The sequence below is a fragment of the Oncorhynchus clarkii genome, chromosome 19 (assembly GCF_045791955.1).
Source record: "Oncorhynchus clarkii lewisi isolate Uvic-CL-2024 chromosome 19, UVic_Ocla_1.0, whole genome shotgun sequence".
Taxonomy (NCBI): Eukaryota; Metazoa; Chordata; class Actinopteri; order Salmoniformes; family Salmonidae; genus Oncorhynchus; species Oncorhynchus clarkii.
This window is the reverse complement of record NC_092165.1, coordinates 64077857-64149945: the sequence shown is the minus strand read 5'-3', so window position 1 is coordinate 64149945 and position 72089 is coordinate 64077857. Positions and strand designations below refer to the sequence as shown.

Sequence of the window (72089 nt, the reverse complement as noted above, 5' to 3'; positions counted from 1 at the left end):
CACACAGAGACAGAGAGAGATATGTCTGGATGTTTGTCCACACCACCACACACCGAGACAGAGAGATATGTCTGGATGTTGTCCACACCACCACACACCGAGACAGAGAGATATGTCTGGATGTTGTCCACACCACCACACACCGAGACAGAGAGAGATATGTCTGGATGTTATCCCAAACCGAGACAGAGAGAGATATGTCTGGATGTTTTCCCACACCACCACACACAGAGACAGAGAGAGATACAGTGCCTTGCGAAAGTATTCGGCCCCCTTGAACTTTGCGACTTTTTGCCACATTTCAGGCTTCAAACATAAAGATATAAAACTGTATTTTTTTGTGAAGAATCAACAACAAGTGGGACACAATCATGAAGTGGAACGACATTTATTGGATATTTCAAACTTTTTTAACAAATCAAAAACTGACAAATTGGGCGTGCAAAATGATTCAGCCTCCTTAAGTTAATACTTTGTAGCGCCACCTTTTGCTGCGATTACAGCTGTAAGTCGCTTGGGGTATGTCTCTATCAGTTTTGCACATCGAGAGACTGACATTTTTTCCCATTCCTCCTTGCAAAACAGCTCGAGCTCAGTGAGGTTGGATGGAAAGCATTTGTGAACAGCAGTTTTCAGTTCTTTCCACAGATTCTCGATTGGATTCAGGTCTGGACTTTGACTTGGCCATTCTAACACCTGGATATGTTTATTTTTGAACCATTCCATTGTAGATTTTGCTTTATGTTTTGGATCATTGTCTTGCTGGAAGACAAATCTTCGTCCCAGTCTCAGGTCTTTTGCAGACTCCATCAGGTTTTCTTCCAGAATGGTCCTGTATTTGGCTCCTTCCATCTTCCCATCAATTTTAACCATCTTCCCTGTCCCTGCTGAAGAAAAGCAGGCCCAAACCATGATGCTGCCACCACCATGTTTGACAGTGGGGATGTTGTGTTCAGCTGTGTTGCTTTTACGCCAAACATAACGTTTTGCATTTGCATCTGACCAGAGCACCTTCTTCCACATGTTTGGTGTGTCTCCCAGGTGGCTTGTGGCAAACTTTAAACAACACTTTTTATGGATATCTTTAAGAAATGGTTTTCTTCTTGCCACTCTTCCATAAAGGCCAGATTTGTGCAATATACGACTGATTGTTGTCCTATGGACAGAGTCTCCCACCTCAGCTGTAGATCTCTGCAGTTCATCCAGAGTGATAATGGGCCTCTTGGCTGCATCTCTGATCAGTCTTCTCCTTGTATGAGCTGAAAGTTTAGAGGGACGGCCAGGTCTTGGTAGATTTGCAGTGGTCTGATACTCCTTCCATTTCAATATTATCGCTTGCACAGTGCTCCTTTGGATGTTTAAAGCTTGGGAAATATTTTTGTATCCAAATCCGGCTTTAAACTTCTTCACAACAGTATCTCGGACCTGCCTGGTGTGTTCCTTGTTCTTCATGATGCTCTCTGCGCTTTTAACAGACCTCTGAGACTATCACAGTGCAGGTGCATTTATACGGAGACTTGATTACACACAGGTGGATTGTATTTATCATCATTAGTCATTTAGGTCAACATTGGATCATTCAGAGATCCTCACTGAACTTCTGGAGAGAGTTTGCTGCACTGAAAGTAAAGGGGCTGAATAATTTTGCACGCCTAATATTTCAGTTTTGATTTGTTAAAAAAGTTTGACATATCCAATAAATGTCGTTCCACTTCATGATTGTGTCCCACTTGTTGTTGATTCTTCACAAAAAATACAGTTTTATATCTTTATGTTTGAAGCCTGAAATGTGGCAAAAGGTCGCAAAGTTCAAGGGGGCCGAATACTTTCGCAAGGCACTGTATGTCTGGATGTTTGTCCACACCACCACACACCGAGACAGAGAGAGATATGTCTGGATGTTTCCCACACCACCACACACCGAGACAGAGAGAGATATGTCTGGATGTTTGTCCACACCACCACACACCGAGACAGAGAGAGATATGTCTGGATGTTTCCCACACCACCACACACCGAGACAGAGAGAGATATGTCTGGATGTTATCCACACCACCACACACCGAGACAGAGAGAGATATGTCTGGATGTTTTCCACACCACCACACACTGAGACAGAGAGAGATATGTCTGGATGTTTCCCACACCGAGACAAAGAGATATGTCTGGATGTTTTCCACACCACCACACACAAAGACAGAGGAGAGGAAAGAGATATGTAATGTAACTGCAGTAACCTCCGCTAGCTAACCCCGCTAGCTAACACCCGCTTACTAACCTCCGCTAACTAACCCCCGCTAGCTAACCCCCACTAGCTAACCCCCGCTTACTAACCTCTGCTTACTAGCCTCCGCTTACTAACCTCAGTTTACTAACCTCCTCTGACTAACCCCCGCTAACTAACCCCCGCTAACTAACCTCCGCTAACTAACCTCCGCTAACTAACCTCCACTAACTAACCTCCACTAACTAACCAATAACCAACATCTACAAACAAACCTCCTCTAGGGCTGTGGATTTCATACTGAACCTCAACTAACCTTGACTAACTAACCTCCACCAACTAACCTCTACTAACTGCAGTGTATTCTGAAAGGATTCAGACTCCTTGACTTTTTCTGCATTTTGTTACGGTACAGCCTTATTGTAAAATGGATTAAGTCAACAACAAAAAAATCACATCAATCTACACACAATACCCCATAATGACAAAGCAAAAACAGGTTTTTTGACATTTTTGCAAATTTATTACAAATACAACTCAGTAATACCTTATTTACATAAGTATTCAGACTCTTTGCTATGAGATTCAAAGTTGAGCTCAGGTGCATCGTGTTTCCATTGATCATCCTTGAGATGTTTCTACAACTTGATTGGAGTCCACCTGTTGTCAATTCAAATGATTGAACATGATTTGGAAAGGCGCACACCTGTCTATACAAGGTCCCACAGTTGACAGTGCATGTCAGAGAAAAAACCCAAGCCGTGAGGTCAAAGGAATTGTCCGTAGAGCTCCAAGACAGGATTGTGTCGAGGCACAGATCTCTACACTCTAGTTATGAATGAGTCTGCCTCTGTCATATAGACGCATTAGGGGTTATCAAGGGGGAAAGATGTGTCATATTGAGAGAGGACCTGTTGGGGGTTATCAAGGGGGAAAGATGTGTCACATTGAGAGAGGACCTGTTGGGGGTTATCGGGGGGGAACAATGTGTCACATGTTGTTATTCACAATAAAAAAAAGAGCTGCCTTGTGAAAAGATAATGTGTTTCATTGTCTGTGTAAAAGACATATTTGGTAAACTGAACGAACTGAATACGAGCATGCAAGATAAATACTAAAGCATTCTACAGATGAGTGACTAAATCCTTATGTAATACATGTATCACTAGCCACTTTATACTATACTATGCCACTTTGTTTACATACTCATCTCATTTGTACATACTGTACCCGATACCATCTACTGTATCTTGCCTATGCTGCTCTGTACCATCACTCATTCATATATCCTTATGTATCCTTATGTACATATTCTTTATCCCCTTACACTGTGTACAAGACAGTAGTTTTGGAATTGTTAGTTAGATTACTTGTTATTACTGCATTGTCGGAACTAGAAGCACAAGCATTTCGCTACACTCGCATTAACATCTGCTAACCATGTGTATGTGACAAATAAAATTTGATTTGATTTGATTTGAGATGAGTGACTAAATCAGTGGATTCAGAGGAAATGATTCTTATTGGAGTCTTTCAAAGGAGAACCCCCTTCCCTCAGCTGTGCATGTTTCTAACAGAAAACAGCATTTGTAAGTGTCCCACATGAGTGATGACTGCTCACCTCCAACGCTTGGAAGAGCACCATGGGACCTACTTCCCAATCCGTTTGACTGTGATCCTGGCTCAGTTGACATGCCGGTAAGGGAAATCGAACAGCTGATCGAGCTGTAATGTAACCGATTGCATTCACGGTCACTACGGAGGAGTTTTGGTTCCTGACTCAGTGTTAACGTCACGTTCAAAACAACCTCCAACTCGGAACATTGAACTCAGAAATCTCTGACTTCCGACTTCAGTGTGTTCAAGACAACTGAGTTCTCTGAAAAACCGGGCTTCGACTGGGAAAAAGTGTGTTGAATGATCATCCAACTCGGGAGCTTAGGCTTGGTTCTAGAGCTCAGACTTTCCGACCTCATGATTTGACCTCATGTTTTTTAGAGTTCCCAGTTGTGTTGAAAGCACCATAAAACTCATGGTACCGTTCGCCAGCTGGATTCAGTGCTCTCGTCTGCATTAAAACCAAACATCCATCCAGGTTGGATGTAACAGCAGAGATGAGGTGGGCACTGCTGACCACGCCCCCTGACTTTGAGAAGCTCTGATGCGACATGCATCAATCCACACCCATCTCATTAGTGGTGGAGAGATAAGAGACATTATGTCAGACTCATTTGCAATTGACTGTCATAGCCCCACAGTAACAGTATGTGATGGTGAGTCGAGAAGATAATCCGAAATAATGTATTTGTCACGGATCCTTCCGGAACTGTCATTATCACACCTGGTTCCCATTCCCACTGATTGTGTATTGTATCAGTGTACCCTTTGTTCACCATTGTCCTGTCGATTATTGGTCCAATGTCCGTTGGTGGTGTGACTACCTGTGCTGTGTTGTTTTGGCTTTCGTGCCGCTTGTATTGTGCAGATGATTACGGGTCTCGCCCCGTGTATTTATTTGAGGTATTACTCGCTCTTTTGTTTGGGTTTCAACCCTGTGTTTTGTTACGTGTTGGTTTGGTCTTCGTCCTCGTGCCTTTACACGGCACGCCGTAATTTGGGTGTAATAAAAAAAACGATTACGCATTCCTGCGCCTGTCTCCCGATCCTTTATACCAGCGTGACAGGATTTCAATTGACGGCCATAGTTCCAAATAAAAAAAGTAAACATTGGCTGTTAATGACTTTATCACATGGTTGGGGTTGCGAGAATTTTCAGATATTAAAATGGGGTCATGGAACAAAACAGTTCGAGAACCCCTGAGTTAAATACACTAAAGAGAAACAATGGGTACATATTGAAGATGCTCACCCCCAGAATATTTTCACGTAAGGATGAAGCTAGGAAAATTAACAGCTTCATAGTTAATAAGAACACTAGAACAATATTGAAGAAAATGAAATGTATTCTACAAAAAGGCGGTGCCTTCCTCTGACACCGCCTGGTATAGAAGTCCTGTATGGCAGGCAGCTTAGTCCCAGTGGTGTACTGGGCCATACGTAGAATACATTTCATTTTCTTCAATATTGTTCTAGTGTTCTTAACCATGAAGCTGTTCATTTTCCTAGCTTCATCCTTTGAAAATAGACGTGAAAATATTCTGGGGGTGAGCATGTACATCTTCAATATGTAGACGGAGGCCTAGCAGTTTCCATACCAGGCAGTGATGCAACCAGTCAGGATGCTCTCGATGGTGCAGCTGTAGAACCTTTTGAGGATCTGACGACTAGGTTTGGACTGACCAATGTACATATTTTCAAATACGTGCAACTGAAAAGTTCATGTCACATTTTAATTTGACATTTGTTTGGACATCAGAGCAATCTGAAGGGAATCAAATTTGAGTCAGAAAAGTATGTTCATATGATAGGGAAGATTTACAAAACCTTCCAGAGAGCCAATCCAACTGACAAAATATAACCTATTGGAATCAAGATTTAAAAATAACTCCTATTGGCACATGATGGAGGGAATGTAGGAACATAACTCATGAAATGACAGTTAACTAAAAATGTACACTTATTATACAAGAGACAAAATGCACATTCTACAGCAGAACAGCAGAGTCTTAAGTGTAAAACTAACAATGACTCAATAATCCATGCCTTCTGGGAAAGCTAGAAAGTCCAGAGGTAGTGCGGAGTTTGAACGATGGCTGTCAGTAGTATTACAATGCAAACAGACTTTTAAACCCGATGGGTCCAGAGGTAGTGCGGAGTTAGAACGATGGCTGTCAGTAGTATTACAATGCAAACAGACTTTTAAACCCGATGGATCCAGAGGTAGTGCGGAGTTAGAACGATGGCTGTCAGTAGTATTACAATGCAAACAGACTTTTAAACCCGATGGATCCAGAGGTAGTGCGGAGTTAGAACGATGGCTGTCAGTAGTATTACAATGCAAACAGACTTTTAAACCCGATGGGTCCAGAGGTAGTGCGGAGTTAGAACGATGGCTGTCAGTAGTATTACAATGCAAACAGACTTTTAAACCCGATGGATCCAGAGGTAGTGCGGAGTTAGAACGATGGCTGTCAGTAGTATTACAATGCAAACAGACTTTTAAACCCGATGGGTCCAGAGGTAGTGCGGAGGTTGAACGATGGCTGTCAGTAGTATTACAATGCAAACGTACTTTTAATCCGTCGGTCTGCATATTTCAAGACGTATAATGTTACGGTGAGACACCCGATGGATCCGTCGGTCTGCATATTTCATGGCGTATAATGTTACGGTGAGATACCCGATGGATCCAGAGGTAGTGCGGAGTTAGAACGATGGCTGTCAGTAGTATTACAATGCAAACAGACTTTTAAACCCGATGGATCCAGAGGTAGTGCGGAGTTAGAACGATGGCTGTCAGTAGTATTACAACGCAAACAGACTTTTAAACCCGATGGATCCAGAGGTAGTGCGGAGTTAGAACGATGGCTGTCAGTAGTATTACAATGCAAACAGACTTTTAAACCCGATGGATCCAGAGGTAGTGCGGAGTTAGAACGATGGCTGTCAGTAGTATTACAATGCAAACAGACTTTTAAACCCGATGGATCCAGAGGTAGTGCGGAGTTAGACCCTTCTTGTCAGTCATCTTGAAAAACTAAACTTAAAAACTGGAAATCAGCCAAATCCTCCATCGTCAGTGGAAAGGTCAAATGCTTTATTATCTAAAATGTTGAAAGTGTGTGGGCGAAGGAGAGAAACAAAATGCTGCAGTTTGAGGCCATGTGGTGGAGAGTGACAGATGTGGATGTGGGCAGGTGGATGTGGGCAGGTGTGATGTAGTTGATCTGGGGATGGGGGTGTGATCAGGTGGATGTGGGCAGGTGTGATGTAGTTGATCTGGGGATGGGGGTGTGAGGAGGGGGTCTGGGAAGGTGTGATGTAGTTGATCTGGGGATGGGGGTGTGAGCAGGTGGATGTGGGCAGGTATGATGTAGTTGATCTGGGGATGGGGGTGTGAGCAGGTGGATGTGGGCAGGTGTGATGTAGTTGATCTGGGGATGGGGGTGTGAGCAGGTGGATGTGGGCAGGTGTGATGTAGTTGATCTGGGGATGGGGGTGTGAGGAGGGGGTCTGGGAAGGTGTGATGTAGTTGATCTGGGGATGGGGGTGTGAGGAGGGGGTCTGGGAAGGTGTTATGTTAATGAGACTATAGACCGATAAGCATGGTGGTCAAATGTGTTTGGGTCTTTCGATAAATAATGGGGCAAATGATCAACACGTCTACATGGTGTGACATTAGGATCAACACGTCTACATGGTGTGACATTAGGATCAACACGTCTACATGGCGTGACATTAGGATCAACACGTCTAAATGGTGTGACGTCTACATGGTGTGACATTAGGATCAACACGTCAACATGGTGTGACATTAAGATCAACACGTCTAAATGGTGTGACGTCTACATGGTGTGACATTAGGATCAACATGTCTACATGGTGTGACGTCTACATGATGTGACATTAGGATCAACACGTTTAAATGGTGTGACATTAGGATCAACACGTCTACATGGTGTGACGTTAGGATCAACACGTCTAAATGGTGTGACATTAGGATCAACACGTTTAAATGGTGTGACATTAGGATCAACACGTCTACATGGTGTGACGTTAGGATCAACACGTCTAAATGGTGTGACATTAGGATCAACACGTTTAAATGGTGTGACATTAGGATCAACACGTCTACATGGTGTGACATTAGGATCAACACGTCTACATGGTGTGACATTAGGATCAACACGTCTACACGGTGTGACGTCTAAATGGTGTGACATTAGGATCAACACGTCTAAATGGTGTGACGTTAGGATCAACAAGTCTACATGGTGTGACATTAGGATCAACACGTCTACATGGTGTGACATTAGGATCAACACGTCTAAATGGTGTGACGTTAGGATCAACACGTCTACATGGTGTGACGTTAGGATCAACACGTCTAAATGGTGTGACATTAGGATCAACACGTCTACATGATGTGACATTAGGATCAACACGTCTACATGGTGTGACATTAGGATCAACACGTCTACATGGTGTGACATTAGGATCAACACGTCTACATGGTGTGACATTAGGATCAACACGTCTACACGGTGTGACTTCTACATGGTGTGACGTTAGGATCAACACATCTAAATGGTGTGACGTCTACATGGTGTGACATTAGGATCAACACGTCTACATGGTGTGACATTAGGATCAACACGTCTAAATGGTGTGACATTAGGATCAACACATCTAAATGGTGTGACATTAGGATCAACACGTCTAAATGGTGTGACATTAGGATCAACACATCTAAATGGTGTGACATTAGGATCAACACGTCTAAATGGTGTGACATTAGGATCAACACGTCTAAATGGTGTGACATTAGGATCAACACGTCTACATGGTGTGACATTAGGATCAACACGTCTAAATGGTGTGACGTCTACATGGTGTGACATTAGGATCAACACGTCTAAATGGTGTGACATTAGGATCAACACGTCTAAATGGTGTGACATTAGGATCAACACGTCTACATGGTGTGACATTAGGATCAACACGTCTACATGGTGTGACATTAGGATCAACACGTCTACATGGTGTGACATTAGGATCAACACGTCTACATGGTGTGACATTAGGATCAACACGTCTACATGGTGTGACGTTAGGATCAACACGTCTACATGGTGTGACATTAGGATCAACACGTCTCCCATGACATCACACAAACACGTCTCCCATGACATCACACACGTCTCCCATGACACAAACACGTCTCCCATGACATCACACACGTCTCCAATGACATCATACAAACACGTCTCCCATGACATCACACAAACACGTCTCCCATGACATCACACACGTCTCCCATGACATCACACAAACACGTCTCCCATGACATCACACACCGTCTCCCATGACACAAACACCGTCTCCCATGACATCACACACCGTCTCCCATGACATCACACACCGTCTCCCATGACATCACACAAACACGTCTCCCATGACATCACACAAACACGTCTCCCATGACATCACACACATCGTCTCCCATGACATCACACACATCGTCTCCCATGACCTCACACACACACCGTCTCCCATGACCTCACACACACACCGTCTCCCATGACCTCACACACACCGTCTCCCATGACATCAGACACATCTCCCATGACCTCACACACACCGTCTCCCATGACATCACACACACCGTCTCCCATGACATCACACACGTCTCCCATGACATCACACACGTCTCCCATGACCTCACACACACCGTCTCCCATGACCTCACACACACCGTCTCCCATGACCTCACACACACCGTCTCCCATGACCTCACACACACCGTCTCCCATGACCTCACACACACCGTCTCCCATGATATCACACACACCGTCTCCCATGACATCACACACGTCTCCCATGACATCACACAAACACGTCTCCCATGACATCACACACGTCTCCCATGACATCACACAAACACGTCTCCCATGACATCACACACCGTCTCCCATGACACAAACACCGTCTCCCATGACATCACACACCGTCTCCCATGACATCACACAAACACGTCTCCCATGACATCACACAAACACGTCTCCCATGACATCACACACATCGTCTCCCATGACATCACACACATCGTCTCCCATGACCTCACACACACACCGTCTCCCATGACCTCACACACACACCGTCTCCCATGACCTCACACACACCGTCTCCCATGACATCAGACACATCTCCCATGACCTCACACACACCGTCTCCCATGACCTCACACACACCGTCTCCCATGACATCACACACGTCTCCCATGACATCACACACGTCTCCCATGACATCACACACGTCTCCCATGACATCACACACGTCTCCCATGACCTCACACACACCGTCTCCCATGACCTCACACACACCGTCTCCCATGACCTCACACACACCGTCTCCCATGACCTCACACACACCGTCTCCCATGATATCACACACACCGTCTCCCATGACATCACACACGTCTCCCATGACATCACACACATCTCCCATGACATCACACACACCGTCTCCCATGACCTCACACACACCGTCTCCCATGACATCGCACACGTCTCCCATGACATCACACATGTCTCCCATGACATCACACACGTCTCCCATGACATCACACACGTCTCCCATGACATGACACACGCCTCCCATGACATCACACACACCGTCTCCCATGACATCACACAAACACGTCTCCCATGACATGACACACGCCTCCCATGACATCACACACATCGTCTCCCATGACATCACACACATCGTCTCCCATGACCTCACACACACACCGTCTCCCATGACCTCACACACACACCGTCTCCCATGACTTCACACACACCGTCTCCCATGACATCAGACACATCTCCCATGACCTCACACACACCGTCTCCCATGACATCACACACACCGTCTCCCATGACATCACACACGTCTCCCATGACATCACACACGTCTCCCATGACATCACACACGTCTCCCATGACCTCACACACACCGTCTCCCATGACCTCACACACACCGTCTCCCATGACCTCACACACACCGTCTCCCATGACCTCACACACACCGTCTCCCATGATATCACACACACCGTCTCCCATGACATCACACACGTCTCCCATGACATCACACAAACACGTCTCCCATGACATCACACACGTCTCCCATGACATCACACAAACACGTCTCCCATGACATCACACACCGTCTCCCATGACACAAACACCGTCTCCCATGACATCACACACCGTCTCCCATGACATCACACAAACACGTCTCCCATGACATCACACAAACACGTCTCCCATGACATCACACACATCGTCTCCCATGACATCACACACATCGTCTCCCATGACCTCACACACACACCGTCTCCCATGACCTCACACACACACCGTCTCCCATGACCTCACACACACCGTCTCCCATGACATCAGACACATCTCCCATGACCTCACACACACCGTCTCCCATGACATCACACACACCGTCTCCCATGACATCACACACGTCTCCCATGACATCACACACGTCTCCCATGACATCACACACGTCTCCCATGACATCACACACGTCTCCCATGACCTCACACACACCGTCTCCCATGACCTCACACACACCGTCTCCCATGACCTCACACACACCGTCTCCCATGACCTCACACACACCGTCTCCCATGATATCACACACACCGTCTCCCATGACATCACACACGTCTCCCATGACATCACACACATCTCCCATGACATCACACACACCGTCTCCCATGACCTCACACACACCGTCTCCCATGACATCGCACACGTCTCCCATGACATCACACATGTCTCCCATGACATCACACACGTCTCCCATGACATCACACACGTCTCCCATGACATGACACACGCCTCCCATGACATCACACACACCGTCTCCCATGACATCACACAAACACGTCTCCCATGACATGACACACGCCTCCCATGACCTCACACACACTGTCTCCCATGACCTCACACACACCGTCTCCCATGACATCACACACACCATCTCCCATGACCTCAAACACACCGTCTCCCATGACCTCACACACACCGTCTCCCATGACCTCACACACACCGTCTCCCATGACATCACACACGTCTCCCATGACATCACACACGTCTCCCATGACATCACACACCGTCTCCCATGACATCACACACCGTCTCCCATGACATCACACAAACACGTCTCCCATGACATCACACAAACACGTCTCCCATGACATCACACACCGTCTCCCATGACATCACACAAACACGTCTCCCATGACATCACACACCGTCTCCCATGACATCACACAAACACGTCTCCCATGACATCACACACGTCTCGCATGACATCACACACCGTCTCCCATGACATCACACACCGTCGCCCATGACATCACACACGTCGCACATGACCTCACACACCATCTCCCATGACATCACACACGTCGCACATGACATCACACACCGTCGCCCATGACATCACACACATCGCACATGACATCACACACCATCTCCCATGACATCACACACGTCGCACATAACATCACACTCCATCTCCCATGACATCACACACCATCTCCCATGACATCACACACGTCGCACATGATATCACACACCGTCGCCCATGACATCACACACATCGCACATGACATCACACACCATCTCCCATGACATCACACACGTCGCACATAACATCACACTCCATCTCCCATGACATCACACACGTCGCACATGACCTCACACACCATCTCCCTTGACATCACACACGTCATCACACACCGTGTCCCATGACATCACACACGACATCACACACCGTCTCCCATGACATCACACACCTCACCCATGACATCACACACGTCGCCCATGATACAGTAAAACCAACAGAAACTGCAGTGACAAATCCTGTGGATTCATTCAAGGGCACTGCTCTACTTTATGGACGTCTCAGATCTGCATAGTCGACCTCAGCATAATGCTGATTTAAGTAGCTATGAAAAACATCCGTTCTGTGTTTAAATACTCGCCTACTCAAGATGATACCAACCCATTTACCTGATGTGAATTTAAAATGACAAAACATTGGGCTCACACATAAAAATATTCATTTTAACAAACTCTTCAGTATTTCCACTACTGTACCTGGTATCACACTGGTGGCTGAGAGAAGAGAATACTGCCAGGTCTGTAGTGTAGCTAGTGCCTGGTCAAACACTGCCCTCTAGTGGACATATGGGAACATTCTCGTCTACCAGCTGTTCATCTACTGCATCTTGCCCACGCCGTTCGGCCATCGCTCATTCATATGAATATGTACATATTCTTATTCATTCCTTTACACTTGTAGTTGGTAGTTGTTTTGAATTTGTTAGATTACTTGTTAGATATTACTGCATTGTCAGAAGTAGAAGCACAAGAATTTCGCTACACTCGCATAAACATCTGCTAACCATGTGACCAATGACATTTGATTTGATTTGAAAACGTGCCGTAATACAGTGTGACTCACTACAGTAAATACTACAGTAACTAGCAAAATAACAAATGGAACACAAAAGTACTCAATCAACATGGTGGAGATAAAACACAGCAAACTGAGGACATAGAAGGCACAGTATGTGGGTATGTGTGGACTAGAGGTCGACCGATTAATGGGAATGGCCGATTAATTAGGGCAGATTACAAGTTTTCATAACAATCAGAAATCTGCATTTTTGGGCGCCGATTTTGTGGATTTATTTTTTATACCTTTATTTAACTTGGCAAGTCAGTTAAAAAGAACACATTCTTATTTTCAGTGACGGCCTAGGAACGGTGGGTTAACTGCCTTGTTCAAGGGCAGAATGACAGATTTTGACCTTGTCATCTCGGTGGATCCAATCTTGCAACCTTACAGTTAACTAGTCCAACGCTCTAACCACCTGCCTCTCATTGCACTCCGAGGAGACTGCCTGTTACACGAATGCAGTAGAAGCCAAGGTAAGTTGCTAGCTAGCATTAAACGTATCTTATAAAAAAACATCAATCATAATCACTAGTTAACTACACAGGGTTGATGATATTACTAGTTTATCTAGCGCGTCCTGTGTTGCATAAAATCGATGCAACACTGGGGGATGATTTAACAAAAGTGCATTTGCGAAAAAAGCACAATCGTTGGACGACTGTACCTAACCATAAACACCAATGCCTTTCTTAAAATCAATACACAGAAGTATATCTTTTCAAACCTGCATATTTAGCTAAAAGAAATCCAGGTTAGCAGACAATGTTAACCAGGTGAAATTTGTGTCATTTCTCTTGCGTTCATTGCACGCAGAGTCAGGGTATATGCAACAGTTTGGGCAGCCTGGCTCATTGCGAAACTAATTTGCCCGAATTTTACGTAATTATGACATAACATTGAAGGTTGTGCAAAAAGGCGGTGCCTTCCTCTGACACCGCCTGGTATAGAAGTCCTGTATGGCAGGCAGCTTAGTCCCAGTGGTGTACTGGGCCATACGTAGAATACATTTCATTTTCTTCAATATTGTTCTAGTGTTCTTAACCATGAAGCTGTTCATTTTCCTAGCTTCATCCTTTGAAAATAGACGTGAAAATATTCTGGGGGTGAGCATGTACATCTTCAATATGTAGACGGAGGCCTAGCAGTTTCCATACCAGGCAGTGATGCAACCAGTCAGGATGCTCTCGATGGTGCAGCTGTAGAACCTTTTGAGGATCTGACGACTAGGTTTGGACTGACCAATGTACATATTTTCAAATACGTGCAACTGAAAAGTTCATGTCACATTTTAATTTGACATTTGTTTGGACATCAGAGCAATCTGAAGGGAATCAAATTTGAGTCAGAAAAGTATGTTCATATGATAGGGAAGATATACAAAACCTTCCAGAGAGCCAATCCAACTGACAAAATATAACCTATTGGAATCAAGATTTAAAAATAACTCCTATTGGCACATGATGGAGGGAATGTAGGAACATAACTCATGAAATGACAGTTAACTAAAAATGTACACTTATTATACAAGAGACAAAATGCACATTCTACAGCAGAACAGCAGAGTCTTAAGTGTAAAACTAACAATGACTCAATAATCCATGCCTTCTGGGAAAGCTAGAAAGTCCAGAGGTAGTGCGGAGTTTGAACGATGGCTGTCAGTAGTATTACAATGCAAACAGACTTTTAAACCCGATGGGTCCAGAGGTAGTGCGGAGTTAGAACGATGGCTGTCAGTAGTATTACAATGCAAACAGACTTTTAAACCCGATGGATCCAGAGGTAGTGCGGAGTTAGAACGATGGCTGTCAGTAGTATTACAATGCAAACAGACTTTTAAACCCGATGGATCCAGAGGTAGTGCGGAGTTAGAACGATGGCTGTCAGTAGTATTACAATGCAAACAGACTTTTAAACCCGATGGGTCCAGAGGTAGTGCGGAGTTAGAACGATGGCTGTCAGTAGTATTACAATGCAAACAGACTTTTAAACCCGATGGATCCAGAGGTAGTGCGGAGTTAGAACGATGGCTGTCAGTAGTATTACAATGCAAACAGACTTTTAAACCCGATGGGTCCAGAGGTAGTGCGGAGGTTGAACGATGGCTGTCAGTAGTATTACAATGCAAACGTACTTTTAATCCGTCGGTCTGCATATTTCAAGACGTATAATGTTACGGTGAGACACCCGATGGATCCGTCGGTCTGCATATTTCATGGCGTATAATGTTACGGTGAGATACCCGATGGATCCAGAGGTAGTGCGGAGTTAGAACGATGGCTGTCAGTAGTATTACAATGCAAACAGACTTTTAAACCCGATGGATCCAGAGGTAGTGCGGAGTTAGAACGATGGCTGTCAGTAGTATTACAATGCAAACAGACTTTTAAACCCGATGGATCCAGAGGTAGTGCGGAGTTAGAACGATGGCTGTCAGTAGTATTACAATGCAAACAGACTTTTAAACCCGATGGATCCAGAGGTAGTGCGGAGTTAGAACGATGGCTGTCAGTAGTATTACAATGCAAACAGACTTTTAAACCCGATGGATCCAGAGGTAGTGCGGAGTTAGAACGATGGCTGTCAGTAGTATTACAATGCAAACAGACTTTTAAACCCGATGGGTCCAGAGGTAGTGCGGAGTTAGAACGATGGCTGTTAGTAGTATTACAACGCAAACAGACTTTTAAACCCGATGGATCCAGAGGTAGTGCGGAGTTAGAACGATGGCTGTCAGTAGTATTACAATGCAAACAGACTTTTAAACCCGATGGATCCAGAGGTAGTGCGGAGTTAGAACGATGGCTGTCAGTAGTATTACAATGCAAACAGACTTTTAAACCCGATGGATCCAGAGGTAGTGCGGAGTTAGAACGATGGCTGTCAGTAGTATTACAATGCAAACAGACTTTTAAACCCGATGGATCCAGAGGTAGTGCGGAGTTAGAACGATGGCTGTCAGTAGTATTACAACGCAAACAGACTTTTAAACCCGATGGATCCAGAGGTAGTGCGGAGTTAGAACGATGGCTGTCAGTAGTATTACAATGCAAACAGACTTTTAAACCCGATGGATCCAGAGGTAGTGCGGAGTTAGAACGATGGCTGTCAGTAGTATTACAATGCAAACAGACTTTTAAACCCGATGGATCCAGAGGTAGTGCGGAGTTAGAACGATGGCTGTCAGTAGTATTACAACGCAAACAGACTTTTAAACCCGATGGATCCAGAGGTAGTGCGGAGTTAGAACGATGGCTGTCAGTAGTATTACAATGCAAACAGACTTTTAAACCCGATGGATCCAGAGGTAGTGCGGAGTTAGAACGATGGCTGTCAGTAGTATTACAATGCAAACAGACTTTTAAACCCGATGGATCCAGAGGTAGTGCGGAGTTAGACCCTTCTTGTCAGTCATCTTGAAAAACTAAACTTAAAAACTGGAAATCAGCCAAATCCTCCATCGTCAGTGGAAAGGTCAAATGCTTTATTATCTAAAATGTTGAAAGTGTGTGGGCGAAGGAGAGAAACAAAATGCTGCAGTTTGAGGCCATGTGGTGGAGAGTGACAGATGTGGATGTGGGCAGGTGGATGTGGGCAGGTGTGATGTAGTTGATCTGGGGATGGGGGTGTGATCAGGTGGATGTGGGCAGGTGTGATGTAGTTGATCTGGGGATGGGGGTGTGAGGAGGGGGTCTGGGAAGGTGTGATGTAGTTGATCTGGGGATGGGGGTGTGAGCAGGTGGATGTGGGCAGGTATGATGTAGTTGATCTGGGGATGGGGGTGTGAGCAGGTGGATGTGGGCAGGTGTGATGTAGTTGATCTGGGGATGGGGGTGTGAGCAGGTGGATGTGGGCAGGTGTGATGTAGTTGATCTGGGGATGGGGGTGTGAGGAGGGGGTCTGGGAAGGTGTGATGTAGTTGATCTGGGGATGGGGGTGTGAGCAGGTGGATGTGGGCAGGTGTGATGTAGTTGATCTGGGGATGGGGGTGTGAGGAGGGGGTCTGGGAAGGTGTGATGTAGTTGATCTGGGGATGGGGGTGTGAGGAGGGGGTCTGGGAAGGTGTTATGTTAATGAGACTATAGAACGATAAGCATGGTGGTCAAATGTGTTTGGGTCTTTCGATAAATAATGGGGCAAATGATCAACACGTCTACATGGTGTGACATTAGGATCAACACGTCTACATGGTGTGACATTAGGATCAACACGTCTACATGGCGTGACATTAGGATCAACACGTCTAAATGGTGTGACGTCTACATGGTGTGACATTAGGATCAACACGTCAACATGGTGTGACATTAAGATCAACACGTCTAAATGGTGTGACGTCTACATGGTGTGACATTAGGATCAACACGTCTACATGGTGTGACGTTAGGATCAACACGTCTACATGGTGTGACATTAGGATCAACACGTCTACATGGTGTGACATTAGGATCAACACGTCTAAATGGTGTGACGTTAGGATCAACATGTCTACATGGTGTGACGTCTACATGATGTGACATTAGGATCAACACGTCTAAATGGTGTGACATTAGGATCAACACGTCTACATGGTGTGACGTTAGGATCAACACGTCTAAATGGTGTGACATTAGGATCAACACGTTTAAATGGTGTGACATTAGGATCAACACGTCTACATGGTGTGACGTTAGGATCAACACGTCTAAATGGTGTGACATTAGGATCAACACGTTTAAATGGTGTGACATTAGGATCAACACGTCTACATGGTGTGACATTAGGATCAACACGTCTACATGGTGTGACATTAGGATCAACACGTCTACACGGTGTGACGTCTAAATGGTGTGACATTAGGATCAACACGTCTAAATGGTGTGACGTTAGGATCAACAAGTCTACATGGTGTGACATTAGGATCAACACGTCTACATGGTGTGACATTAGGATCAACACGTCTAAATGGTGTGACGTTAGGATCAACACGTCTACATGGTGTGACGTTAGGATCAACACGTCTAAATGGTGTGACATTAGGATCAACACGTCTACATGATGTGACATTAGGATCAACACGTCTACATGGTGTGACATTAGGATCAACACGTCTACATGGTGTGACATTAGGATCAACACGTCTACATGGTGTGACATTAGGATCAACACGTCTACACGGTGTGACTTCTACATGGTGTGACGTTAGGATCAACACATCTAAATGGTGTGACGTCTACATGGTGTGACATTAGGATCAACACGTCTACATGGTGTGACATTAGGATCAACACGTCTAAATGGTGTGACATTAGGATCAACACATCTAAATGGTGTGACATTAGGATCAACACGTCTAAATGGTGTGACATTAGGATCAACACATCTAAATGGTGTGACATTAGGATCAACACGTCTAAATGGTGTGACATTAGGATCAACACGTCTAAATGGTGTGACATTAGGATCAACACGTCTACATGGTGTGACATTAGGATCAACACGTCTAAATGGTGTGACGTCTACATGGTGTGACATTAGGATCAACACGTCTAAATGGTGTGACATTAGGATCAACACGTCTAAATGGTGTGACATTAGGATCAACACGTCTACATGGTGTGACATTAGGATCAACACGTCTACATGGTGTGACATTAGGATCAACACGTCTACATGGTGTGACATTAGGATCAACACGTCTACATGGTGTGACATTAGGATCAACACGTCTACATGGTGTGACGTTAGGATCAACACGTCTACATGGTGTGACATTAGGATCAACACGTCTCCCATGACATCACACAAACACGTCTCCCATGACATCACACACGTCTCCCATGACACAAACACGTCTCCCATGACATCACACACGTCTCCAATGACATCATACAAACACGTCTCCCATGACATCACACAAACACGTCTCCCATGACATCACACACGTCTCCCATGACATCACACAAACACGTCTCCCATGACATCACACACCGTCTCCCATGACACAAACACCGTCTCCCATGACATCACACACCGTCTCCCATGACATCACACAAACACGTCTCCCATGACATCACACAAACACGTCTCCCATGACATCACACACATCGTCTCCCATGACATCACACACATCGTCTCCCATGACCTCACACACACACCGTCTCCCATGACCTCACACACACACCGTCTCCCATGACCTCACACACACCGTCTCCCATGACATCAGACACATCTCCCATGACCTCACACACACCGTCTCCCATGACATCACACACACCGTCTCCCATGACATCACACACGTCTCCCATGACATCACACACGTCTCCCATGACATCACACACGTCTCCCATGACCTCACACACACCGTCTCCCATGACCTCACACACACCGTCTCCCATGACCTCACACACACCGTCTCCCATGACCTCACACACACCGTCTCCCATGATATCACACACACCGTCTCCCATGACATCACACACGTCTCCCATGACATCACACAAACACGTCTCCCATGACATCACACACGTCTCCCATGACATCACACAAACACGTCTCCCATGACATCACACACCGTCTCCCATGACACAAACACCGTCTCCCATGACATCACACACCGTCTCCCATGACATCACACAAACACGTCTCCCATGACATCACACAAACACGTCTCCCATGACATCACACACATCGTCTCCCATGACATCACACACATCGTCTCCCATGACCTCACACACACACCGTCTCCCATGACCTCACACACACACCGTCTCCCATGACCTCACACACACCGTCTCCCATGACATCAGACACATCTCCCATGACCTCACACACACCGTCTCCCATGACATCACACACACCGTCTCCCATGACATCACACACGTCTCCCATGACATCACACACGTCTCCCATGACATCACACACGTCTCCCATGACATCACACACGTCTCCCATGACCTCACACACACCGTCTCCCATGACCTCACACACACCGTCTCCCATGACCTCACACACACCGTCTCCCATGACCTCACACACACCGTCTCCCATGATATCACACACACCGTCTCCCATGACATCACACACGTCTCCCATGACATCACACACATCTCCCATGACATCACACACACCGTCTCCCATGACCTCACACACACCGTCTCCCATGACATCGCACACGTCTCCCATGACATCACACATGTCTCCCATGACATCACACACGTCTCCCATGACATCACACACGTCTCCCATGACATGACACACGCCTCCCATGACATCACACACACCGTCTCCCATGACATCACACAAACACGTCTCCCATGACATGACACACGCCTCCCATGACCTCACACACACTGTCTCCCATGACCTCACACACACCGTCTCCCATGACATCACACACACCATCTCCCATGACCTCAAACACACCGTCTCCCATGACCTCACACACACCGTCTCCCATGACCTCACACACACCGTCTCCCATGACATCACACACGTCTCCCATGACATCACACACGTCTCCCATGACATCACACACCGTCTCCCATGACATCACACACCGTCTCCCATGACATCACACAAACACGTCTCCCATGACATCACACAAACACGTCTCCCATGACATCACACACCGTCTCCCATGACATCACACAAACACGTCTCCCATGACATCACACACCGTCTCCCATGACATCACACAAACACGTCTCCCATGACATCACACACGTCTCGCATGACATCACACACCGTCTCCCATGACATCACACACCGTCGCCCATGACATCACACACGTCGCACATGACCTCACACACCATCTCCCATGACATCACACACGTCGCACATGACATCACACACCGTCGCCCATGACATCACACACATCGCACATGACATCACACACCATCTCCCATGACATCACACACGTCGCACATAACATCACACTCCATCTCCCATGACATCACACACCATCTCCCATGACATCACACACGTCGCACATGATATCACACACCGTCGCCCATGACATCACACACATCGCACATGACATCACACACCATCTCCCATGACATCACACACGTCGCACATAACATCACACTCCATCTCCCATGACATCACACACGTCGCACATGACCTCACACACCATCTCCCTTGACATCACACACGTCATCACACACCGTGTCCCATGACATCACACACGACATCACACACCGTCTCCCATGACATCACACACCTCACCCATGACATCACACACGTCGCCCATGATACAGTAAAACCAACAGAAACTGCAGTGACAAATCCTGTGGATTCATTCAAGGGCACTGCTCTACTTTATGGACGTCTCAGATCTGCATAGTCGACCTCAGCATAATGCTGATTTAAGTAGCTATGAAAAACATCCGTTCTGTGTTTAAATACTCGCCTACTCAAGATGATACCAACCCATTTACCTGATGTGAATTTAAAATGACAAAACATTGGGCTCACACATAAAAATATTCATTTTAACAAACTCTTCAGTATTTCCACTACTGTACCTGGTATCACACTGGTGGCTGAGAGAAGAGAATACTGCCAGGTCTGTAGTGTAGCTAGTGCCTGGTCAAACACTGCCCTCTAGTGGACATATGGGAACATTCTCGTCTACCAGCTGTTCATCTACTGCATCTTGCCCACGCCGTTCGGCCATCGCTCATTCATATGAATATGTACATATTCTTATTCATTCCTTTACACTTGTAGTTGGTAGTTGTTTTGAATTTGTTAGATTACTTGTTAGATATTACTGCATTGTCAGAAGTAGAAGCACAAGAATTTCGCTACACTCGCATAAACATCTGCTAACCATGTGACCAATGACATTTGATTTGATTTGAAAACGTGCCGTAATACAGTGTGACTCACTACAGTAAATACTACAGTAACTAGCAAAATAACAAATGGAACACAAAAGTACTCAATCAACATGGTGGAGATAAAACACAGCAAACTGAGGACATAGAAGGCACAGTATGTGGGTATGTGTGGACTAGAGGTCGACCGATTAATGGGAATGGCCGATTAATTAGGGCAGATTACAAGTTTTCATAACAATCAGAAATCGGCATTTTTGGGCGCCGATTTTGTGGATTTATTTTTTATACCTTTATTTAACTTGGCAAGTCAGTTAAAAAGAACACATTCTTATTTTCAGTGACGGCCTAGGAACGGTGGGTTAACTGCCTTGTTCAAGGGCAGAATGACAGATTTTGACCTTGTCATCTCGGTGGATCCAATCTTGCAACCTTACAGTTAACTAGTCCAACGCTCTAACCACCTGCCTCTCATTGCACTCCGAGGAGACTGCCTGTTACACGAATGCAGTAGAAGCCAAGGTAAGTTGCTAGCTAGCATTAAACGTATCTTATAAAAAAACATCAATCATAATCACTAGTTAACTACACAGGGTTGATGATATTACTAGTTTATCTAGCGCGTCCTGTGTTGCATATAATCGATGCAACACTGGGGGATGATTTAACAAAAGTGCATTTGCGAAAAAAGCACAATCGTTGGACGACTGTACCTAACCATAAACACCAATGCCTTTCTTAAAATCAATACACAGAAGTATATCTTTTCAAACCTGCATATTTAGCTAAAAGAAATCCAGGTTAGCAGACAATGTTAACCAGGTGAAATTTGTGTCATTTCTCTTGCGTTCATTGCACGCAGAGTCAGGGTATATGCAACAGTTTGGGCAGCCTGGCTCATTGCGAAACTAATTTGCCCGAATTTTACGTAATTATGACATAACATTGAAGGTTGTGCAAAAAGGCGGTGCCTTCCTCTGACACCGCCTGGTATAGAAGTCCTGTATGGCAGGCAGCTTAGTCCCAGTGGTGTACTGGGCCATACGTAGAATACATTTCATTTTCTTCAATATTGTTCTAGTGTTCTTAACCATGAAGCTGTTCATTTTCCTAGCTTCATCCTTTGAAAATAGACGTGAAAATATTCTGGGGGTGAGCATGTACATCTTCAATATGTAGACGGAGGCCTAGCAGTTTCCATACCAGGCAGTGATGCAACCAGTCAGGATGCTCTCGATGGTGCAGCTGTAGAACCTTTTGAGGATCTGACGACTAGGTTTGGACTGACCAATGTACATATTTTCAAATACGTGCAACTGAAAAGTTCATGTCACATTTTAATTTGACATTTGTTTGGACATCAGAGCAATCTGAAGGGAATCAAATTTGAGTCAGAAAAGTATGTTCATATGATAGGGAAGATATACAAAACCTTCCAGAGAGCCAATCCAACTGACAAAATATAACCTATTGGAATCAAGATTTAACAATAACTCATATTGGCACATGATGGAGGGAATGTAGGAACATAACTCATGAAATGACAGTTAACTAAAAATGTACACTTATTATACAAGAGACAAAATGCACATTCTACAGCAGAACAGCAGAGTCTTAAGTGTAAAACTAACAATGACTCAATAATCCATGCCTTCTGGGAAAGCTAGAAAGTCCAGAGGTAGTGCGGAGTTAGAACGATGGCTGTCAGTAGTATTACAATGCAAACAGACTTTTAATCCGTCGGTCTGCATATTTCATGACGTATAATGTTACGGTGAGACACCCGATGGATCCGTCGGTCTGCATATTTCATGGCGTATAATGTTACGGTGAGATACCCGATGGATCCAGAGGTAGTGCGGAGGTTGAACGATGGCTGTCAGTAGTATTACAATGCAAACAGACTTTTAAACCCGATGGATCCAGAGGTAGTGCGGAGTTAGAACGATGGCTGTCAGTAGTATTACAATGCAAACAGACTTTTAAACCCGATGGGTCCAGAGGTAGTGCGGAGTTAGAACGATGGCTGTCAGTAGTATTACAATGCAAACAGACTTTTAAACCCGATGGGTCCAGAGGTAGTGCGGAGTTAGAACGATGGCTGTCAGTAGTATTACAATGCAAACAGACTTTTAAACCCGATGGATCCAGAGGTAGTGCGGAGTTAGAACGATGGCTGTCAGTAGTATTACAATGCAAACAGACTTTTAAACCCGATGGGTCCAGAGGTAGTGCGGAGTTAGAACGATGGCTGTCAGTAGTATTACAATGCAAACAGACTTTTAAACCCGATGGATCCAGAGGTAGTGCGGAGTTAGAACGATGGCTGTCAGTAGTATTACAATGCAAACAGACTTTTAAACCCGATGGATCCAGAGGTAGTGCGGAGTTAGAACGATGGCTGTCAGTAGTATTACAATGCAAACAGACTTTTAAACCCGATGGATCCAGAGGTAGTGCGGAGTTAGAACGATGGCTGTCAGTAGTATTACAATGCAAACAGACTTTTAAACCCGATGGATCCAGAGGTAGTGCGGAGTTAGAACGATGGCTGTCAGTAGTATTACAATGCAAACAGACTCTTAAACCCGATGGATCCAGAGGTAGTGCGGAGTTAGAACGATGGCTGTCAGTAGTATTACAATGCAAACAGACTTTTAAACCCGATGGATCCAGAGGTAGTGCGGAGTTAGAACGATGGCTGTCAGTAGTATTACAATGCAAACAGACTTTTAAACCCGATGGATCCAGAGGTAGTGCGGAGTTAGAACGATGGCTGTCAGTAGTATTACAATGCAAACAGACTTTTAAACCCGATGGATCCAGAGGTAGTGCGGAGTTAGAACGATGGCTGTCAGTAGTATTACAATGCAAACAGACTTTTAAACCCGATGGATCCAGAGGTAGTGCGGAGTTAGAACGATGGCTGTCAGTAGTATTACAATGCAAACAGACTTTTAAACCCGATGGATCCAGAGGTAGTGCGGAGTTAGAACGATGGCTGTCAGTAGTATTACAATGCAAACAGACTTTTAAACCCGATGGATCCAGAGGTAGTGCGGAGTTAGAACGATGGCTGTCAGTAGTATTACAATGCAAACAGACTCTTAAACCCGATGGAGCCAGAGGTAGTGCGGAGTTAGACCCTTCTTGTCAGTCATCTTGAAAAACTAAACTTAAAAACTGGAAATCAGCCAAATCCTCCATCGTCAGTGGAAAGGTCAAATGCTTTATTATCTAAAATGTTGAAAGTGTGTGGGCGAAGGAGAGAAACAAAATGCTGCAGTTTGAGGCCATGTGGTGGAGAGTGACAGATGTGGATGTGGGCAGGTGGATGTGGGCAGGTGTGATGTAGTTGATCTGGGGATGGGGGTGTGATCAGGTGGATGTGGGCAGGTGTGATGTAGTTGATCTGGGGATGGGGGTGTGAGGAGGGGGTCTGGGAAGGTGTGATGTAGTTGATCTGGGGATGGGGGTGTGAGCAGGTGGATGTGGGCAGGTATGATGTAGTTGATCTGGGGATGGGGGTGTGAGCAGGTGGATGTGGGCAGGTGTGATGTAGTTGATCTGGGGATGGGGGTGTGAGGAGGGGGTCTGGGAAGGTGTGATGTAGTTGATCTGGGGATGGGGGTGTGAGGAGGGGGTCTGGGAAGGTGTTATGTTAATGAGACTATAGACCGATAAGCATGGTGGTCAAATGTGTTTGGGTCTTTCGATAAATAATGGGGCAAATGATCAACACGTCTACATGGTGTGACATTAGGATCAACACGTCTACATGGTGTGACATTAGGATCAACACGTCTACATGGTGTGACATTAGGATCAACACGTCTAAATGGTGTGACGTCTACATGGTGTGACATTAGGATCAACACGTCAACATGGTGTGACATTAAGATCAACACGTCTAAATGGTGTGACGTCTACATGGTGTGACATTAGGATCAACACGTCTACATGGTGTGACGTTAGGATCAACACGTCTACATGGTGTGACATTAGGATCAACACGTCTACATGGTGTGACATTAGGATCAACACGTCTAAATGGTGTGACGTTAGGATCAACATGTCTACATGGTGTGACGTCTACATGATGTGACATTAGGATCAACACGTCTAAATGGTGTGACATTAGGATCAACACGTCTACATGGTGTGACGTTAGGATCAACACGTCTAAATGGTGTGACATTAGGATCAACACGTTTAAATGGTGTGACATTAGGATCAACACGTCTACATGGTGTGACGTTAGGATCAACACGTCTAAATGGTGTGACATTAGGATCAACACGTTTAAATGGTGTGACATTAGGATCAACACGTCTACATGGTGTGACATTAGGATCAACACGTCTACATGGTGTGACATTAGGATCAACACGTCTACACGGTGTGACGTCTAAATGGTGTGACATTAGGATCAACACGTCTAAATGGTGTGACGTTAGGATCAACAAGTCTACATGGTGTGACATTAGGATCAACACGTCTACATGGTGTGACATTAGGATCAACACGTCTAAATGGTGTGACGTTAGGATCAACACGTCTACATGGTGTGACGTTAGGATCAACACGTCTAAATGGTGTGACATTAGGATCAACACGTCTACATGATGTGACATTAGGATCAACACGTCTACATGGTGTGACATTAGGATCAACACGTCTACATGGTGTGACATTAGGATCAACACGTCTACATGGTGTGACATTAGGATCAACACGTCTACATGGTGTGACATTAGGATCAACACGTCTAAATGGTGTGACATTAGGATCAACACGTCTACATGGTGTGACATTAGGATCAACACGTCTAAATGGTGTGACGTCTACATGGTGTGACATTAGGATCAACACGTCTAAATGGTGTGACATTAGGATCAACACGTCTAAATGGTGTGACATTAGGATCAACACGTCTACATGGTGTGACATTAGGATCAACACGTCTACATGGTGTGACATTAGGATCAACACGTCTACATGGTGTGACATTAGGATCAACACGTCTACATGGTGTGACATTAGGATCAACACGTCTACATGGTGTGACGTTAGGATCAACACGTCTACATGGTGTGACATTAGGATCAACACGTCTCCCATGACATCACACAAACACGTCTCCCATGACATCACACACGTCTCCCATGACACAAACACGTCTCCCATGACATCACACACGTCTCCAATGACATCATACAAACACGTCTCCCATGACATCACACAAACACGTCTCCCATGACATCACACACGTCTCCCATGACATCACACAAACACGTCTCCCATGACATCACACACCGTCTCCCATGACACAAACACCGTCTCCCATGACATCACACACCGTCTCCCATGACATCACACAAACACGTCTCCCATGACATCACACAAACACGTCTCCCATGACATCACACACATCGTCTCCCATGACATCACACACATCGTCTCCCATGACCTCACACACACACCGTCTCCCATGACCTCACACACACACCGTCTCCCATGACCTCACACACACCGTCTCCCATGACATCAGACACATCTCCCATGACCTCACACACACCGTCTCCCATGACATCACACACGTCTCCCATGACATCACACACGTCTCCCATGACATCACACACGTCTCCCATGACATCACACACGTCTCCCATGACCTCACACACACCGTCTCCCATGACCTCACACACACCGTCTCCCATGACCTCACACACACCGTCTCCCATGACCTCACACACACCGTCTCCCATGATATCACACACACCGTCTCCCATGACATCACACACGTCTCCCATGACATCACACAAACACGTCTCCCATGACATCACACAAACACGTCTCCCATGACATCACACACGTCTCCCATGACATCACACAAACACGTCTCCCATGACATCACACACCGTCTCCCATGACACAAACACCGTCTCCCATGACATCACACACCGTCTCCCATGACATCACACAAACACGTCTCCCATGACATCACACAAACACGTCTCCCATGACATCACACACATCGTCTCCCATGACATCACACACATCGTCTCCCATGACCTCACACACACACCGTCTCCCATGACCTCACACACACACCGTCTCCCATGACCTCACACACACCGTCTCCCATGACATCAGACACATCTCCCATGACCTCACACACACCGTCTCCCATGACATCACACACACCGTCTCCCATGACATCACACACGTCTCCCATGACATCACACACGTCTCCCATGACATCACACACATCTCCCATGACATCACACACGTCTCCCATGACCTCACACACACCGTCTCCCATGACCTCACACACACCGTCTCCCATGACCTCACACACACCGTCTCCCATGACCTCACACACACCGTCTCCCATTATATCACACACACCGTCTCCCATGACATCACACACGTCTCCCATGACATCACACACATCTCCCATGACATCACACACACCGTCTCCCATGACCTCACACACACCGTCTCCCATGACATCGCACACGTCTCCCATGACATCACACATGTCTCCCATGACATCACACACGTCTCCCATGACATCACACACGTCTCCCATGACATGACACACGCCTCCCATGACATCACACACACCGTCTCCCATGACATCACACAAACACGTCTCCCATGACATGACACACGCCTCCCATGACCTCACACACACTGTCTCCCATGACCTCACACACACCGTCTCCCATGACATCACACACACCATCTCCCATGACCCCATGACCTCTCCCATGACATCACACACACCATCTCCCATGACCGTCTCCCATGACCTCACACACACCGTCTCCCATGACCTCACACACACCGTCTCCCATGACATCACACACGTCTCCCATGACATCACACACGTCTCCCATGACCTCACACACCGTCTCCCATGACATCACACACCGTCTCCCATGACATCACACAAACACGTCTCCCATGACATCACACAAACACGTCTCCCATGACATCACACACCGTCTCCCATGACATTACACAAACACGTCTCCCATGACATCACACACCGTCTCCCATGACATCACACAAACACGTCTCCCATGACATCACACACGTCTCGCATGACATCACACACCGTCTCCCATGACATCACACACCGTCGCCCATGACATCACACACGTCGCACATGACCTCACACACCATCTCCCATGACATCACACACGTCGCACATGACATCACACACAGTCACCCATGACATCACACACATCGCACATGACATCACACACCATCTCCCATGACATCACACACGTCGCACATAACATCACACTCCATCTCCCATGACATCACACACCATCTCCCATGACATCACACACGTCGCACATGATATCACACACCGTCGCCCATGACATCACACACATCGCACATGACATCACACACCATCTCCCATGACATCACACACGTCGCACATAACATCACACTCCATCTCCCATGACATCACACACGTCGCACATGACCTCACACACCATCTCCCTTGACATCACACACGTCATCACACACCGTGTCCCATGACATCACACACGACATCACACACCGTCTCCCATGACATCACACACCTCACCCATGACATCACACACGTCGCCCATGATACAGTAAAACCAACAGAAACTGCAGTGACAAATCCTGTGGATTCATTCAAGGGCACTGCTCTACTTTATGGACGTCTCAGATCTGCATAGTCGACCTCAGCATAATGCTGATTTAAGTAGCTATGAAAAACATCCGTTCTGTGTTTAAATACTCGCCTACTCAAGATGATACCAACCCATTTACCTGATGTGAATTTAAAATGACAAAACATTGGGCTCACACATAAAAATATTCATTTTAACAAACTCTTCAGTATTTCCACTACTGTACCTGGTATCACACTGGTGGCTGAGAGAAGAGAATACTGCCAGGTCTGTAGTGTAGCTAGTGCCTGGTCAAACACTGCCCTCTAGTGGACATATGGGAACATTCTCGTCTACCAGCTGTTCATCTACTGCATCTTGCCCACGCCGTTCGGCCATCGCTCATTCATATGAATATGTACATATTCTTATTCATTCCTTTACACTTGTAGTTGGTAGTTGTTGTGAATTTGTTAGATTACTTGTTAGATATTACTGCATTGTCAGAAGAAGAAGCACAAGCATTTCGCTACACTCGCATAAACATCTGCTAACCATGTGATCAATGACATTTGATTTGATTTGATTTGAAAACGTGCCGTAATACAGTGTGACTCACTACAGTAAATACTACAGTAACTAGCAAAATAACAAATGGAACACAAAAGTACTCAATCAACATGGTGGAGATAAAACACAGCAAACAGAGGACATAGAAGGCACAGTATGTGGGTATGTGTGGACTAGAGGTCAACCGATTAATCGGAATGGCCGATTAATTAGGGCAGATTACAAGTTTTCATAACAATCAGAAATCAGCATTTTTGGGCGCCGATTTTGTGGATTTATTTTTTATACCTTTATTTAACTTGGCAAGTCAGTTAAAAAGAACACATTCTTATTTTCAATGACGGCCTAGGAACGGTGGGTTAACTGTCTTGTTCAAGGGCAGAATGACAGATTTTGACCTTGTCATCTCGGTGGATCCAATCTTGCAACCTTACAGTTAACTAGTCCAACGCTCTAACCACCTGCCTCTCATTGCACTCCGAGGAGCCTGCCTGTTACGCGAATGCAGTAGAAGCCAAGGTAAGTTGCTAGCTAGCATTAAACGTATCTTATAAAAAAACATCAATCATAATCACTAGTTAACTACACAGGGTTGATTATATTACTCGTTTATCTAGCGCGTCCTGTGTTGCATATAATCGATGCAACGCTGGGGGATGATTTAACAAAAGCGCATTTGCGAAAAAAGCACAATCGTTGGACGACTGTACCTAACCATAAACCTCAATGCCTTACTTAAAATCAATACACAGAAGTATATATTTTCAAACCTGCATATTTAGCTAAAAGAAATCCAGGTTAGCAGGCAATATTAACCAGGTGAATGTGTCATTTCTCTTGCGTTCATTGCACGCAGAGTCAGGGTATATGCAACAGTTTGGGCAGCCTGGCTCATTGCGAAACTAATTTGCCCGAATTTTACGTAATTATGACATAACATTGAAGGTTGTGCAATGTAACAGGAATATTTAGACTGATGGATGCCACCCGTTAGATAAAATACCAAACAGTTCCATATTTCACTGAAATAATAAGCTAGTTAGCTGGGTGTGCGCTAATACTGTTTCAAACGTCACTCGCTCTAAGACTTGGAGTAGTTGTTCCCCTTGCTCTGCAAGGGCCGCGGCTTTTGTGGAGCGATGGGTAACGCTGTTTCGAGTGTGGCTGTTGTCGATGTGTTCCTGGTTCGAGCCCAGGTAGGGGCGAGGAGGTGGACGGAAGCTATACTGTTACACTGCCAATACTATAGTGCCTATAAGAACATCCAATAGTCAAAGGTTTATGAAATACAAATGGTAGAGAGAGAAATAGTCCTATAAATACTATATTAACTACAACCTAAAACCTCTTACCTTGGAATATTGAAGACTCATGTTAAATGGAACCACCAACTTTCATATGTTCTCATGTTCTGAGCAAGGAACTTAAACGTTAGCTTTCTTACATGACACATATTGCACTTTTACTTCTCCAAGACTTTGTTTTTGCATTATTTCAACCAAATTGAACATGTTTCATTATTTATTTGAGGCTAAATAGATTTTTATTGAGTATTATATTAAGTTAAAATATGTGTTGTTGTAATTGTCATTATTACCAATAAAAATATTTTAAAAATGGGCCGATTAAATCGGTATCTGCTTTTTTGGTCCTCCAATAATCGGTATCGGTGTTGAAAAATCGTATTCGGTCGACCTCTAGTCTGGGCGTATTGTGATGGAAGGTGTGGTGTGTGTTTTTGGTGTTTGGTAAAGTGTGGTGTTGAGTGAGTGAGAAAGGAAATGGTTGCATATCCCAGAACCAATGTGTCTGTGAGCAGGGGTTTTGAGAGAGAGTTTTTACATTTTGTGCAGATATGGCATATACATTTTTAAATAAATTATACATGCAGTTGATTTGTTTTCCTATCATATTGGAACGGTCCCCAACCCTAGACACCCGCCTGAACAACCCATGCACTAAAGATAAGCCTGTTTCATGGGCTGTAAGCTGCCTATACGCAGCCGAAACAGGAAGATGAATGTGGTCAGAGACCTAGAGCAGCACCGCCCCCTCTAGATTCTGCCTGGCAGGGTTGGTCCTGCAAAGCCTCCTGATGAGTGAGCATAATATACAAGCAAATTCTCAAAGCTGCTAATGAGAACCTTGATGACCTTGTACCTAGCCGGTGGGGATTCCGGTGGGGTGCCCCCACCCAGGCAGTGGCAGTACTGGCAACACTAGCTGCAGTAACCCATGGGGGGGGGGGTCACACTCGGACAATCAGAAAGGGGGTATATTATTGTGGCCTTGGTGACACAAAATCATCAAAGGTCTGATTGCACAGAGATGCTTGGGGAAATGGTCACAAGGGGGAACCAGCGTGTGGGTGTTTCAGGGAAAGAATCTGATCTCCATCACCTAGGACTTGGTAATGGTTAATCAAATCACATTTTTGCTCAATCGTTCATGCTTTCTCAAACAGCTGTAACTGTTTAAGCATTCATAAATCAGGTCCTTTCTTGAGTTGGGCTCTGGGATGTAACAACCGTTGAGCATCTGAGCAGATGGTTGATTGTGGGGGAAATGGGTGGGTTGAGTGAGTGAGTGAGTGAGTGAGTGAGTGAGTGAGTGTCCCACACACATGATGTTATGTTAGGGACAACATAGGAGGAATCACAATAATTGTTTGCTAAAATAATAATTGCTTGACAAAAATAGGTAACAATCCTGGTTAGGGGTAACAATCCTGGTTAGAGGTAACAATCCTGGTTATGGGTAACAATCCTGGTTAGGGGTAACAATCCTGGTTAGAGGTAACAATCCTGGTTATGGGTAACAATCCTGGTTAGAGGTAACAATCCTGGTTAGAGGTAACAATCCTGGTTAGAGGTAACAATCCTGGTTAGAGGTAACAATCCTGGTTATGGGTAACAATCCTGGATAGAGGTAACAATCCTGGTTATAGATAACAATCCTGGTTAGAGGTAACAATCCTGGTTCTAGGTAACAATCCTGGTTCTAGGTAACAATCCTGGTTAGAGGTAACAATCCTGGTTAGAGGTAACAATCCTGGTTATGGGTAACAATCCTGGTTATAGGTAACAATCCTGGTTCTAGGTAACAATCCTGGTTCTAGATAACAATCCTGGTTATAGGTAACAATCCTGGTTAGGGGTAACAATCCTGGTTATGGGTAACAATCCTAGTTATAGATAACAATCCTGGTTATAGGTAACAATCCTGGTTATGGGTAACAATCCTGGTTATAGGTAACAATCCTGGTTATGGGTAACAATCCTGGTTATAGGTAACAATCCTGGTTATAGGTAACAATCCTGGTTCTTGGTAACAATCCTGGTTATAGGTAACAATCCTGGTTAGAGGTAACAATCCTGGTTAGAGGTAACAATCCTGGTTAGAGGTAACAATCCTGGTTATGGGTAACAATCCTGGATAGAGGTAACAATCCTGGTTATAGATAACAATCCTGGTTAGAGGTAACAATCCTGGTTCTAGGTAACAATCCTGGTTCTAGGTAACAATCCTGGTTAGAGGTAACAATCCTGGTTAGAGGTAACAATCCTGGTTATGGGTAACAATCCTGGTTATAGGTAACAATCCTGGTTCTAGGTAACAATCCTGGTTCTAGATAACAATCCTGGTTATAGGTAACAATCCTGGTTAGAGGTAACAATCCTGGTTATGGGTAACAATCCTAGTTATAGATAACAATCCTGGTTATAGGTAACAATCCTGGTTATGGGTAACAATCCTGGTTATAGGTAACAATCCTGGTTATGGGTAACAATCCTGGTTATAGGTAACAATCCTGGTTCTAGGTAACAATCCTGGTTCTAGATAACAATCCTGGTTATAGGTAACAATCCTGGTTAGAGGTAACAATCCTGGTTATGGGTAACAATCCTAGTTATAGATAACAATCCTGGTTATAGGTAACAATCCTGGTTATGGGTAACAATCCTGGTTATAGGTAACAATCCTGGTTATGGGTAACAATCCTGGTTATAGGTAACAATCCTGGTTATAGGTAACAATCCTGGTTATAGGTAACAATCCTGGTTATAGATAACAATCCTGGTTATAGATAACAATCCTGGTTAGAGGTAACAATCCTGGTTATGGGTAACAATCCTAGTTATAGATAACAATCCTGGTTATAGGTAACAATCCTGGTTCTAGGTAACAATCCTGGTTCTAGGTAACAATCCTGGTTCTAGATAACAATCCTGGTTATAGGTAACAATCCTGGTTAGAGGTAACAATCCTGGTTATGGGTAACAATCCTGGTTATGGGTAACAATCCTGGTTATGGGTAACAATCCTGGTTATAGACAACAATCCTGGTTATAGATAACAATCCTGGTTATAGATAACAATCCTGGTTCTAGGTAACAATCCTGGTTATAGATAACAATCCTGGTTCTAGGTAACAATCCTGGTTATAGATAACAATCCTGGTTATAGATAACAATCCTGGTTAGAGGTAACAATCCTGGTTAGAGGTAACAATCCTGGATAGAGGTAAGAATCCTGGGTAGAGGTAACAATCCTGGATAGAGGTAACAATCCTGGATAGAGGTACAGTAACAATCCTTTGCACAAACTGCCAACATTATTACGCATATTAATCGTTAATGATGGAAATTAAGATAGGCAAGATATTTTAATATATACACTACCGTTCAAAAGTTTGGGGTCACTTCGAAATGTCCTTGTTTTTGAAAGAAAAGCTAATTTTTGGTCCATTAAAATAACATCAAATTGATCAGAAATAGAGTGTAGACATTGTTAATGCTGTAAATGACTCTGTTGTAGCTGGAAACTGCAGATTTTTAATAATGGAATATCTACATAGGCGTATAGATGACCATTATCAGAAACCATCGCTCCTGTGTTCCAATGGCACGTTGTGTTAGCTAATCCAAGTGATTAAAGAAGCAATAAAACTTGCCTTAGTTAGACTAGTTGAGTATCTGGAACATCAGCATTTGTGGGTTCGATTACAGGCTCAAAATGCCCAGAAACAAATAAGTTTCTTCTGAAACTCGTCAGTCTATTCTTGTTCAGAGAAATGAATGCTATTCCATGCGAGAAATTGGCAAGAAACTGGGCACTAGAACAGTTTGCAGCACCTGGCTTCACCCTACTGGAATCTAAAGTCAAATGTCTACTGTTTGCTGATGATCTGGTGCTTCTGTCCCTAACCAAGGAGAGCCTACAGCAGCACCTAAATCTTCTGCACAGATGCTGTCAGACCTGGGCCCTGACAGTAAATCTCAGAAACACAAAAATAATGATGTTCCACAAAAAGGTCCAGTTGCCAGGACCACAAATACAAATTCCATCGGGACACCGTTGCCCTAGAGCACACAAAAAAACTATACATACCTCGGGCTCAACATCAGCGCCACAGGTAACTTTCAAAAATCTGTGAACGATCTGAGGGACAAGGAAAGGGCCTTCTACGCCCTTGAAAAATAACATAAAATCTCTCATACCAATTAGGATCTGGGTAACAATACTTGAATCTGTTATAAAACACATTGCCCTTTATGGTTGTGATTTCTGGGTCCGCTCACCAACCAAGATTTCACAAAATGGGACAAACACCAAATTGTGACTCTGTATGCAGAATTCTGCAAAAAATATCCTCCGTGTACAACGTAGAACACCAAATAATGCATGCAGAGCAGAATTAGGCCGATACCCACTAATTATCAAAATCCAGAAAAGAGCTGTTAAATTCTACAACCACCTAAAAGGAAGCAATTCCCAAACCTTCCATAACAAAGCCATCACCTACAGAGAGATGAACCTGGAGAAGAGTCCCCTAAGCAAGCTGGTCCTGGGGCTCTGTTCACAAACACAAACACACCCCACAGACCCCCAGGACAGCAGCACAATTAGACCCAACTAAATCATGAGAAAACAAAAATAGAATTACTTGACACATTGGAAAGAATTAACAAAAAAACAGAGCAAACTAGAATGCTATTTGGCCCTACACAGAGAGTACACAGTGGCAGAATACCTGACCACTGTGACTGACCCAAACTTAAGGAAAGCTTTGACTATGTACAGACTCAGTGAGCATAGCCTTGCTATTGAGAAAGGCCGCCGTAGGCAGACATGGCTCTCAAGAGAAGACAGGCTATGTGCTCAATGCCCACAAAATGAGGTGGAAACTGAGCTGCACTTCCTAACCTCCTGCCCAATGTATGACCATATTAGAGAGACATAGTCCCCTCAGATTACATAGATCCACAAAGAATTCGAAAACAAACCCAATTTTGACAAACTCCCATATCTACTGGGTGAAATTCCACAGTGTGCCATCACAGCAGCAAGATTTGTGACCTGATGCCACGAGAAAAGGGCAACCAGTGAAGAACACACACCATTGTAAATACAACCCATATTTATGCTTATTTATTTTATCTTGTGTCCTTTACCATTTGTACATTGTTAAAACACTGTATATATATATAATATGACATTTGTAATGTCTTTATTGTTTTGAAACTTCTGTGTGTGTAATGTTTACTGTTAATTGTTATTGTTTATTTCACTTTTGTATATTATCTACCTCACTTGCTTTGGCAATGTTAACACATGTTTCCCATGCCAATAAAGCCCCTTGAATTGAATTTAATTGAGAGAGAGAGAGAGAGAGAGAGAGAGAGAGAGACGAGGGAGACGAGGGAGACAGAGGGAGAAGAGAGAGACAGACAGACAGACAGACAGACGGAGAAGAGAGAGGCAGAGGGAGAAGAGAGAGACAGAGGGAGAAGAGAGAGAGAGAGAGAAGAGAGAAAGTGAGAGAGACAGAGAGAGAGACAGACAGAGACAGAGAGAGAGACAGACAGAGACCGAGAGAGAGACAGAGAGACAGGGAGAGACAGAGACAGAGAGAGAGACAGAGAAGAGAGAAAGTGATAGAGAAGAGAGAAAATTAGAGAAGTGGGGCATATAGAATTGTATCTATCAGAGTTGTACTTGTTTTTTATTTTCCGGAAACGTTTTATGTCATAATCTGTATGTAGTTAGTTGCAGAGTTTGAATTGCCTCAGACAGAGATGTCTCCCAAATGGTAGCCTATTCCCTACGCCCTATTCCCCCCTGTGGGTCCTGGTCTAAAGTAGTGCACTACCCCTATGGTCCCTGGTCTAAAGTAGTGCACTACCCCTATGGGCCCTGGTCTAAAGTAGTGCACTACCACTATGGGCCCTGGTCTAAAGTAGTGCACTACCCCTATGGGTCCTGGTCTAAAGTAGTGCACTATCCCTATGGTCCCTGGTCTAAAGTAGTGCACTACCCCTATGGGCCCTTGTCTAAAGTAGTGCACTACCCCTATGGGCCCTGGTCTAAAGTAGTGCAGTACCCCTACGGGTCCTGGTCTAAAGTAGTGCACTACCCCTATGGGTCCTGGTCTAAAGTAGTGCACTGCCCTGGTCTAAAGTAGTGCACTACCCCTATGGTCCCTGGTCTAAAGTAGTGCACTACCCCTATGGGCCCTGGTCTAAAGTAGTGCACTACCCCTATGGTCCCTGGTCTAAAGTAGTGCACTACCCCTATGGGCCATGGTCTAAAGTAGTGCACTGCCCTGGTCTAAAGTTGTGCACTACCCCTATGGTCCCTGGTCTAAAGTAGTGCACTACCCCTATGGTCCCTGGTCTAAAGTAGTGCACTACCCCTATGGTCCCTGGTCTAAAGTAGTGCACTACCCCTATGGTCCCTGGTCTAAAGTAGTGCATTACCCCTATGGGCCATGGTCTAAAGTAGTGCACTGCCCTGGTCTAAAGTTGTGCACTACCCCTATGGTCTCTGGTCTAAAGTAGTGCACTACCCCTATGGGTCCTGGTCTAAAGTAGTGCACTACCCCTATGGGTCCTGGTCTAAAGTAGTGCACTACCCCTATGGTCCCTGGTCTAAAGTAGTGCACTACCCCTATGGGCCCTGGTCTAAAGTAGTGCACTACCACTATGGGCCCTGGTCTAAAGTAGTGCACTACCCCTATGGGTCCTGGTCTAAAGTAGTGCACTACCCCTATGGTCCCTGGTCTAAAGTAGTGCACTACCCCTATGGGCCCTTGTCTAAAGTAGTGCACTACCCCTATGGGCCCTGGTCTAAAGTAGTGCAGTACCCCTACGGGTCCTGGTCTAAAGTAGTGCACTACCCCTATGGGTCCTGGTCTAAAGTAGTGCACTACCCCTATGGTCCCTGGTCTAAAGTAGTGCACTACCCCTATGGGCCCTTGTCTAAAGTAGTGCACTACCCCTATGGGCCCTGGTCTAAAGTAGTGCAGTACCCCTACGGGTCCTAGTCTAAAGTAGTGCACTACCCCTATGGGTCCTGGTCTAAAGTAGTGCACTGCCCTGGTCTAAAGTAGTGCACTACCCCTATGGTCCCTGGTCTAAAGTAGTGCACTACCCCTATGGGCCCTGGTCTAAAGTAGTGCACTACCCCTATGGTCCCTGGTCTAAAGTAGTGCACTACCCCTATGGTCCCTGGTCTAAAGTAGTGCACTACCCCTATGGGCCATGGTCTAAAGTAGTGCACTGCCCTGGTCTAAAGTTGTGCACTACCCCTATGGTCTCTGGTCTAAAGTAGTGCACTACCCCTATGGGTCCTGGTCTAAAGTAGTGCACTACCCCTATGGGTCCTGGTCTAAAGTAGTGCACTACCCCTATGGACCCTGGTCTAAAGTAGTGCACTACCCCTATGGGTCCTGGTCTAAAGTAGTGCACTGCCCTGGTCTAAAGTAGTGCACTACCCCTATGGTCCCTGGTCTAAAGTAGTGCACTACCCCTATGGTCCCTGGTCTAAAGTAGTGCACTTTATAGGGAATAGGGGGCCATTTGGGAGACATTCTCAGACACAAAGACAGCTGTAACTCAACAGCTGCTGCCCACACTTCTTTAGTTCCCAGGCCAGAGGGCCCCAAACCACCTCTGGAGAAACACAGGAGAGAAAGAACACGCTCATTCCCCATTTCCTCCCCCCTTTCCCCTTCTTCCACACTAACAGATGTACATGACCTGATAGAAATGTCCACATAATAATTCACATTTTCTGTTGGTGCCGGGTCATTTTCCTGCTGTGAGAAACTGGTCAAACAAAATTAATATATCTGTGTCTGCCATAAAAGGAACGGAATCTGCTGAGACTGTTTCCTTCCTCTTTAACAAACATGTTGCTAGGAACATCAGACTATGTACATACCAACATCTTCAAATCTGTGAAAAGCAACCAATGACAAAGACCAATTTCATGACACATGCTTTTCAGTTGCTTTAGGTGTGACCCAGACCTGGGTACTATTTCAAATCATTGTATTTTTCTATTTGTTTCGTTGCATCAGGCAAACTCAGAAGAGTCAGAATAACAGGATGTGTTGTGTGTGTGTGTGTGTGTGTGTGTGTGTGTGTGAGTGAGTGAGTGAGTGAGTGAGTGAGTGAGAGAAAGAGAGAGAGGAGAGTTTGTCACCCTTGGTGAACATAACTCAGAGAAAATGCATATCACATGTGGCGTTTCACAAGGTTTAATTTTGGGTCCGTGTGCATATGTTACTTTTTAGCAGCATTATCAGAAGGAACAGCATTGATTTTTATTGCTATTCAAATTTCTGTGTCAACAGAAGATTTTTAGCTTCACGGATAAATTACGAGACTGTATTAGAGATTTAGATACTTTGATGGCTCACAACTTCCTCCAGCTAAGATAAGACCAGGGTACTTGTTATTGGAGCCAAAGCACAGAGAGAATCTGGCCACACATTTTAATTCACAGGCAATAAAGATAAAACACATGGTAAGAAACCTAGGTGTTAATTTAGATTCTGAACTCAATTGTGCATCACACATTAGGAATGTGACCAAAATAGATGTTTACCACCTGAGGAACATTGCCAAGGTGCAGCTGTTTCTCTCTCAGGCTGATACAGAGAGACTCATCCATTACAAGCCGGCTTGACTACTGTAATGCTCTCCTGTCTGGTCTACCCAAGAAAACCATTGGTCAACTGCATAACATACAGAAGGCTGCAGCACGGGTACTGACCAAGACCAGACGGAGAACAGACATTACACCAGTTTTAACGTCTCTGTACTGGCTGCCTGCTAGTTTTAGAATACATTATAATATTCTTCAATTGGTTTTTAAATCAATCCATGATTGTGCACTTCAATACATGTCAGACATACTTTAAGTTATGTACCCAGTAGGTCCCTCAGGTCCTCTGGCCTTTTAACTACCCCAAAGTCCAAGACCAAGTATGGAGAGGCAACCTTTAGTTATTATGCCCCCAGCCTTCTGTTATTATACCCCCAGCCTATGGAATAGCCTGTCCGAGAACCTGAGGGGGACCAAGAGGCATGGAGAGGCAGCCTTTAGCTATTATACCCCCAGCCTTCTGTTATTATGCCCCCAGCCTTCTGTTATTATACCCCCAGCCTTCTGTTATTATACCCCCAGCCTTCTGTTATTATGCCCCCAGCCTTCTGTTATTATGCCCCCAGCCTTCTGTTATTATGCCCCCAGCCTTCTGTTATTATGCCCCCAGCCTTCTGTTATTATGCCCCCAGCCTTCTGTTATTATGCCCCCAGCCTTCTGTTATTATGCCCCCAGCCTTCTGTTATTATACCCCCAGCCTTCTGTTATTATACCCCCAGCCTTCTGTTATTATACCCCCAGCCTTCTGTTATTATGCCCCCAGCCTTCTGTTATTATGCCCCCAGCCTTCTGTTATTATGCCCCCAGCCTTCTGTTATTATGTCCCCAGCCTTCTGTTATTATATTATATATATATATATATCTAGAGGAGGTATAATGGTTTATATCTAGAGGAGGTATAGTGGTGGTGGGTTTATATCTAGAGGAGGTATAGTGGTGGTGGGTTTATATCTAGAGGAGGTAGAGTGGTGGGTTTATATCTAGAGGAGGTATAGTGGTGGGTTGATATCTAGAGGAGGTATAGTGGTGGGTTGATATCTAGAGGAGGTATAGTGGTGGGTTGATATCTAGAGGAGGTATAGTGGTGGTGGGTTTATATCTAGAGGAGGTATAGTGGTGGTATCGTGGGTTTATATCTAGAGGAGGTATAGTGGTGGTATGGTGGGTTTATATCTAGAGGTATAGTGGTGGGTTTATATCTAGAGGAGGTATAGTGGTGGGTTTATATCTAGAGGAGGTATAGTGGTGGGTTTATATCTAGAGGAGGTAGAGTGGTGGTGGGTTTATATCTAGAGGAGGTAGAGTGGTGGTGGGTTTATATCTAGAGGAGGTAGAGTGGTGGGTTTATATCTAGAGGAGGTATAGTGGGTTGATATCTAGAGGAGGTAGAGTGGTGGTATGGTGGGTTTATATCTAGAGGAGGGTATAGTGGTGGTGGGATTATATCTAGAGGAGGTAGAGTGGTGGTGGGTTTATATCTAGAGGAGGTATAGTGGTGGTATCGTGGGTTTATATCTAGAGGAGGTAGAGTGGTGGTGGGTTTATATCTAGAGGAGGGTATAGTGGGTTTATATCTAGAGGAGGGTATAGTGGGTTTATATCTAGAGGAGGTATAGTGGTGGTGGGTTGATATCCAGAGGAGGTAGAGTGGTGGTGGGATTATATCTAGAGGAGGTAGAGTGGTGGTGGGTTTATATCTAGAGGAGGTATAGTGGTGGGTTTATATCTAGAGGAGGTATAGTGGTGGGTTTATATCTAGAGGAGGTATAGTGGTGGGTTTATATCTAGAGGAGGTATAGTGGTGGGTTTATGTCTAGAGGAGGTATAGTGGGTTGATATCTATAGGAGGTATAGTGGGTTGATATCTAGAGGAGGTATAGTGGGTTGATATCTAGAGGAGGTATAGTGGGTTGATATCTAGAGGAGGTATAGTGGTGGTATGGTGGGTTTATATCTAGAGGAGGTATAGTGGTGGTGGGTTTATATCTAGAGGAGGGTATAGTGGTGGTGGGTTTATATCTAGAGGAGGGTATAGTGGTGGTGGGTTTATATCTAGAGGAGGGTATAGTGATGGTGGGTTTATATCTAGAGGAGGGTATAGTGGGTTTATATCTAGAGGAGGTATAGTGGTGGTGGGTTGATATCCAGAGGAGGTAGAGTGGTGGTGGGATTATATCTAGAGGAGGTAGAGTGGTGGTGGGTTTATATCTAGAGGAGGGTATAGTGGGTTTATATCTAGAGGAGGGTATAGTGGGTTTATATCTAGAGGAGGTATAGTGGTGGTGGGTTGATATCTAGAGGAGGTAGAGTGGTGGTGGGTTGATATCCTAGAGGAGGTAGAGTGGTGGGTTTATATCTAGAGGAGGTAGAGTGGTGGTGGGTTTATATCTAGAGGAGGTAGAGTGGTGGTGGGTTTATATCTAGAGGAGGTAGAGTGGTGGGTTTATATCTAAAGGAGGTATAGTGGTGGTGGGTTTATATCTAAAGGAGGTATAGTGGTGGTGGGTTGATATCTAAAGGAGGTATAGTGGTGGTGGGTTGATATCTAAAAGAGGTATAGTGGTGGTGGGTTTATATCTAGAGGAGGTAGAGTGGTGGTGGGTTGATATCTAGAGGAGGTAGAGTGGTGGTGGGTTGATATCTAGAGGAGGTAGAGTGGTGGTGGGTTTATATCTAGAGGAGGGTATAGTGGTGGTGGGTTTATATCTAAAGGAGGTATAGTGGTGGTGGGTTTATATCTAAAGGAGGTATAGTGGTGGTGGGTTGATATCTAAAGGAGGTATAGTGGTGGTGGGTTTATATCTAGAGGAGGGTATAGTGGTGGTGGGTTTATATCTAAAGGAGGTATAGTGGTGGTGGGTTTATATCTAGAGGAGGTAGAGTGGTGGGTTTATATCTAAAGGAGGTATAGTGGTGGTGGGTTTATATCTAAAGGAGGTATAGTGGTGGTGGGTTTATATCTAAAGGAGGTATAGTGGTGGTGGGTTTATATCTAGAGGAGGTAGAGTGGTGGGTTTATATCTAGAGGAGGTAGAGTGGTGGGTTTATATCTAGAGGAGGTATAGTGGTGGTGGGTTTATATCTAAAGGAGGTATAGTGGTGGTGGGTTTATATCTAAAGGAGGTATAGTGGTGGTGGGTTGATATCTAAAGGAGGTATAGTGGTGGTGGGTTTATATCTAGAGGAGGGTATAGTGGGTTTATATCTAGAGGAGGTAGAGTGGTAGGTTTATATCTAGAGGAGGTAGAGTGGTGGGTTTATATCTAGAGGAGGTAGAGTGGTGGTGGGTTTATATCTAAAGGAGGTATAGTGGTGGTGGGTTTATATCTAAAGGAGGTATAGTGGTGGTGGGTTTATATCTAAAGGAGGTATAGTGGTGGTGGGTTTATATCTAGAGGAGGTAGAGTGGTGGGTTTATATCTAGAGGAGGTAGAGTGGTGGGTTTATATCTAGAGGAGGTATAGTGGTGGTGGGTTTATATCTAAAGGAGGTATAGTGGTGGTGGGTTTATATCTAAAGGAGGTATAGTGGTGGTGGGTTGATATCTAAAGGAGGTATAGTGGTGGTGGGTTTATATCTAAAGGAGGTATAGTGGTGGTGGGTTTATATCTAAAGGAGGTATAGTGGTGGTGGGTTTATATCTAGAGGAGGTAGAGTGGTGGGTTTATATCTAGAGGAGGTAGAGTGGTGGGTTTATATCTAGAGGAGGTATAGTGGTGGTGGGTTTATATCTAAAGGAGGTATAGTGGTGGTGGGTTTATATCTAAAGGAGGTATAGTGGTGGTGGGTTGATATCTAAAGGAGGTATAGTGGTGGTGGGTTTATATCTAGAGGAGGTATAGTGGTGGTGGGTTGATATCTAAAGGAGGTATAGTGGTGGTGGGTTTATATCTAGAGGAGGGTGTGGATCATTATATAAAAACCCTGGATTGCTGACGCCAAGTATTGGCCATTGAGAGGCTTTAAAGTCAGCAGTCGGCCACATTGGCAGTCCCCAGCAGGAGCAAACCTCCATGGGAATGAATGCAATTCCACAATACTTCAATTAAATATTTCACAGACAAAATAACAGTATTTAAGTAGTGTTTTTGTTGTGTTGGGGACAGTAATGAACTTTCAAAAGAGTATTCTTAATGTTTTTATTTATATATGTTTAGCTCAAATAATATAATTGAAATGCATCAAGTTGTCTGATAGAATAAAAGTGGTAAAAACAAATGTAGACATGAATACATTTCTATATCTTCCCTTAGCCGTGGTGCATATAACCCTACTATATATATATATATATATATATATGTCACAACCCCCCAGGGCAGTAGGGTTACAGGGTTACAGGGGGGCAGTAGGGTTACAGGGGGGCAGTAGGGTTACAGGGGGGCAGTAGGGTCACGGGGGGGGCAGTAGGGTCACGGGGGGGGCAGTAGGGTCACGGGGGGGGCAGTAGGGTTACAGGGGGGCAGTAGGGTTACGGGGGGGGGGGCAGTAGGGTCACGGGGTTACAGGGGGGCAGTAGGGTTACAGGGGAGCAGTAGGGTTACGGGGGGGCAGTAGGGTCACGGGGGGGGGCAGTAGGGTCACGGGGTTACAGGGGGGCAGTAGGGTTACGGGGGGGCAGTAGGGTTACGGGGGGGCAGTAGGGTCACGGGGGGGGCAGTAGGGTCACGGGGTTACAGGGGGGCAGTAGGGTTACGGGGGGGGCAGTAGGGTCACGGGGGGGGCAGTAGGGTCACGGGGTTACAGGGGGGCAGTAGGGTTACAGGGGGGCAGTAGGGTTACGGGGGGGCAGTAGGGTCACGGGGGGGGCAGTAGGGTCACGGGGGGGGCAGTAGGGTCACGGGGGGGGCAGTAGGGTCACGGGGGGGCAGTAGGGTTACGAGGGGGGGCAGTAGGGTTACGGGGGGGGGGCAGTAGGGTTACGGGGGGGGGGGGCAGTAGGGTTACAGCTTCTTCAGTCTGCTGTACTGGTCTCTCTTGCTGCGCTCCCCGGCCCAGGTACTGCTCTTCAGTCTGAACTTCCTCAGGTCCTCTTTAAAGTCCTGGTGGTGCATGGGCCGGTATCCCTGGGGCTCACACTGCATCTACACACAGAGAGAGAGACCAGTTACAACATACAGCCAGCCAGCTTTGGCAATATGTACATTGTTACATCAGGCCAATAAAGTGAAGTGGATTGAGATAAACTAAATTAGTTTAACTGGTCACCTTAATGAGGCAGTGAATGAACAGAGAAAGAAAGCACGCAGGGCATTCTAAGCAATTAAAAAACACATTCGAATTGAAATACCTATTACAATTTGGCTAAAACTAATTGAATGCGTTATTGAACCAATTGCACATTATGGCAGTGAGGTGTGGGGTCCACATACAAAACAAGATTTCACCCAATTGAAACCCTGCAGGGCAGAATTAGGCCAATATCCACGGATAATACAAATACAGTGACCCCCCCCACTTATCATTCCCCAACCCTGCAATGCCAAGAGCTGAGCAAAGTCCCCTCATCCAGCTGGACCTGGGGCTGAGTTCACTAACCTGTTCTACTAACACACTGAAGCCTCAGTCCCCTCATCCAGCTGGTCCTGAGTTCACAAACCTGTTCTACTAACACACTGAAGCCTCAGTCCCCTCATCCAGCTGGTCCTGGTCCTGAGTTCACTAGCCTGTTCTACTAACACACTGAAGCCTCAGGACCAGAACATCCAATCAATCAGGATAAACTAAATTACAACACAGTCAAAACAAAACGACATTACTTATTGGGAAACACAAACACAAAGCAGTGCTATCAGGCCCTAAATTGACAGTACACCGTGGCAAACTATTTGACCATGATTAGTGATGAGAAGTACAGACTCAGTGAGCAAAGGCTTTCCATCGAGAAGGGTAGACACATGAAAACGTGACTTCCTGTAAAGGAAAGGGCGTGCAACCACTGCACCACAGCAGAACCTGAGACGGAGCTGCATTTCCTGACAAAATGTCAAATTTACAATTAGAGAGTGTCACTTCCCCAAATGTGAAACCCTTATTAGAGGTTTCAAAAGACCTCTCTGATGAGGATAGGCTACCCGTCCTGTTGGGGGAGGACGCAGAGAGCTGTGGGTTGGCAGCGCACTACATTGAAGACCTCTCTGATGAGGATAGGCTACCCGTCCTGTTGGGGGAGGACGCAGAGAGCTGTGGGTTGGCAGCGCACTACATTGCTGCCTGCCATAAGTTGAGGGACAGAGACTGACAGACCAATCAACCTGCCAATCTATCGAATAGAATCTACAGATTGCCTGTTGAAGATAAATACTTTTACTAAGAGTATTAGTATTCTAGTAATTGACTGACCCGGTCTCTCCAGATCTCCTAACAGTACTATTTCTAGGGTGAATTTTAGATCAATGTTATGCATTTTAAGCCATTCCTGAACCTGAGACCAGAAACAGACTCCCTGAGGGCAATACCAAAATAAATGGTCTATTGATTCTGTATCCTCACAACAACATCTGCAGAGCTTCGATGATTTTATGCCCCAAATATTCAACATTTTGTTGGTGGCAAGAATTCTATAAAATCATTTTAGCTTAAAAGCACGAAGTCTTGAATCTTACGTTGATATATAAAACAATGCAAACCCTGTACCATGGAATCGGTGCATCAAAAATCTCTTCCCAACTATTTTGCAATCTGTATGGCCCAGCTGTCAACATCCTGGTCCTCAAATGAAACTGGTAGACTTTCCTATTTATGCTATTTTTATTCCTCCTCCAGGTTTGATCCTTCATATGGGGCAGACAGACCAATTCCCTGCCTCCTCCAGTTTTGATCCTTCATATGGGGCAGACAGACCAATTCCCTGCCTCCTCCAGTTTTGATCCTTCATATGGGGCAGACAGACCAATTCCCTGCCTCCTCCAGTTTTGATCCTTCATATGGGGCAGACAGACCAATTCCCTGCCTCCTCCAGGTTTGATCCTTCATATGGGGCAGACAGACCAATTCCCTACCTCCTCCCGCTGCCACCTGCCTCCTCCAGGTTTGATCCTTTATATGGGGCAGACAGACCAATTCCCTACCTCCTCCCGCTGCCACCTGCCTCCTCCAGGTTTGATCCTTTATATGGGGCAGACAGACCAGTTCCCTGCCTCCTCCACCTGCCTCCTCCAGGTTTGATCCTTTATATGGGGCAGACAGACCAATTCCCTACCTCCTCCCGCTGCCACCTGCCTCCTCCAGGTTTGATCCTTTATATGGGGCAGACAGACCAATTCCCTACCTCCTCCCGCTGCCACCTGCCTCCTCCAGGTTTGATCCTTTATATGGGGCAGACGGACCAGTTCCCTGCCTCCTCTCGCTGCCACCTGCCTTCTCCATTTTTGGGGCAATGCTGTAATCAATTAGTTGTACTCTTGGATAAAACGAGCCTATTATTATATAGATAGGCTCATTTTATTTTGTCTGATTTAGCGTCCCAGATAAAGCTAAATATTTTTTTGCTCATAGGATTTGAAAAACTAATTAAGAGTAGGCAGCACCATAAGTACAGTTGAAGTCGGAAGTTTACATACACCTTAGCAAAATACATTTAAAAACTCAGTTTCACAATTCCTGACATTTAATCCTAGTCAAAAACTCCCTGTCTTAGGTCAGTTAGGATCACCACTTTATTTTAAGAATGTGAAATGTCAGAATAATAGTAGAGATAATTATTTATTTCAGCTTGTATTTCATCACATTCCCAGTGGGTCAGAAGTTTACATACACACAATTAGTATTTGGTAGCATTGCCTTTAAATTGTTTAACTTATTATCTATGCATAGTCACTTTACCCCTACCTACATGTACAAAATAACTTGACTAACTTGTACCCCCACACATTGACTCGGTTCCCCATGTATATATAGGCTCGTTGTTGTTATTTTTATTGTGTTACTTTTTATTTAAATTTCACTACAGTTTATTTAGTAAACATTAACTCTTAACTCTTTCTTGAACTACATTGTTGGTTAATGGCTTGTATGTAAGCATTTCACGGTAAGGTAAAAACCCGTTGTATTCGGAGCATGTGACAAATAAAATGTTATTATTTGATTCATTTTGGCACATTTTTTAAAATGTTCTATAAACTAATAGAAAGTGGTATTGGAGGGAAACATGTTATTAAATCAATGTACACTGAAAACAAATGTGCAGTAAAAATTGGCAACAGGCAAACTTCTCTCAGGGACGTGGAGTGAAACAGGGCTGTCCAATAAGTCCAACACTATTTAACATCTACATTAATGAATTGGCCAAAACATTAGAAGAATCGGCAGCACCTGGTATCACTTTACACAACACTGAAATCAAGTGTTTGCTGTACGCAGATGACCTGGTGGTTCCATCACACAGCTCTACAATGTCAAGAGATGAAACCAGAGAAGAGTCCCCTCAGCCAGCTGGTTCTGAGGCTCAGTTCACCAACCCAAACCAACCCCCAAAGAGCCTCAGGACAGCTGGTTCTGAGGCTCAGTTCACAAACCAACCTCATAGAGCCTCAGGACAGCTGGTTCTGAGGCTCAGTTCACAAACCAACCTCATAGAGCCTCAGGACAGCTGGTTCTGAGGCTCAGTTCACAAACCAACCTCATAGAGCCTCAGGACAGCACTCAGCCAGCTGGTTCTGAGGCTCAGTTCACAAACCCAAACCAAGCCCATAGAGCCTCAGGACAGCACTCAGCCAGCTGGTTCTGAGGCTCAGTTCACCAACCCAAACCAAGCCCATAGAGCCTCAGGACAGCACTCAGCCAGCTGGTTCTGAGGCTCAGTTCACAAACCAACCTCATAGAGCCTCAGGACAGCACTCAGCCAGCTGGTTCTGAGGCTCAGTTCACCAACCCAAACCAAGCCCATAGAGCCTCAGGACAGCACTCAGACAGCTGGTTCTGAGGCTCAGTTCACCAACCCAAACCAACCCCATAGAGCCTCAGGACAGCACTCAGCCAGCTGGTTCTGAGGCTCAGTTCACTAACCCAAACCAAGCCCATAGAGCCTCAGGACAGCAGTCAGCCAGCTGGTTCTGAGGCTCAGTTCACTAACCCAAACCAACCTCATAGAGCCTCAGGACAGCACTCAGACAGCTGGTTCTGAGGCTCAGTTCACAAACCAACCTCATAGAGCCTCAGGACAGCACTCAGACAGCTGGTTCTGAGGCTCAGTTCACAAACCAACCTCATAGAGCCTCAGGACAGAACTCAGACAGCTGGTTCTGAGGCTCAGTTCACCAACCCAAACCAACCTCATAGAGCCTCAGGACAGCACTCAGACAGCTGGTTCTGAGGCTCAGTTCACAAACCAACCTCATAGAGCCTCAGGACAGAACTCAGACAGCTGGTTCTGAGGCTCAGTTCACCAACCCAAACAACCCCATAGAGCCTCAGGACAGCAGTCAGCCAGCTGGTTCTGAGGCTCAGTTCACAAACCAACCTCATAGAGCCTCAGGACAGAACTCAGACAGCTGGTTCTGAGGCTCAGTTCACCAACCCAAACCAACCCCATAGAGCCTCAGGACAGCAGTCAGCCAGCTGGTTCTGAGGCTCAGTTCACAAACCAACCTCATAGAGCCTCAGGACAGAACTCAGACAGCTAGTTCTGAGGCTCAGTTCACCAACCCAAACCAACCTCATAGAGCCTCAGGACAACACTCAGAAAATCTGGCCCAACCAAATCATCACAAAACTAAAATAAAATCAGCTGTTGGAAAGACACCACAAAAAGGTAAACAGTCTGGCTATAGAGACCGGTCGTCACAGACAAACCCAGAGAGGACAGTCTGGCTATAGAGACCGGTCGTCACAGACGAACCCAGAGAGGACAGTCTGGCTATAGAGACCGGTCGTCACAGACAAACCCAGAGAGGACAGTCTGGCTATAGAGACCGGTCGTCACAGACGAACCCAGAGAGGACAGTCTGGCTATAGAGACCGGTCGTCACAGACAGACCTGGCTGCCCAGAGAGGACAGTCTCTGGGCTATAGAGACCGGTCGTCACAGACAGACCTGGCTGCCCAGAGAGGACAGTCTCTGGGCTATAGAGACCGGTCGTCACAGACAGACCTGGCTGCCCAGAGAGGACAGTCTCTGGGCTATAGAGACCGGTCGTCACAGACAGACCTGGCTGCCCAGAGAGGACAGTCTGGCTATAGAGACCGGTCGTCACAGACAGACCTGGCTGCCCAGAGAGGACAGTCTCTGGGCTATAGAAACCGGTCGTCACAGACAGACCTGGCTGCCCTGAGAGGACAGTCTCTGGGCTATGTATTTGCCTGCCACAGCCTGAGGGACACAGAACACTAACGTCAGCAGAGTAAAGAGTTACTACTAATGATGCCGCTGTAGTAGATGTAATGGTGAGGATGACAGTTATATTTATTATATTCCACTGTTGACTGTTACCATTTATGGTTGTTATTCTTACATTTTTTTATTTATTATTTTTTAACTTTATACATCGTTGCTTTGACACCATTGACGCAAATACATTGAACACGTGTGAGTAGATGTCGACGCTGAGGCCCCCGTCGACGCTGAGGCCCCGTCGACGCTGAGGCCCCCGTCGACGCTGTATCCTAACTACGTGTCTTTTGTTATAGAAATAAATATGACATGGCTGCATGGTAACGATCATTTCAATGAGCACACCTCTGATTCTAGAGATCAAAACGTTTTGTCATCTATGATTGTGTTTTACCCGGAAGTGATGGAAGAACTCTTGGTAGCCTCCCTTGAGGACGTAGAGTTCTGGGTAGTGCAGGTTAGGGTACTCGTTCATCGCCCTGTCCCTCCGACGTACGAAACGACACATCCCGGGCCCTCGCTCCGAGGAGAACTCACAGTGGAAGACGAGGAGGACCCTGTGGTCAGGGGAGAGGGGGGCGATGGGGGTGCGTAGGAGGTACTCCTCTACCTGCTCCTCCTGGTAGAGGTTCAGGGCTCCTTTGATGTGGCCCCCCTCAAACTCATACGGGTAGCGACAGTCAATCACCACGATCCTCTCGACAACATGATGCAGCTGGCCGCTCAGAGCGGACACCATCTGAGGAACAGACAGACAGGTTAGTCCCAGGTTATAGAGGATGCAGCTGGCCGCTCAGAGCGGACACCATCTGAGAAACAGACAGACACCATCTGAGGAACAGACAGACACCATCTGAGGAACAGACAGACACCATCTGCGGAACAGACAGACACCATCTGCGGAACAGACAGACACCATCTGCGGAACAGACAGACACCATCTGAGGAACAGTCAGACACCATCTGAGGAACAGTCAGACACCATCTGAGGAACAGTCAGACACCATCTGAGGAACAGTCAGACACCATCTGAGGAACAGTCAGACACCATCTGAGGAACAGTCAGACACCATCTGAGGAACAGTCAGACACCATCTGAGGAACAGTCAGACACCATCTGAGGAACAGACAGGTTTGTCCCAGGTTATAGATCCTCTCGACAAGAGATCAATCTAAAGCATATTAATACGTCAGGATTTGATGAGAGCTTTAAGCAGCATGAACATTCAAGCCTGATGCCTGATGAGCCATATACAGTGGGGTAACAAAGTATTTAGTCAGCCACCAATTGTGCAAGTTCTCCCACTTAAAAAGATGAGAGAGGCCTGTAATTTTCATCATAGGTACACTTCAACTATGACAGACAAAATGAGGAAAAAAAATCCAGAAAATCACATTGTAGGATTTTTAATTAATTTGCAAATTATGGTGGAAAATAAGTATTTTATAAGATCTTTTTTTTTCTCTTCAAAAAAAAAAAAACATTTAGAATTTTTAAAAAAAAAACAGTTTTTCGCTTTGTCATTATGGGGTAGTGTGTGTAGATAGAAAATAAATTATATTTAATCTATTTTTTACCCCAAACATAAAAGGCTTTGACTTCAGGCCAAAAAGTATATTCCTTTGCTGTGTTTTTTACAGTATTAGTTTAGTACCTTGTTGTATACAAGATTATTATTCTGTATATTTGTACTCAGGGAAACATGAGGCCATTGGTGACATTTAGACACTGTCAGTTCAGTCACTATTGTAATCAGTACAATGTTGTTGATCCATCCTCAGTTCTTCCATCACAGCCATCGAACTATGTTTTAACAATCACCAATGGCCTCGTGGCTCCCTGAACAGTGTCCTTCCTGTTCTGCAGTTCATAAGGTCGACTATCTTGGTGTCTGGGTGGTTTAATACAATACTTGACCATAAAGAGATAATCACTGTCTGATTTGTTACCCATCTACCAAATCACTGCACTTCTGAGGCTTTTCAAAAGCTCCCTGGTCTTTAGCGTTAAGTCTGTGCATGAAATGCAATACTTGACTGAGGGACGTTACAGATGTATGTATGTATGTATGTATGTATGTATGTATGCATGTATGTATGTATGTATGTATGAGGGACAGAGGAAGGAGTGGTCATTCAAAAAGACATGTCAACCCCTATCATTGACGATGCCACATTTGACTCCTGAACATCATTTTGGCTCGTCTAAACAAAGGGACTGAATACTCATGCAATGGCTATTTTAGTTATTATACCCAAAAAAATGATCTTCCAGTATTTTGTGTAGATTGTTGACAAAACTATTTTAATCCCACTTTGTAAAAGTAAAATGTGAAGAAATCCACAGGCAAGGCACAGTAGCTTTTCCATACAGCATCTTAAATACAGCATTACCTCTCCCCAACTGCTGCTCTTATATCTCCTAGATCTAGGACAAACGCTTCAAAAACGTGTTATTACGATTCATTTTTTGACTGTCGTTTTTGCCATTTCTGAATGTGTTATTTATTTATTATGGCAACCATGATGTATTTACTACCCTTCCACTCAAGCAATTACCACGAGCCCGTCCTCCCAATTAAAAGGTGCCACCAACCTCCTGTGGCTGATACAATGCAAAATGTAATCATGTTTCATTATTCAGGGGGGGGCTACAGCTAAACACTGTTCCTCACCAACTCAGGTAAAGGGACAGAACAAGCTGGTGAAGAAATGAAAGGGTGACTGTTCCTCACCAACTCAGGTAAAGGGACAGAACAAGCTGGTGAATAAATGAAAGGGTGACTGTTCCTCACCATCTCAGGAGTGATGTATTTGAGGTCCTGGTGTTTTCCCTCCACGGTAGACAGGGCGAAGGATTTGGTGAAATCTCCAATCAGCTCCTTGTCCAGCAGCTTCTCAATCTCTGTGTGGTTACAGAATGATTTGGAGCGCTGTATGTGGCGCTCAGAACATACCTGGATGGAGGGAGAGAGAGGGGGTGGTGTGGTTATTTCAGGGGCTCATGTAGAATAACAGCCGGAGTTTGTACAGAGCTTTCAGATTGTATTCACACCCCTAGACATTTTCCACAGTTTGATTGTATTCACACCCCTAGACATTTCCCAGTTTGATTGTATTGATTGTTGAGAGGCCTGTTAGTTTCTTTTCCAAAATGTTTAACCCTTATCAGTTGAACTACTCAGTTGTGGAAAAAGAAGCCCTAGCACCCATGGGCGCTACGACACGTCGCAGTGTATGTTGGGCGGGAGTAGTACCTATTGCGGTCTACACCGACCATAACCCTCTCACCTTCTTGAGGACTATGATGTGTCCTAACCAGAGGATAATGAGATGGTGTTTGTTTTTACAGGCATTCCATGTCGATGTTTGGCACATCAGGGGAACTGATAACGTCAATGCTGACGCGCTCTCTCGTGTGCGCTGTTCCTGAACGCGTTGATCGGTGGACACACGTTCTTATACACGTTGTCCCCAAGGGTGTGTGTGTCGTCCACTGTTTGTTTTGTGTTGTCCAGTCACTCCAGTCTTCTGTTCCCTGCTGTCCTCGGTTTTTTTCTTTCCCTATTAAAAATGTTGCTTCCTGTGAGCAAAGGTTGCTGAGGTCTGGGGAGGACGAGGTTGGCTGGGGCAGTTGGGTAGCGTTTCCCAGAGCAGTATTGTTTGTGTTTGGTTGGTGTGGTGTTCCGGGGTCCTAGGTGGTCTTGACCCTCCTACTCTGTCTGACGAATTCTCTCTTTGCTCGTTTTCCTTAATAGGATGTCAGTGGGCGAAGCCGGGTCGGTCATCAGCCAACTGGGACACACCTGGGCTCGGGTGTGTCCCGGGGATAAATACCTCTCCTGGTGAAGTGAAGCCATTTCCTCTCCTGGTGAAGTGAAGCCATTTCCACTCCTGGTGAAATGAAGCCATTTCCACTCCTGGTGAAATGAAGCCATTTCCACTCCTGGTGAAATGAAGCCATTTCCACTCCTGGTGAAATGAAGCCATTTCCACTCCTGGTGAAATGAAGCCATTTCCACTCCTGGTGAAATGAAGCCATTTCCACTCCTGGTGAAATGAAGCCATTTCCACTCCGGCAATTAAGTTAGGAAGGACGCCTGCATCTTTGTAGTGACTGGGTGTATTGATACACCATCTAAAGTGTAATTAATAACTTCACCATGCTCAAAGGGATATTCAATGTCTGTTTTTTTAATTTTTACCCATCTACCAATAGGGGCCCTTCTTTGCGAGGCATAGGAAAACCTCCCTGGTCTTTGTGGTTGAATCTGTGTTTGAAATTCACTTACAGATAAGTGTATGTGTGGGGTACAGAGATGAGGTAGTCATTCACAAATCATGTTAAACACTATTATTGCACACAGTGTGAGTCCATTCAACTTATTATGTGACTTGTTAAACAAATGTTAACTCCTGATTGTAGACTTGCCATAACAAAGGGGTTGAATACTTCAGCTTTTCATTTTTTATTAATTTGTAACGATTTTGAAAATCATAGTACCCCTGACATTATGGGGTATTGTGGGTTGGCCAGTGATGGAAAAAAATCTACTTAAATCGTCATTTGTAACAAAATGTGGAAAAAGGTCGAGGGGTGTGAAAACTTTCTGAAGGACCTGAAGTTAACAAATCCAAAACATTGCAGTCAGACTAGGCAAAAAACACTGAACTATAAAATCACTTTACAGTCTAAATAACAAATCATTTTGTCATCAAGATTAGTGAATCTGTGGTTCTCCTTGCTCAAATCAATCCCCTCAAAAAAAACTCACCGACTGTGTAGGGGTGGAGACATTAAGCAGGAAGTACCAGGACCAGTTGACTAGGGGGTGGAGACATTAAGCAGGAAGTACCAGGACCAGTTGACTAGGGGGTGGAGACATTAAGCAGGAAGTACCAGGACCAGTTGACTAGGGGGTGAAGACATTAAGCAGGAAGTACTATGAGCAGGTACGTACCATCTTGCTGGGAGAGCTGTCGTCCTGGTCCATGGTGGTGCCATGAGTTTCCGCCAGGCTGCGTCGTCTCTTCACTCTGACCGGCGTGTTCTCGTCCTGGGGGCGCTTCAGAGGTGTGCGGTTCGCCTGGCTGGGCATGGAGGGCGAGCGGAATAGACCCCGAGGCCGACAACGAACCACCGGCTGAGGAAGAGGACAAAGACGAAGTTAGTTTGATGCTACCGTGAACACTTGCTGTTTTCATCCTAGCACGGACTGTGCTGATAGTGTAGTAGTTCTACTGAACACCAGACAGTGTTGCACTGGATAAGAGCCACAGTTAAAGGAGAAGTTTACCAGGAATCCAGTAACTACCAAGTGATTCCATACATTGAACATTTGTTTCGTGGAGTTCGCCCTCTCCCCCCTGTATTAGTGTACTGACACAACTGTAAAAAAAGGGTCACGTGTCAACAGGTCACGTGTTACTGGGTCACGTGTTACTGGGTCACGTGTCACCGGGTCACGTGTCAACGGGTCACGTAACTCATGACGTTGCTGGATGCAGGCCTCTGCTCCATTGTCAGTAAATTCAAGATTCAGAAATCGAAACCACTCTCTGGGGAATCCTTGTTATGTAGCCGACTGCCACAGCAGTGGAGATGAGTAACCACTCTCTGGGGAATCCTTGTTATGTAGCCGACTGCCACAGCAGTGGAGATGAGTAAACACTCTCTGGGGAATCCTTGTTATGTAGGCGACTGCCACAGCAGTGGAGATGAGTAACCACTCTCTGGGGAATCCTTGTTATGTAGCCGACTGCCACAGCAGTGGAGATGAGTAACCACTCTCTGGGGAATCCTTGTTACGGACAAACGTCACGTTACGCCCTTATTCACAGACGAGGGGGCTTTCAGCAGGGAAGTGAAACACAGGTGGCCCCCACCACTCTAGCCCAGGAAACACAGGTGGCCCCCACCACTCTAGCCACAGCAGTAGCTGGACCGCAGCCCCAACACATCCCTGGTTCAACACAGACTGGTGCTGCAGATGGACCAACACTTCCCTGGTTCAACACAGACTGGTGAAGCAGATGGACCAACACATCCCTGGTTCAACACAGACTGGTGAAGCAGATGGACCAACACATCCCTGGTTCAACAGACTGGTGCTGCAGATGGACAAACACATCCCTGGTTCAACACAGACTGGTGCTGCAGATGGACCATCACATCCCTGGTTCAACACAGACTGGTGCTGCAGATGGACCAACACTGAACTACAGTAACGGGCGCTCCAGATCCGGACACTGAACTACAGTAACGGGCGCTCCAGATCCGGTCACTGAACTACAGTAACGGGCGCTCCAGATCCGGTCACTGAACTACAGTAACGGGCGCTCCAGATCCGGTCACTGAACTACAGTAACGGGCGCTCCAGATCCGGACACTGAACTACAGTAACGGGCGCTCCAGATCCGGTCACTGAACGACAGTAACGGGCGCTCCAGATCCGGACACTGAACTACAGTAACGGGCGCTCCAGATCCGGACACTGAACTACAGTAACGGGCGCTCCAGATCCGGTCACTGAACTACAGTAACGGGCGCTCCAGATCCGGTCACTGAACTACAGTAACGGGCGCTCCAGATCCGGACACTGAACTACAGTAACGGGCGCTCCAGATCCGGTCACTGAACTACAGTAACGGGCGCTCCAGATCCGGTCACTGAACTACAGTAACGGGCGCTCCAGATCCGGTCACTGAACTACAGTAACGGGCGCTCCAGATCCGGACACTGAACTACAGTAACGGGCGCTCCAGATCCGGTCACTGAACTACAGTAACGGGCGCTCCAGATCTGGTCACTGAACTACAGTAACGGGCGCTCCAGATCCGGTCACTGAACTACAGTAACGGGCGCTCCAGATCCGGACACTGAACTACAGTAACGGGCGCTCCAGATCCGGTCACTGAACTACAGTAACGGGCGCTCCAGATCTGGTCACTGAACTACAGTAACGGGCGCTCCAGATCCGGTCACTGAACTACAGTAACGGGCGCTCCAGATCCGGACACTGAACTACAGTAACGGGCGCTCCAGATCCGGTCACTGAACTACAGTAACGGGCGCTCCAGATCTGGTCACTGAACTACAGTAACGGGCGCTCCAGATCCGGTCACTGAACTACAGTAACGGGCATATGGTGACGGTTCTACATAGTAGTGTTTCCCCCACAGGGGAGCACATGTGCAGCCCTTACCCATCTCCCCTTCTGTGGTTAATGGTTTATGTGGAAAAGTACACATTTCCTCACTCAAAACCGAGAGCACTTTATTCTGTACGATTTCAATAAAAACAACTAATGTTCACACTTCGGGGATTTCTGAATCATGAATTCACAGGCAAAGGAGCAGAGAGGCCTGCATCTAGCAACGTCACATGACCCATTTTTGCAGCAGTTTCAGTACAGCGCTACAGGGAGAGAGGCGACAAATTCCACTGAACTGAGTTTCAATGTAAGGAATCACTTTGGAATTTCTGTATTTTGGGGTAAACTTCCTTTAAAAATTACTCAAAAGTAAAATGACTGCCTGTCTTTCTTTGAATAAATCAGAACCAGACTAAAACCAGACATCTGGTGGCCAAACATCCATACCGAGTCATCTCCTGGCGTGGTGCGGTCCCTCACAAGCGGAGCGGTCAGCAGGCTGGACATCCCCATGGGCATGTCACACTCCTCCTCACAGTCATCCAGAACGTCAAGGAAACCGTCGTCGTCAAGGGAGCAGCGATGCGGGAAGATGGGTCTTCTGTCATCCAATGAGCTGAGGCGCTGGGACGGAGATAGCTACAGGAAGAAAAGCAGGAGCAACGGAAGGGTTAACTTTGATGTTGTCTGAACGTCAACACAACCTCTGGTCCACCGTCACATATTGATGACGTGGGAGTGTCAGTAAGTGTGTGTGTGTGTGTGTCCGGGCTACCCACCACGAGCGCTGGGCCAAAGTCCTTGGGCCAGGGGGCAAAGTCCTTGTTCTCCTCTCCTTCACTATGGAAGGACCTCATACGGCAGGGTGACATGGGCTTGGTGGGCTTCTTAAACTCAAAGCTCTCCTGGTTCTCCTTGTTTCCCTGTCCACCGTGACCAGAGGAGGTGGCTGTATCCTGGGCTGAACCGAGCCGTCCAAAGGTCCCATGGCGCTGCTGACTCTGGCTCCCTGGGACCGGACCATTCAGAGCCGGGCTAAAGTCCAGCAGCTGCAGTGGCAGAGAGTTGATTCTTCGGATTGGCATGTTTCTGTAAGTGGGGAAGAGGATCAACACCGTCAGTAAACACGGATGAGCCAGTCACTAAATCAATATGGAGTTTGGATCATAAACATTGAAAAGAGGAAACGACTCCCCAGAAAAAAGGATATTAAAAAGATATTCATTGAGCACCAGGGACTAAGCACTTACTCATTGACAACTCTTCCAGACTGGAGAACGGCCTTCTCAAACCTGCCAGAGAGAAACATTTACATTCAGCGACACACCAATTTATTGAGATCCCTGACCTACACAGCAAAAAGGACCCAGGAAGCCTTCGCCACTAACTAGGCCAGAAGAGGTCTGCAACTAAATGACCTTCTCAGGACAGGCCTCTACTGAAGAAGAGGACAGAGAGGGGCAAGAGGTGGTCTCTCCTTATCACTGTACAACAGAGCAGAGCCTGTATGCTAAATAAGCAGTGAGGGGAAGAGATGAGAGTACACAGACAGAAAGAGACAAGAGGAGAACGACGACGGGGGCGGGGGCTGCTAATAAGTGACTAGTTTCAGGAAGCTAGAAGTATATCGCACGTCACTACCTCACCGGAGAGGCATTTGAACCTCTTCGACATGTTTATCAAACATTTTGTATTTTGAAATTCCTTCTGGTACATGTGAACTCTCATGTGCCTTAATAAAACACACTTCTATTCCATCTGTAAACACAAATAAAATTGTTAAATTATGAGTGTAGCTACAGAGAAAGACATTAAACTTCCCGCTAGCCATGATTGGCTGAGATAATTGACGGGCTGGACACTGTCGGGAGAGGAGTTTGGGTTAGGGTTAGCCTAACCCTGCCATGTAGCATACTTCTGTCTATAACCTGAGATGCTCAGTATGTGTAGGTAATGCTTTCTACCACAGCTTTTTTATTTTATTTTTTTTAAACATAACGTTAGCCTTCGAGAACTACAAAAATTGTGCTACTTTTTTCTACAACATTGATGCCCTGAATTTGGCAGTCGCCATCGACAGATCAGAAGGAAAAAGTGATGGGCTACTTTCTGCACAGGCCACGGTCAGTGTGAACCAGTGACTTGACACACCGCTGGCCAAACAAGACGTAGCTTCAAACAAAACAGAGTTAAATGGTTCCAGTCTGCTGTGACTCATTCATCATTGTCAGAAAGTCATTTTCATTGCAAGTTAAAGCGTACTGTTACCTAGCTAGCGAACGTTAGCTTACTGGCTCTCTAGCTAGCATTACTTGTATGATCTGTGTAGTAATATTAGTCGAATCCGAAAAAAACATTTTCGTTGAAAAACAAGAATAAAAGTGCCGTAGAATTAACTATTACGCAAATAACCACTTCACCGAACCGTTTACACCTTCTGTATCTTGTGCATGTGACAAATAAACATAGATTTGATATAGTGTGTGTTTACCAGAGACTGTAATGTGAAGAACAACATGACCTGCACCTAAGTCAGATTAGGATAAAGGCCAAAGACTAGATAGTGTATTTTTACCTGCAGTTTTCCCCTTATTGTAGGCTACTACTTTCCCCACTTTAAACCATTAAATATTTTGTTGTTTACTACACTACTCACTCTGTTTAGCACATGGCCTCACAGGTTAGCCCCACCCATCTCTTTAAGGGTTAAGACGGTATAAATAATGCTGAATGGGGGTAGACAAAGAACAGCTCTCCAGTAGTAGTACCAAAACATTCAAAGGCCATTTTCTCCAAAGTGAGGTTACAAGTTTATCAACTTTCAAAGCAGAATTACTTTCCCATTACTCCTCTGAAGCCCACTGCTAGGAGATAATGCCTCCCACAATAATTAATTAACATTTTAGAAACTGTATAACACTTCTATAAGAAACAAAGTCAGGTATAAATATCCATCCGTAACACCACTATAACTGTTTGCTTCTATATCCGAGCAAGGGGAATGGGGCATCTGACTAATCATGGGTTCAACATCTCCCATAAGCCCATCCTTCTACTAGGGTGATAAATGACTAATGATTGACATCCCAGTGGTGTTCAACATCTCCAATAAGCCCATCCTTCTACTAAAGTGATAAATGACTTAGGACGGAGTTCCCAGTGGTGTTCAACATCTCCCATAAGCCCATCCTTCTACTAGGGTGATAAATGACTAATGATTGACATCCCAGTGGTGTTCAACATCTCCCATAAGCCCATCCTTCTACTAGGGTGATAAATGACTTAGGACGGACTTCCCAGTGGTGTTCAACATCTCCAATGAGCCCATCCTTCTACTAGGGTGATAAATGACTTAGGACGGACTTCCCAGTGGTGTTCAACATCTCCAATGAGCCCATCCTTCTACTAGGGAAAGTTCTATAGTATAAGAACATCTTGTCTGTAAATCTGCTTTATGAAAAGGAATGAATCTTTACTAACGCCTAATCCCAGAACACAGCTGAGCAGATGACACTAACCGTGTTCCATTGGGATGAGGAAGAGGGATTAGTACAGAGGAAGGGAGGGTAAGCATTGCTGAAACAGAGAGATAGATTGGGACAGACAAGAGGACTATTGCTTACGTCTCCTCAACATGGATGGGGTCCATGGGGCTGGGGGAATCCATACCAAGACCTGGAGGAAGATGGAGAAACGTCTCATCAGGTCATCTGATCGTAAACAGTTGACTAGTTAAAATCAGAACACATTTACCCCACAGGTCTACACGGTGACACAGGAGATAATATTTAATCATGTACATTTTGGCTTTTTTCCTGCCCTGTTAATAACTAAAAATCTGATTCATGTATTGTCCTGTACTGGTAAAAAAGTAAAATATCCTACACAGTTATTCAAGGTGGTCAAACTGCACAAGTGAAAAGAGCAGAATTATAAAATGGGACATGACAAAATATAAAGGCCTATAGGGCTACACACCTGGTTAAAATATATTTGACCTTTTAAAATAGCAAGCCAAGTTCCTAATGCCAGCATTTGATCGACACTTATTGGGGTGAAACATTTGCAGCCGTCTTATGATGTTGTCTTACCTGCATCAGAGGAGCAGTCAGAGGCGACGGAAGGAATCTTCAGAAGGGGAACACGTTGTTTCCGCTTTGGAGTATCACACTGTTGGCTGTAAAGGAACGGGTTACATAATCACTTCACTTTTCTAACAACCAGCCAAACTAGCAATTACCATTAGCTTGAAATAGTTAGCTAACTACCAAGCTAGCTGGGGAGTATTCATTATGCCGATTCTGTTGCAAAACGCTTTTTAAACTGGAGCGAATGAGGGACCTACCTGTATTTGTGCTATTTTAGTTTAGTTGCGAGACTGGTTGGACCAATGATCGGGTCTGGACTAGTGGTTATAAAATAACCCTAGCACAATACAACCGGATTCACACCCCCCCCCCCAACTCAGGAATATTGTGCAATTTTGACAAAAGTTGGATTCAGACGTGTTTGATCTCGATGGACTTCACTTTACACCTGGTAAATACTGTAGTTAGTTAGGAATCATAAAGATTACGTTTCTACAGATATATATATGCCTTTGTTGACAGGAAGCGTTTTTTTGCGGTGAAACTGCCTATATGGTGGTGGGGTTACTTTCTGTCGCAAACCACCAGAACAATGCAAACACACAGACTCCCGATGTTATGTCACAATTGTAGTTGTCCTGCAGCTTTCACAAATCAAAATCAAATGAAGCATTTCGTACATCAGCTGATGTCTCAAAGTGCTGTACAGAAACTCAGCCTAAACCCCCAAACAGCAAACAATGCAGATGTAGAAGAAGCACGGTGAGCTGGAAACAACATAGCATAGCAACATACACTGTATTACACTCTTACCTCCCAAGTCCAGCTAGATTGTTCATGTTTAGGGCCAGATTAGTGACGGGAGACAGTAGATGTGTGGGTCCAGGAGAGAAGAGGTTGATGCAAGGCGAGGTCATCACCGTGTCCGACATGGAGGAAAGGCCCGGGACTCTGTCGGGTCTGCTGGTCAAGCGACTGGTGACTGGACCGAAATCTTTAGTAACGTTTTCCAAATCCATCCTTACAAGGTAAATCCAATGATAGTTCCTTGAATGGAATTCAATTTAGATGCCTGTTTAGAAAGGCCAAAATATCGGTGAATATACACAGGCCGAAAAATCAAGCTAACTAACCAAATTAGGAAACTTTGTAGAATGAGTGTGAAGAGTACTAAAGACAAAACAACCATGGCAAAGCTGTTTGCAGACCCCGTCTTGTAAAAACCAAAACTTACAACAACATCTTGTCCTAATAAAAGTACATATTTTATATTCTGTCAGAGAGCTGCACAGCTGTGTACTCTCCCTGACAAGGCACCACTCAAGCTCTGAGGAAGGAAATGCAGCTGACTGTATTTACGTTCAAAATAGAAGCTCACATGCTCACAATGCTTTCAGCCAATCAGAGACGACGTTACATCCTTGCCCGTCCAATCAGAAACGACGTTACATCCTTGCCCGTCCAATCAGAGACGACGTTACATCGTTGCACGTGCAAATCAGAGACGTCGTTACATCCTTGCACGTCCAATCAGAGACGTCGTTACATCCTTGCATGTCCAATCAGAGGCGTTTCCCTTTCTGCGAGGTTGTCTGGCAGGAACATCGCTAGTGCTATTCGGGATCATTGGGACGTTCATACAATAACCTTAACCCTTACCCTAACATCAATCGTAACCTTCAATCATAACCTTAACCCTTACCCTAACATCAATCGTAACCTTCAATCATAACCTTAACCCTTACCCTAACATCAATCATAACCTTTAATCATAACCTTAACCGTTTTAAATTTCAACTTTAATGGGGTGACGTAGGAGTTAGGAGGTCCCAAGGATTCAGTTGAGACTTTTCAGCATGAATATGGGATGTCATTGCCATGACATACTCGTCTACGAACCAATCAAATTCATGACAGCAGCGTAGTCATGACAGGTAGCCAATGATAATCATTTTAGAATATGAATTGAGGGTTGTTAACTTCAACCGCCTTTATTCAACGGAGAGAGACGCTTTACTACGAGTCTCTTACATGAATAAGCATAGGTATCTCTAGACAACTCCTATATATCAAGTGTTTGTCACCCGTCCTACTTATATCAGTACATTCGTGACAAATTAAGCATTACGAAACTTATATTCGAACAAATAAACTTCAAGTAGCAAATATGTTTTTTTGGGAGGGGGGACCAAATTCGACACCCACTGATCTGCATAGAAAAACTGGTGGGCGAAACAACGAAAAAGCGCCACCTGCTGAAGGGAGACAGATTTTCCACGGAGTTGAGCCTCTCTCTTCCTCTTCGCTAATAATAAACGCATTCTTCCCGCGGAAGATTTTCCGCCAGTTGGAGAATAACCACATGACCAACACAGCCAATCACACAGAAAAAAAACATTCATATGGCGAAGAAACAACTATAGGCACAGAGTTTGATATAGCGTGCTTTGTTTTCAAGACCTCGCAAGTATGATAATAGGACTTCCGGTAAACTTAGTACATACACAACTTTTCACATTCTTATGTTTGGAATCGCACTTGGAAAAATGACAGTTGACTTCCGTTCTCGCCATACGCTCTAGATTGAACACAAATATGCATTTTAGAAGAATATCCTTGTCTGCACCTCCATTTGTACCACCTCACGGTAAAGAAACACACCAGTTGAAAATATTGACGCATGTGGTACATTAACGCACCGCAGCCTAGTGCGGTACTCCCGACTAGCATTCCGGACTGCTCCATTGACAATGAATGACTTCCTCCGGAATGCAAAGAGTTTGATGTATCTGGTGGACATGAGGCGTCAAGAGTAGTTTTCACATACAAACTATATGCCCGAACTCAGAAATAAAATATTCTTCCCTAAAATAACATGGTCACTGTAGTAAAACGTTTATTTTGATAGGCGATTTCCCGCATTTATCAGAGTCCGGTTTAGGTAGTCTGATTGCAGATGTGTCCATGTAAACAGGATTATTAGGGAAATCGTTCATCTTGCAAAGCATGTAAACATTTTGATCAAACTATTATATTAATCTGACTATCCACAGTAATCATACTCTGTGTGTTAAAGGTATTCAGCGAAATTTGCCACGAGCAGCACTGCAGATATTGAGATGAAGCCTCATGTCCACCAGATGCATTGGTTCCGGAGGAAGTCATTCATTGCCAATGGAGCAGTCCACAACGCTAGTTGGAAGTGCGGCACTTGGCTGCGGTGCGTTCAATACTTTCAACTCGTGCATTGCTTCATCGTATGGTGGGACACAAACGGAAGTACACAAACGGAAGTACACACAGACTCCAACTAGCTAGCTTTTAGGTAGTTGGAAAGCAAATAACATGTGAGTCAAGTACGGAAAATGTGGCCTAGACATCCAGCAAAACAAAACATACAGTGTCTTCAGAAAGAAAATATTCATACCCATTGACTTATAAACCACATTTTGTTGTGTTACAGCCTGAATTCAAAATGGATTAAATTGACTATTTTTCTCACCCATCTACACAGAATACACCATCATTTGTATTTGTATTTATTAAGGATCCCCATTAGCTAATGTCAAGGCAATACCAGTTGTTTTGTTTGATGGATGGTACAATACCAGTTGTTATGTATTAGTATTTATTAGGGATCCCCATTAGGTCCTGCCAAGGCAGCAGCTACTCTTCCTGGGGTTTATTATGGATCCACATTAGTTCCTGCCAAGGCAGCAGCTACTCTTCCTGGGGTTTATTATGGATCCCCATTACTTCCTGACAAGGCAGCAGCTACTCTTCCTGGGGTTTATTATGGATCCCCATTAGTTCCTGTCAAGGCAGCAGCTACTCTTCCTGGGGTTTATTATGGATCCCCATTAGTTCCTGCCAAGGCAGCAGCTACTCTTCCTGGGGTCCGGCAACATTAAGGAAGTTACATCCAATTTAAAATATTACATGACATTTCATAACATTTTTCACAACACATTACGTGTGTTCCCTCAGGCCACTACTCCACTATCACATATTAACAATACAACATCCACGTGTCCATGTCCATGTATGTAAAGTGTGTCATGTCATGTATAGCATCCTGCTTCTACACCTGCATTGTTTGCTGTTTGGGGTTTTAGGCTGGGTTTCTGTACAGCACTTTGAGACATCAGCTGATGTACGAAGGGCTATATAAATACATTTGATTTGATTTGATGTGTGTCTGTGTGTGTCTCTTCACAGTCCCCGCTGTTCCATAAGGTGTATTTTTCTGTTTTTTAAATCTAATTTTACTGCTTGTATCAGTTTCTTGATGTGGAATAGAGTTCCATGTAGTCATGGCTCTATGTAGTAATGTGTGCCTCCTATAGTCTGTTCTGGACTTGAGGATTGTGAAGAGACCGCTGGTGACATTTCTTGTGGGGTATGCATGGGTGTCCGAGCTGTGTGCCAGTAGTTTAGACAAACAGCTCAGTGCATTCAACATGTCAATACCTCTCATAAATACAAGTAGTGATGAAGTCAATCTCTCCTCAACTTTGAGCCAGGAGATATTGATATGCATATTATTAATGTTAGCTCTCTGTGTACATTTAAGGGCCAGCCGTGCTGCCCTGTTCTGAGACAATTGTAATTTTCCGAGGTCCCTCTTTGTGGCACGTGACCACACGACTGGACAGTAGTCCAGGTGCAACACAACTAGAGCCTATAGGACCTGCCTTGTTTATAGTGTTGGTAAAAAGGTAGAAACTAGGACCTGTAGGACCTGCCTTGTTTATAGTGTTGGTAAAAAGGTAGAAACTAGGACCTGTAGGACCTGCCTTGTTTATAGTGTTGGTAAAAAGGTAGAAACTAGGACCTCTAGGACCTGCCTTGTTTATAGTGTTGGTAAAAAGGTAGAAACTAGGACCTCTAGGACCTGCCTTGTTTATAGTGTTGGTCAAAAGGTAGAAACTAGGACCTCTAGGACCTGCCTTGTTTATAGTGTTGGTAAAAAGGTAGAAACTAGGACCTGCCTTGTTTATAGTGTTGGTAAAAAGGCAGAGTAGCGCTTTATTATGGTTTGTTTTCATTGCTTTACTGGGAAGCTTAGCAGAAGTAGACATGCTCATGTTATTTATGTTAATGTCACTGCTATGACAGGTCAGAATAATTAGAATCAATGTCACTTCTATGACAGGTCAGAATAATTAGAATCAATGTCACTTCTATGACAGGTCAGAATAGTTAGAATCAATGTCACTGCTATGACAGGTCAGAATAATTAGAATCAATGTCACTTCTATGACAGGTCAGAATAGTTAGAATCAATGTCACTGCTATGACTGGTCAGAATAATTAGAATCAATGTCACCGTTGTCTGGCGCCACTTACTGGTCATTTTAAGCACTCAAAGTTCAATTAAATTTGTTTCGATGCACCTCCTTATATTCTCCACAGGCTGGCACTGTAGGACTGGGTAGTGATTGCATGGGGTAAGGATGACCTTTCACCAGTGTAACAATTTCAAAGTTCAAACAAAGTTCAATGGAGTTGATGAGGGAAGTGAGGAATGGGAGAAGGTGTCCAGAGATGGTCTGGAGAAGGGAGGAGAGGATGGGGTCGAGTGGGTAGGTTCTCAGGAGGTCAGACCTCACTGGTTGCAGGACTTCAACATTTTGCTCATCTGAAAAAAAACACTGAGTAGGTGAAAGCAATATGGTGGATGGTACCAGGAATCTGCATTTAATCTCAGTCCGAATGGAGGAAAGGAGACAAGGGGACAAGGAGAGGAAGCCACTGTAGAATATAGAGATGCTCCCTTGTCTAGTGTGGCTTTGCCAGTCTTCTACTATGACCACTAGATATCCCTAGAGGCCTGATGGAGGCAGGAAAGGAAGCCACTGTTGCCGTGCAACCCAATACCACCAGAGATCTGTATATAATGATGAGTTGCTCATGTCTCCTCCCTAACAATAGGGCTTATCGCTGTCCCAAAGGTGAAACCTCTCGCTTCAGCTCTACCACTCTGGAAATGCTCTCTCCCAAAGTGTGGGAAGAAGTGGTGTAAGAGATATGGAGAAACTCTCTCCAGTCCAGGGTTACATCAATCCAATACTTAGAAATGTGTGGGAAGGACTTCTAGAGCATTAGGATGAAGATTAGGAGATGCACCCTGGACTTTCCCGTCTTCTCTTACAGTGGCCAGTAGATGTCACTAGATATCTAAAAGCAGGTCATTTAGCCAGCTCAGCCTGTGTGGTCCTGTTTGATGTCAAACTAGTGACCACCATCTTCCTCCTAAATACTCATTAGCCATTGTCCCTTTCTAATGGCCTCTGGTATTTGTGTTTATTATGGATCCACATTAGTTCCTGCCAAGGCAGCAGCTACTCTTCCTAGTGTTTATTATGTTTTCCCATTAGTTCCTGCCAAGACAGCAGCTACTCTTCCTGGGGTTTATTATGGATCCCCATTAGTTCCTGCCAAGACAGCAGCTACTCTTCCTGGGGTTTATTATGTTTTCCCATTAGTTCCTGCCAAGGCAGCAGCTACTCTTCCCAGGGTTTATTATGGATCCCCATTAGTTCCTGCCAAGGCAGCAGCTACTCTTCCTGGGGTTTATTATGGATCCCCATTAGTTCCTGCCAAGGCAGCAGCTACTCTTCCTGGGGTTTATTATGTTTTCCCATTAGTTCCTGCCAAGGCAGCAGCTACTCTTCCTAGTGTTTATTATGGATTCCCATTAGTTCCTGCCAAGGCAACAGCTACTCTTCCTGGGGTTTATTATGGATTCCCATTAGTTCCTGTCATGGCAGCAGCTACTCTTCCTGGGGTCCAGCAACATAATGAGACCTGTTGTGAGGCCTGCTATCAGGCCTGTTGTCTTGTCTGTGTTGACAACAGACTGGCTAGTAGTCACCTATCATTGTCAGCCTGTTCATGATAGAACATTAATTTCAGTCTGTCTGGTGTTTCTCCATGGATACAGGGTATTTGATCTTCCTAGTGTCCTGATTGGCTCAAAGGGACACCTTTGTCTCAGCGGAATGTAGCAGTTTTCTCCATGGATACAGGGTATTTGATCTTCCTAGTGTCCTGATTGGATCAAAGGAACACCTTGGTCTCTCAGCGGGATGCAGTGGTTTATGTGCACCTAAAGATAGTTAGCTATGGACTGAGACTGGGGTCTATGGAAAGACAATGCTCATTGAGATCGTTCACACATTTCTGTGAATGCCAAGTGCAACTTGATACACATCTATGAAATCTTTTCAGAACCACAATGAGCAGGGTCACATCTGTGTTCTCTTCTTTTAATTCTATCAGTATTCTGTCACTTTCAATGGATTAGTGTAACATCATGTCACCTCCTCACCCTTCTGCCTGCCACCTCCACCTCCTCCTCCTCCTCCTCCACCTCCACCTCCTCCTCCACCTCACAATCCACCTCCTCCTGCCTGCCACCTCCACCTCCACCTCCTCCTCCACCTCACCTCCACCTCCTTCTGCCTGCCACCTCCACCTCCTCCTTCACCACCTCCTAAACCTCCTCACCCTTCACCACCTCCTCCACCTCCTCACCCTCCACCTCCTCCTCCACCTCCTCACCCTTCACCACCTCCTCCACCTCCTCACCCTCCACCTCCTCACCCTCCACCTCCTCCTCCACCACCTCCTCACCCTTCACCACCTCCTCACCCTCCACCTCCTACTGCACCTCCTCACCCTCCACCTCCTCACCCTTCACTTCCTCACCCTCCACCTCCTCCTGCACCTCCTCACCCTCCACCTCCTCACCCTCCACCACCTCCTCACCCTCCACTTCCACCTCCTCACCCTCCACCTCCTCCTCCACCTCCTCACCCTCCACCTCCTCCACCTCCTCACCCTCCACCACCTCCTCCACCTCCTCACCCTCCACTTCCACCTCCCCACCCTCCACTTCCACCTCCTCACCCTCCACCACCTCCTCACTCTCCACCTCCTCCTCCACCTCCTCACCCTCCACCACCTCCTCACCCTCCACCTCCTTCTCGACCTCCTCACCCTCCACCACCTAGTCCACCTCCTCACCCTCCACCACCTCCTCCATCTCCTCACCCTCCACCTCCTCCTCCACCTCCTCACCCTCCACCTCCTCCTCCACCTCCTCACCCTCCACCTCCTCACCCTCCTGCCTGCCACCACGTTTTACACAGGACAGGTGTCTTTCAATCAGGTGTGCGTGTGTGCATGCATGCCTGTGAAAGAGAGAGACGGAGAGAGAGAGAGAGAGAGAGAGAGAGAGAGAGAGAGAGAGAGAGAGAGAGAGATTCATTCTCCCTCACACAATCGTAAGTCTCGCAGGTGTCCACTTATGTCAGGGTATATCTGGTTATTGACGCCGAGATCTGATCATCGTTCAACTCATTCTTATCCAAGGCCAATATCCAATAGGGAACTCTATATTAAATCTATAATGACGTTTCCATCTCGATTTCTGGTGAAAATATATTTGCTTTATGTTCCATGGAGCTGAATAATGAAAAGGTTGACATGATGACCATAATGTAATCTGTTATCCATGTTGAATAATGAAAAGGTTGACATGATGACCATAATGTAATCTGTTATCCATGTTGAATAATGAAAAGGTTGACATGATGACCGTAATGTAATCTGTTATCCATGTTGAATAATGAAAAGGTTGACATGATGACCATAATGTAATCTGTTATCCATGTTAAATAATGCAGAAGCCTTATTTCACTATAAACCCAAACAGGGGAAAGAGAGACAGGAAGTGACGTGTGGATATAATATAAGCAGACAGAGAATGTGAAGGGAGGAAATGGCCTTCCAGTATAATCCTAGTTAGAGAAGGACAGAGCATTCAGCTCTCATCTCCAGGGTGATGCCTCTGTCCTTTCACTACAGAGCCCTACAGGAGGCAGGGACAGTTAGTAGACAGGGTGTATCCCAAATGGAATCCTATTCCCTATATACAGTAGTTCACTAATGGGCCCTGCTCAAAATGAGTGCAGTATAAAGGTAATAGGGGCCATTTGGCTCACACAGGAAGTGTCAACACAAGTGTGGTGTTAAAGTCCAGCCCTCCAATTCTCACCTCCATTAAATGCTGTTTATATGTAGAACCCCCAGACCACCTGGGAGGAGGCTGTCATGACAGTTTACCACAGTCTCATTCACTAACAGGTTACCACAGAGTCCCATTCACTAACAGGTTACCACAGAGTCCCATTCACTAACAGGTTACCACAGAGTCCCATTCACTAACAGGTTACCACAGAATCCCATTCACTAACAGGTTACCACAGAGTCCCATTCACTAACAGGTTACCACAGAGTCTCATTCACTAACAGGTTACCACAGAGTCCCATTCACTAACAGGTTACCACAGAGTCCCATTCACTAACAGGTTACCACAGAGTCCCATTCACTAACAGGTTACCACAGAGTCTCATTCACTAACAGGTTACCACAGAATCCCAGTCACTAACAGGTTACCACAGAGTCCCATTCACTAACAGGTTACCACAGAGTCCCATTCACTAACAGGTTACCACAGAATCCCATTCACTAACAGGTTACCACAGAATCCCATTCACTAACAGGTTACCACAGAATCCCATTCACTAACAGGTTACCACAGAGTCTCATTCACTAACAGGTTACCACAGCATGTCATTATATACTAGAGTTGGTCCAATTAGGGTCAAGATGTAAACCAGATGATTGAAAGTTAGAATTTAGAGCAAAACCTATTAAACGTTCTCATTTTGAATTTTGAGCAATATTTCTACTGTCAATATTTCTACTAAACTGTCTTGTTTGGAACCATTTGAAAAAAAATCAAGCGCTCTCCAATTCTATAGATGATTCTCAATGTGGTCAGATCTACATTATTCTCAATGTGGTCAGATCTAGATGATTCTCAATGTGGTCAGATCTGGATGATTCTCAATGTGGTCAGATCTACATTATTCTCAATGTGGTCAGAGCTGGATGATTCTCAATGTGGTCAGATCTAGATGATTCTCAATGTGGTCAGATCTACATTATTCTCAATATGGTCAGAGCTGGATGATTCTCAATGTGGTCAGATCTAGATGATTCTCAATGTGGTCAGATCTGGATGATTCTCAATGTGGTCAGATCTACATGATTCTCAATGTGGTCAGATCTAG

General features: G+C 45.2%; 1 protein-coding gene across 3 annotated transcripts; it reads right to left on the bottom strand.

The window, feature by feature from the left end:
• Window positions 1-44702: 44702 nt before the first annotated feature.
• Window positions 44703-63270, bottom strand: LOC139374407 (M-phase inducer phosphatase 2-like). 3 transcript variants are annotated; one of them, XM_071115460.1, is made up of 11 exons: window positions 62757-63270; window positions 61947-62032; window positions 61479-61530; window positions 59106-59147; window positions 58635-58944; window positions 58303-58494; window positions 55663-55845; window positions 53497-53658; window positions 51096-51440; window positions 45316-45455; window positions 44703-44764 (listed from the first exon to the last, which is right to left on the bottom strand). In XM_071115460.1, coding segments are annotated over exons 1-11 (1719 nt in total). In that variant the 5' UTR covers window positions 62963-63270; the 3' UTR covers window positions 44703-44763. The 3 variants fall into 3 exon arrangements, with proteins under 3 accessions (XP_070971561.1, XP_070971560.1, XP_070971562.1); XM_071115459.1 differs by lacking the exon at window positions 44703-44764 and having other exon boundaries at window positions 45284-45455; XM_071115461.1 differs by lacking the exons at window positions 44703-44764; window positions 62757-63270 and adding an exon at window positions 62201-62248 and having other exon boundaries at window positions 45284-45455.
• Between the last annotated feature and the right edge of the window lie 8819 nt (window positions 63271-72089).

Excerpts from the sequence above, each read along its gene's own strand:
- LOC139374407 (XM_071115460.1), bottom strand. The coding sequence starts at position 62,962 with ATGGATTTGGAAAACGTTACTAAAGATTTCGGTCCAGTCACCAGTCGC. Across the intron at positions 61,531-61,946 it reads TGACTGCTCCTCTGATGCAG|GTCTTGGTATGGATTCCCCC; the intron begins GTAAGACAACAT and ends ATCTTCCTCCAG. Across the intron at positions 53,659-55,662 it reads ACAGCTCTCCCAGCAAGATG|GTATGTTCTGAGCGCCACAT; the intron begins GTACGTACCTGC and ends CCCTCCATCCAG.